At 35.5% G+C, this 72,089-nt stretch overlaps 1 protein-coding gene across 1 annotated transcript; it reads left to right on the forward strand.

Moving 5' to 3' along the window:
• The first annotated feature begins 15,131 nt into the window (after positions 1-15,131).
• onecut lies at positions 15,132-56,587 on the forward strand. Its single transcript, XM_069837636.1, has 5 exons — positions 15,132-15,580; positions 15,777-18,249; positions 21,154-21,206; positions 53,392-53,600; positions 56,408-56,587. The coding sequence occupies exons 2-5, from the start codon at positions 16,472-16,474 to the stop codon at positions 56,585-56,587; spliced, it is 2,220 nt and encodes a 739-aa protein (XP_069693737.1). The 5' UTR covers positions 15,132-15,580; positions 15,777-16,471.
• Positions 56,588-72,089: the final 15,502 nt, after the last annotated feature.

Genomic DNA, 72,089 nt, shown 5'->3' on the forward strand with positions numbered 1-72,089 from the left:
GTAATAATAATAATAATAATAATAATAATAATAATAATAATGATAATAATACTTACTTACAAATGGCTTTTAAGGAACCCGGAGGTTCATTGCCGCCCTCACATAAGCCCGCCATCGGTCCCTATCCTGTGCAAGATTAATCCAGTCTCTATCATCATATCCCACCTCCCTCAAATCCATTTTAATATTATCCTCCCATCTACGTCTCGGCCTCCCTAAAGGTCTTTTTCCCTCCGGTCTCCCAACTAACACTCTATATTGTAGGAATTCGTAACAAGCTGTTTTTTACGGTGATGGGTTGTTAGCCCTTCGCCCAACCCCCAAGCTGGAGGACCACCCCTTATCGGCTGTCCACGACTGCTTATTCAATATATTCGCAGCTACCCTCCACATCTGGAGGCCGTCTCCTCTATCCGCAACCTGAGGACGCGCCATGCCGTGGTGATAGGGACCCACAATACATAATAATAATAATAATAATAATAATAATAATAATAAATAATAATTTATGTATTTTGCAGAAAACATTAATGATAGTCTTTTGTTATTTCATACAAAATGGCAGTGCAGAGTTTGGGGGTACGAAGTTAAAAAGAATATTTAAGGGGTACGCTAGCAAGAAAGATTGAATACCACTGGCCTAGACCACGGGCTTGTCCAACGTAATTTATAAATTCGGGGTGGAGTGCTAAACATTTTAATGTATAAATACGTATCCAGACTTAATTTTATTAGAACCTACATAAAACATACGTGACATTGGGATCTTTTTTAAATATATGGTCCCGTTCTTTGTTATTTTCGTATAAATAATTCAAAATTAGTTTGATTCCTACTTATTTTGATAACATTCGTCCTAATTTTAATTGATTTTAATAGTCTAAATCGCGTGTTTTAGTGCCTTATCATTGAATGTGAATTAAAGATAGAAAGCAGATGTAATTGAAGAAATCGCCTTCGAAAATAGCACTAATAGCTGCAAATGGTCGAAGCTCAAACCCTAGTTTGATGAAAATGTGTAAATTGATGTATACGGATATGTTGTACCATATTTCTATATTGGAAGAGACTATGAATTTCATTGACGTTGAAAACTTGATAGCAGTGTAGGCCTATAAGAAAATTTCTAGAAACTGTATTAAGAGAAAAACCAATATTACGTTGTTCAGTGCAAGAAACTTGCAACCCTAAAGAAATTAGATGATTTTATTAATATGGGCCTAAAACTTTCATTTATCACACATCTCACTGTTGTGTAGGCATAAGTATTCACACCAGAGACTAGAGAAATGACAACATACTGCATTACCATTGTGTACAATCCTTACTGTTTTCAATAACTTCGATTTTGTGAGAAACTTCCATGTAGGGGTTACAGATTTCTTGCTCTGAACCACAGACTTAATCTACATATAAAACAACAGAGGGCTCTTTTTAATTGGAACTGTAAGGCGAATTAAAAAAGTATCGAAATATGGAAAATTCGAAATAAATACTTACTTACTGGTTTTTAGGGGGCCCGGAGGTTCATTGCCGCCCTCACATAAGCCCGCCATCGGTCCCTATCCTGAGCAAGATTAATCCAGTCTCTATCATCATATCCCACCTCCCTCAAATACATTTTAATATTATCTTCCCATCTACGTCTCGGCCTCCCTAAAGGTCTTCTTTCTTCCGGCCTCCCAACTAACACTCTACATGCATTTATGGATTCGCCCATACGTGTTACATGCCCTGCCCATCTCAAACGCCTGGATTTAATGTTCCTAATTATGTCAGGTGAAGAATACAATGAGTGCAGTTCTGTGTCGTGTAACTTTCTCCATTCTCCTGTAACTTCATCCCGCTTAGCCCCAAATATTTTCCTAAGCAACTTATTCTCAAACACCCTTAACCTATGTTCCTCTCTCGAAGTGGGAGTCCAACTTTCACAACCATAAAGAACAACCGGTAATATAACTGTTTTATAAATTCTAACTTTTAGATTTTTTGACAGCAGACTGGATGATAAAAGCTTCCCTTCCGAATAATAACATGCATTTCCCATATTTATTCTGTGTTTAATTTCCTCCCGAGTATCATTTATATTTGTTACTGTTGCTCCCAGGTATTTCAATTTTCCCACCTCTTCAAAGGAAAAATTTCCAATTTTTATATTTCCATTTCGTACAATATTCTCGTCACGAGACACAATCATATACTTTCTCTTTTCGGGATTTACTTCCAAACCTATTTACTTGCTTCAAGTAAACTTCCCGTATTTTCCCTAATCGTTTGTGGATTTGCTCCTAACATATTCACGTCATCCGCATAGACAAGCAGCTGATGTAAGCCGTTCAATTCCAAACCCTCTCTGTTATCCTGGACTTTCCTAATGGCATACTCTACATCAAAATTAAAAAGTACCGGTAAAGGTGATAAATAAATAAATAAATAAATAAATAAATAAATAAATAAATAAATAAATAAATAAATAAATAAATAAATAAATAAATAAATAAATAAATAAATAAATAAATAAATAAATAAATAAATAAATAAATAAATAAATAAATATTTAAATAACTAAAGAAGTAAATAAATAAATAAATAAATATTTAAATAACTAAAGAAGTAAATAAATAAATAAATAAATATTTAAATAACTAAATAAGTAAATAAATAAATAATTAAATAAGTAAATAAATAAGTACATAAGTAAATAAATAATTACATAAGAAAGTGAATAAGTAAATAATTAAATGAATATATAAATAAATAGGTAAATAAATAAATAAATTGAATTGAATGAATGAATAAAGAAATGAATGAATAAATAAATAAATAAATTAGCTTTTGAAAAAGTCATATCAAAGAATAGTTACACATCGGTATTCAGTAATGGATAATGTACAAACGGTGTATATTAAATTGATGCTAACTTGTCTTATTCATATTCTCACAAAATTAGGCCGCCAATAGAAGAAAATGTTTCATCTTTATTTGCTATAGTCAAACTTGGGTATGCTCCACGTTTCGATGTTGTGAATGCAGAAGAGCCAATAATGCACTAACCACTGTAAGTACAGTAAAGATGTCCACAAATTCGTTATTCAATGTATGGAGGACACATACACCAATAAACAATAGCGTTGGACATCCCGCCCATTGCTCTTGCCTGCAGTCCAGTTCGAAATCTGTTAACAGCAGCAACACTTCTGTTGGACTACCTGTCGACCACTGTGAAGTTTAAGAATAGAGTTTTTATTTATTGGAATGATTGATAACTGAAATTTCCACAACAATCTTCCGGACTTCATCTAAAATTACAGCTATAAAATTATTTTCCTTGAAACCATTCAAGTCTTCTAATTATGCTAATAAAAGCTTTGAAGATGTGAATTAAATGTGGAATTGAGCATTGGTTGAAATAGGAATTTCGAGGGAAATAAATATTACAGGAATTAACCAATAATTCCAATTATTCAAAATCGAATGAACCAGTACTTCAGTTTCGGGAAGAAAAATATTTTTCATAAATTCATGTAACCTTCAAATCTCCATTCTATCACTCAGAGTAGTTATTTAATAGTTATTGTTGCAATTTTTACAGTTTTAAATGAAAGGTCCAATAAACTGGCAGCCTTTGATAAATGGTACAGCACAGTTCACTGAAAAATAAAAGTTGAAATATGTTTTTGTTACATCACATATTCATTATATACGAGGTCTCGCCTACCTCACTGAATATTACACGACTACTATGAAGTAGCCAATGTGTATTATCACCATTAATTGTTTTTGTTATATCAGATTGTATCTACAACAATTTCTGTAAAAGTCAGTAAGAGTAAAGGGATTAAGGAACACATTCGGACCAGGTCACGAGGCACGAACCGAGAGTCAACGAGACAGACATCATTGGAAAGCTGATATCAGTAAGATCGTCTTTGGCGGACCAGTGATCACGATTGCGTACGAGGTTCTTGGACTAGAACCCGGCCGGGGGCGATAATGTTCAGGAAGGCTTCCTTGTGAAAGGAGTTAAAACGGGAGTCCCATGTTATATATTTCGGCAGTACAAGAAACTCGTCGCAACTAAAGGCTGGTTCACAATAAACCGGGAACGGAAACGAGAACGAGAACGGAAATATTGTTAAAATAAATGTATTTAAATGTGAATATACACAATAGTTAATTGTGAATGCTCACATTTAAATACATTTATTTTAACAATATTTCCGTTCTCGTTCTCGTTGTCGTTTCCGTTCCCGGTTTTTTGTGGACCAGCCTTAATTCTTCACCGCGTCGTAGTTTGGAAGTAGAGCAATGGGCCCATTTCAGCAGCCTGAATGTACGGGGCCTTGACCCAAATTGCTGTCTGTGGTGACCATACAATTATAGGTTCGCGTCCTCAAACACGGTCGATGGCGATGTATGTCAAAGGGCCATAGAGCTTTAGCATAGCATTATCCGGGAGAAACTCGGAGGCCTGTGACGTAGATTTAAGCAGGTAAAACCATATGTCTAATAAAGGGCTCTAGGTGAATATTAATTTGTCAGCCACCTCTCGCCCACGTTGAAATTTCGATATTCAGTAATATCTGAAGTGCAAAGCGTCGTTAAATACTATCACCATACTCTCGGCTCCACAAGTAAAGAACCCTGGCCTCACACCACTTCTATACAGATGACGGTGATTGACAGCCAGTTAAGGGAAGTTGTCTTGCTAAAACTTTCAGCTGTTGCCACGTTTGCTCTTGGCTTGACTCTTTAAATGTATTTTCTTTTGCAACTGGTTGGATTATTTCAAAAATGGAAAATTCACAACACAGCATTCGCGGCGGTGTCCTGGCGGTATCTTTGTCCACAGTTTCACTAATTGGGGGAGCGTGTCAGTCAGATTTATGGCTTCCTGAACCCAGCCCTGCAACGAAGGTTCTTTACTTGTCATCACATCATTACTACCATCACTGCTAACGTAACTACAACTACTATACTAATATCACTGCTTCTTCTTCTACTACTACCACCACCACCACCAATAATACCACTATCAAAGATTCTAACATTACCACTACAACTGCTTCTACTACTACCACTGTCACTGCTTCTACTGGTAATACTGGTGCTACACTCGCTGCCGCTTGTTCCACTACTATACCATTGCCCGTCTGAGTAGTTATGTTGAATCTCTGTTTCCCCACTCGTTTGTGCTAGTTTCTCTGCAAAGTCTTGTGGCTGGACTGTCTTAGCTATTATTTCCTGAAAATATTTGCTGTTCAGAATTGGAATTCTATATAATATTATACAACTGTTTAAAATAACTTAAATAAAAGAGCCCCGTCAAGTAACTGTCACGTGATTTTCCCCGATTCGATGACATTGAGACATAATCACTCGGACGAAGAGTACTAGACTTACTACTACTACTACTATTACTACTACTACTACTACTACTACTACTAATACTAGTTACTGTCTCTTCTACTTCTACTAGTAACTTTCTTCTACTTCTTCTAATATTCTACTACAACTGCTAGTCGCTGCTACTTCTACTACAAATAATGCTAGTCACTGCTTCTACTAATAAACTAATACTAGTCTCTGTTTCTACTACCAAACTAATGCTAGTCACTGCTTCTACTACCAAACTAATGCTAGTCACTGCTTCTACTACCAAACTAATGCTAGTCACTGCTTCTACTACCAAACTAATGCTAGTCACTGCTTCTACTACCAAAATAATGCTAGTCACTGCTTCTACTAATAAACTAATACTAATCTCTGTTTCTACTACCAAAATAATGCTAGTCACTGCTTCTACTACCAAACTAATGCTAGTCACTGCTTCTACTACCAAAGTAATGCTAGTCACTTCTTCTGCTTTCAAACTAATGCTAGTCACTGCTTCTACTACCAAACTAATGCTAGTCACTGCTTCTACTACCATACTAATGCTAGTCACTGCTTCTACTACCAAAATAATTCTAGTCACTGCTTCTACTAATAAACTAATACTAGTCTCTGTTTCTACTACCAAACTAATGCTAGTCACTGCTTCTACTACCAAACTAATGCTAGTCACTGCTTGTACTACCAAACTAATGCTAGTCACTCCTACTACCAAACTAATGCTAGTCACTGCTTCTACTAATAAACTAATACTAGTCACTGTTTCTACTACCAAACTAATTCTAGTCACTGTTTCTACTACCAAACTAATGCTAGTCACTGCTTCTACTACCAAACTAATGCTAGTCACTGCTTGTACTACCAAACTAATGCTAGTCACTCCTACTACCAAACTAATGCTAGTCACTGCTTCTACTACCAAACTAATGCTAGTCACTGTTTCTACTACCAAACTAATGCTAGTCACTGCTTCTACTACCAAACTAATGCTAGTCTCTGTTTCTACTACCAAACTAATGCTAGTCACTGCTTCTACTACCAAACTAATGCTAGTCACTGCTTCTACTACCAAACTAATGCTAGTCACTGCTTCTACTACCAAACTAATGCTAGTCACTGCTTCTACTACCAAAATAATGCTAGTCACTGCTTCTACTAATAAACTAATACTAATCTCTGTTTCTACTACCAAAATAATGCTAGTCACTGCTTCTACTACCAAACTAATGCTAGTCACTGCTTCTACTACCAAAGTAATGCTAGTCACTTCTTCTGCTTTCAAACTAATGCTAGTCACTGCTTCTACTACCAAACTAATGCTAGTCACTGCTTCTACTACCATACTAATGCTAGTCACTGCTTCTACTACCAAAATAATTCTAGTCACTGCTTCTACTAATAAACTAATACTAGTCTCTGTTTCTACTACCAAACTAATGCTAGTCACTGCTTCTACTACCAAACTAATGCTAGTCACTGCTTGTACTACCAAACTAATGCTAGTCACTCCTACTACCAAACTAATGCTAGTCACTGCTTCTACTAATAAACTAATACTAGTCACTGTTTCTACTACCAAACTAATTCTAGTCACTGTTTCTACTACCAAACTAATGCTAGTCACTGCTTGTACTACCAAACTAATGCTAGTCACTCCTACTACCAAACTAATGCTAGTCACTGCTTCTACTAATAAACTAATACTAGTCACTGTTTCTACTACCAAACTAATACTAGTCACTGTTTCTACTACCAAACTAATGCTAGTCACTGCTTGTACTACCAAACTAATGCTAGTCACTCCTACTACCAAACTAATGCTAGTCACTGCTTCTACTAATAAACTAATACTAGTCACTGTTTCTACTACCAAACTAATACTAGTCACCGTTTCTACTACCAAACTAATACTAGTCACTGTTTCTACTACCAAACTAATACTAGTCACTGCTTCTACTACCAAACTAATGCTAGTCACTGCTTCTACTACTAGTCATTGCTTCAACTACTACGACTACAACTAATAACTGATTCTACTACTACTACTAATACGGCTACTACTGGTCACAGATGCTAATACTACTGCGCTTGTTCTGTCACTGCTTTTACTACTAGTGCAACTGCTAATACTACTACTACTACTACTACTACTACTGATGCTAATTATGTTATTGCAATTACTAAAACTACTACAGCTCCTGCTTGTACTATTAGGTCTACTGTTACTGTTTTTAATCCCTCCATTTCTGCTGCTTCTACTGCTACTACTACTATTGCTTGCACAACTCTTGTTTCATTAATTGATAAAATAGTTCTATTCAGTCAATACTTAACATAACTCTTTTATCAATTAATATTGCACTTAACGGAACCAATATGCCTTTAAAATTGTTTCATTGCTACGGCTGCCTCTATTTTACTATTGCTGTACTACTACTACTACTGATGTTAATACTGTATTCCTATTAAAACTACTACAGCTCTTGCTTCTTCTACTAGGTCTACTGTTACTGCTTTTAATCCCTCCATTTCTGCTGCTGCTGCTGCTGCTGCTACTACTACTACTACTACTACTACTACTACTACTACTACTACTACTACTAATACTACTACTTGTACAACTATTATTTTTAATGCTACCACTGTTTCTATTTTACCATTGCTGTTACTACTATTACTACTAATATCGTTAATATTACTGCATTAAAATAAATGTGCAGAAGAGATGAAAACAAACTTTCAGTGAAGTGGACTGTGCTATAGTGTCTGTGCTAGTTGAAAAAGTTTTATCGTTTGTACGCCGTATTTAGTAATTTTCTGTATCGCTAAATATCCATTTAGTGAAATGGCTGCAGGTTCAATGGGAAATTGAAATAAGATTTCTGCCGATAAGACTGGAATTTTATTTTAATAAATATGCTGTTACCCCAAATATTTTCAAATTGTCTAAAATCACAACTCACAGTTACAATTGTCCACTACACGTCCCAATATGACCAACATCGACCATTCAGAGATGATGCGATTTGCTGCTTTTGTGGAGCAGTTCTTAGCTACTGCTGTTTGTCGGGATCTGACTCGGACTTAAACCTCTGTAATGCTGAATCTGATCAGGAAGAGAAACTAAATTGGCTGGATCTCTGACTCAGTCCCTAAGGAGAAGCTGTCTATTGAAGGATGCACGGGAAAGAATGGTGAACGGAGAAAGAAGTTCGCGGCAGACGATGGCAGATGTTAGACAACATTAAGATATATGAATCACGTGCGGTGACTAGGAGGAAGGAGGAAACTAGGGAAGATTGTGGAATGCTGGGTTTGCAGTGAAGGACTTGTCTTTGGGAAGAAAACTCTGAATGAATGAAATCCTTGTTGAGAAACCAGTCTGTTGACTAAATTGTGGCTTGGTCTTATGGTTCAGTTGGTTTATTATGGAAGCGTCTGATGATTGAGTCCGGGCTCCTTTGAAATTTTGGGAGGCAGTAATCTTTCGAGGAACACTTTCCTTCCAAATAAACAACTTTCGTCATATTTCTCTCTGCGATATACCATTAGCTCGAAATATCTGTCGAGTTCTTCGGTATTTTTTAAATTTTACTCGAGAGAATTACTGATTTATTTTATGCCTTTATTTATATAATTTGTATTAAAGAATTCTAGGCAATATTAAGTCATAACTATGTTCGTTATCTATTTTTTATATGCTGTGGTATTTATTTTGTTGTTCTTTATTGTAGAGAAGGCATTCAGATTGGGAGATGTTGTGATATGGTGTTATTTAATAGTTCGTGGAAGCAGAGAGGCAATGCGCCAGTTACACTACTAGTACTGTCTTCCTCCGACGAGTTTAGCTCTGGGACCTGAGGTATTCTTTCCATCGGTGTGGGGGGGTTGCAGGTAGATTCTTTTGTTGCTACAGCCAAGCCGAGCCGAGCGGAGTGGGAAGTATTAATCGTCCAAAAATATGCAGCCTTCAGTCTTCTCCCTGATGTTAGCTACTTTTAATATTATATGAATTACTCATTAAATATTTCACCGTTACAAGTCATTTTTCTCAAGGAAACATGCTGTGGAAAATTTTTGGTTTTATTCTATTGGAATTTTAGAGTATGTGTGATTGGTATCGTGAAAAACAGATTCCTATAATGTCATGCGAAAATCATTTGTTGGTGATATCTTAAAATACAAAATCAAGTAGTTATACTTCTCAAGTGAGTTCAGCAGTACAGTATATTTAAATTGATTACCTTACAAATTTAATTCATTTTTACTAATAACTAAATTTTATAGTATGATTCTTCTTTTTATTTATATTATTGTAGTTGTATTATGATTTTCTTTTTATTAATTTTATTGTATTTGTATTTCTGGTGGTGTGATGGCCCTAACTTCACCAAAATAAATAATAAATAAGTAGTAAATAAATAAATGAATAAGTAGTAAATAAATAAATGAATAAGTAGTAAATAAATAAATTAATAATAAATAAATAAATAAAAAATAAATAAAATTTTCTACAATACTTTCCTTCTCTGAACATGTAAGTACGAATGGTTGTATCTCTATCTCGCCAAAAATACGTTAGAAAACTAATAGGCATACTGGTCTCGTAAATTGGGCGAATGTTTTCAGTATGATTGTACTTCCAGACTGCCGCTGTCACTGTCCCCTCCCACTCCGGTACCGCGCTAGACTAGTCGGAACCGCATTCCTCTCAGCACTAAACTGCTCAGAGGATGACAGTACTCATAAGAAAACTTTCCCTGTAGCATCTTTGAACAAAACGAACATAATGGAATCCTTGAATCTTGTTCCTTTCGAAATTTTCGGGTAATTTAACTATTGTTGAATATAATAATAAACGAGAACTTAGTTGTCCTTTGCTATAAGCAGCGATAGATGTGCAGCGTTTCTTGCACTTTAGTGTATGGTACGTTTTACATTTTCCTGAGCACAAAACACATAATTCTTGAATATTGTCTGTAGTTTGGAAAGGTCCCGGAAGGACGAACTTGCTATAGTAGCAGGTATGACAGCAGCGCAGGTGGTATAGGATCAACGAAGGCAGTAACCGCGAAGGGAACTTCAATTGGCATTGAAATATGCGGGCTCTCGGTTTCTGCTGGATGGATGGAGGTTCAGATAACTGTGCACCTTGTGTTGGGAGCGTATGTGGGCATTTTATATCAGACACTAGCCAAGTTCCATAGTCCGGTCTCAGTGCTGCCAACCTATTTGTAGGTATCGTGGTGGGTTTGTATTCGTGACGTTTGCGACTTCATTTTCGAGATATGAATTTTATAACATTTTTCGTAGTCTCAGAAAAATCTGGGATGTCAGGAGTGCTGATTATTATATATGACATTTCGTTTAGTGTAATCTCTCTTAGATAATGGAGAAAAATGGGAGTATAAGGGTACAGTGCAACAGTTATTCATAGATTTCAAAAAGGCATATGACTCGATTAAGAGAGAAGTTTTATATGATACTCTTATTGAATTTGGTATTCCCAAGAAACTAGTTCGATTAATTAAAATGTGTCTCAGTGAAACGTACAGCAGAGTTCGTATAGATCAGGTTCTATCAAATGCGTTTCCAATTAACTGTGGGGTAAAGCAAGGAGATGCACTGTCACCTTTACTTTTTAACTTTGCTCTAGAGTATGCCATTAGGAAAGTCCAGGATAACAGAGAGGGTTTGGAATTGAACGGGTTACATCAGCTGCTTGTCTATGCGGATGACGTGAATTTGTTAGGAGAAAATCCACAAACGATTAGGGAAAACATAGGAATTTTACTGGAAGCAAGTAAAGAAGTAGGTTTGGAAGTAAGTCCCGAAAACACTAAGTATATGATTATGTCTCGTGATGAGAATGTTGTACGAAATGGAAATATAAAAATTGGAAATTTATCTTTTGAAGAGGTGAAGTTCAAATATCTTGGACCAACAGTAACAAATATAAATGACACTCGGGAGGAAATTAAACACAGAATAAATATGGGAAATGCCTGTTATTATTCGGTTGAGAAGCTTTTATCATCCAGTGTGGTGTCAAAAAATCTGAAAGTTAGAATTTATAAAACAGTTATATTACCGGTTGTTCTGTATGGTTGTGAAACTTGGACTCTCACTTTGAGAGAGGAACATAGGTTAAGGGTGTTTGAGAATAAGGTGGTTTGGAAAATATTTAGCGCCAAGAGGGATGAAGTTACAGGAGAATGGAGAAAGTTACACAACACAGAATTGCACGCATTTTATTCTTCACCTGACATAATTAGGAACATTAAATCCAGACGTTTGAGATAGGCAGGACATGTAGCACGTATGGGCGAATCCAGAAATGCATGTAGAGTGTTAGTTGGGAGGCAGGAGGGGAAAAAGACCTTTAGGGAGGCCGAGACGTAGATGGGAAGATAATATTAAAATGTATTTGGGGGAGGTGGGATATGATGATAGAGACTGGATTAATCTTGCTCAGAATAGGGACCTATGGCGGACTTATGTGAGGGCGGTAATGAACCTCCGGGTTCCTTAAAACCCAGTGAGTAAGTAATCTCTCTTACAAATTTGAAACCCGACAATTGTGGTGTTAGGTGGTGCTAGGTCAAGGTTATGTATCTATCTCAAGTTTGCATTCCATCTAAATGAAAGAATCTTTTAAGGATATGAAGAAGTTTATGACATTATTTTTTTTTGCTAACACAAACGTGCGAGAAATCTTTCCCGAAATTAAAGTAGGTCCATATACATTCGTAATACTAAAGTTCTCTTTGAAATAGCTTTATCATAATCATTGATCGTCTTAAAAGGTAGCACCCTTTCACAATTCGCCTTCTTTCGATAAATTATTGTGGCTCAGGTGAAATGACAGGAGAAAGTTACATTCCCTTTATCTCTTATACCGAATTTTTCACACCTCTGCTCCCTCTTACTTATCTGTCCGATTCCACAGTCTTTCTCCGTATCATAACTTAAATACTCGGTCACAATATGATAACACGCTAGAATTACCACTGCACACATCATCTCTTTATTCTCCATCTTTCACTGTTGTTACTTCTCGTCACTGGAATTCTCTGCCGCCTGAAGTCAAGGGCTGCCGAACTTTAATTTCCTTTAAATGTAAATTAGAAAAATATCTTACGATGAGTTGCCAGACATAACGCGTTGCAAATATTTAATGGAATGTGTTCCACTGTACTTATTTTATTTTTTTTGTTTCTTATTTTTATTGTGTATTCATTTAAATCGTGTTTATTTATCACTTAACGCCAGTATGTATCCCACTGTGCTGTTTCTTTATTATTAATCTATTTTTTGTGTACATTTTATTCAATTGTCTGTTTCTGGTTTAATTATGTAAATCCTACTTAATTGTAATCTAATATCAATATGTATACTAATGTGTGTACTTTTATATTTACTGTGTACATTTATTATTATTATTATTATTATTATTATTATTATTATTATTATTATTATTATTATTGAATTATCGGCTTCTGTTTTTATGTGATTCGTATTTGATTCTAACAACATTAATATGTATTCCACTATGTTTATTTTTATTTTATGAGATAAATGTTTATGTAACTACCTCTTTTGATCTCATTATGTACCTAAATTGTATCAGTCTATGTAATTATTTAATTCCGATCCAGTTTTATGTTGAACTATGTAAGCAAATTTTAATCTTGGTTGAGTGTAAGAGAAGGCCCTACGGCCTTAACTCTGCCAGGTTAAATAAGGCCATTATTATTATTATTATTATTATTATTATTATTATTATTATTATTATTATTATTATTATTATTGAATTATCGGCTTCTGTTTTTATGTGATTCGTATTTGATTCTAACAACATTAATATGTATTCCACTATGTTTATTTTTATTTTATGAGATAAATTTTTATGTAACTACCTCTTTTGATCTCATTATGTACCTAAATTGTATCAGTCTATGTAATTATTTAATTCCGATCCAGTTTTATGTTGAACTATGTAAGCAAATTTTAATCTTGGTTGAGTGTAAGAGAAGGCCCTACGGCCTTAACTCTGCCAGGTTAAATAAGGCCATTATTATTATTATTATTATTATTATTATTATTATTATTATTATTATTATTATTATTATTATTATTATTGAATTATCGGCTTCTGTTTTTATGTGATTCGTATTTGATTCTAACAACATTAATATGTATTCCACTATGTTTATTTTTATTTTATGAGATAAATTTTTATGTAACTACCTCTTTTGATCTTATTATGTACCTAAATTGTATCAGTCTATGTAATTATTTAATTCCGATCCAGTTTTATATTGAACTATGTAAGCAAATTTTAATCTTGGTTGAGTGTAAGAGAATGCCCTACGGCCTTAACTCTGCCAGGTTAAATAAGGCCATTATTATTATTATTATTATTATTATTATTATTATTATTATTATTATTATTATTTATAAATCAAATATAAAATTAATGGACTCCATTCTCATGTGGTGAACACGACCACGGATTATGACAATACAGTACAGGAACACACTCGTGGTTTCTGTAAAAGGCAGATAATTTGCACATCGTTCCCAGGAATCGAACCCAGGTTTTGTGGATGTGTAGGTAAAAGCTTAATATCTTAGCTCGCTAATAAGTCGTCATAAGTCATTACGATTACTGTATTTAAACAGGCTTCAGAGCAATTTTGTTGACATTTGAACATTACACTGATTTACAAGATGAATTTTGGGTGGGAATGTTGTATCTATGTATTGTACGTTCATGACAAAGAAAACACCATTTTCTGTTGTAATACTCCAATAATAGATGTAAGGGAAATGAATAAGGAAAGCTTCACAAATTACACATAAAACACTTCACTAGTCGAACTCCTACCCAGGTCTCTGTTTTGTATCAAGAAAGAAAAATATAATCCACAAGAAAAATAAAAAATATTCAGAGAACATTATTGTTGGTGACAAAACCATTATTAAAGAGAGTATTCAACGTATGTTAGAACACATGAATCCGTATCTCATTTTGATATAGTAAACTCTGATCCTGTTGAATAGACTTTGCACATACTGAATTAATTTTATTTCGAAGATTAAACATACATTTTTTTTTAATTTTCGGAGCAATATTTTCCGCATATACCGGTGAACAGATACTGACAACATAGATGTTCTGTTTCTCGCGTCTGTGCCATAAGTGAACAATTTTGTATAGTGAAATGTAAGTGATTTGAATGCGTGGATGGGAATGTAGTTGTGAATGAATTAAAATATATTCTTTAATAAATTATAAAAAATGATAAATTTAGTGTCAGAATGTTCAACCCCGATGTTAATACTCGCCTTTTAATTCGCAATATTCTGTGGTCCCGTCATTTCGTTTTGACATACAGGTAAAGGCTATGAAAAATGATGCTGTTGTGTTAATTTTAAATTAAGTTCGCTTGTTCTTCATTTAAGTCATAATCGAACATTTGTAAAATGTTTCCCTAATATGAGTCAGTACCACACCGTACCAGATAAGACTTGACAAGCGCACTGCGAGATAAGTGTTGCCAACCTGACTCGTACTTGACTGCTAGCATGAGTACCACCCTACGATTGATTTTATTTACCGTCACATATTATCATGCATAATATCATTATGTCACAATATTTCAGTGACACAGTTAATGCCAGTTCTAACGCTTTTCCGTATGATTTGAATGTGGTCCAAATGTTAGGGAATTTGTGGCAACTTTAATTATTCGCGATTATGATTTATTTTGCATACTGCACACGAAAAACAGAACCGACCAGGACGCCATTTTGGTCATATTCATGAGATTAATTTTGGGTCTCAATTATTGTGAAACTGTAGGTTCTAAAATTCGTATTAAATTTGCAAACTCGTTACATTAGTTTTATGTATGCAGTCATATAAAAATTGCGCTTTTATTCTCGGGAACACTAGTAATTTTGGTTCATGTATTATCTTGTGGTATATGTATTCGAATCCCAGCACTGTTTGCGGCGGGGGGAAGGGGAACGGTACGCTACGGACTAAATATTTCGTAATATTTTCTTGTAATAGCAAGGGGGATATAAACTATATCGCTTACACCTCACTTCGCGCACACTGTGAAATTGTGATTAGAGAAGAATTTAGTTGAATGCACTCGCATCGCAGCGGCAGCAGGTACGCTAAAATCACTCGAAAGAAAATTAAAATGGGCTGTACGCTATAGCCCTCACACTAACACTAGAATGACGATACATCACTAGCAGAAGGCTTAGGGGCGGCGTCCGGCGTCGGCGAGCACACACGCATCACACTGTCCACCATTATTCAGCACGAAGCAAATTCACCACTAATCGCCTGCTTTCTGTTTCAGGACACACGGTGCAGCCTCTCGAAGACATCCGCAATGGCAGACGAGTGTCCTTCCAGCCAGACGAGCTTCACCGTTCTGAGGCCACATGGTAATTATTATTGATTTTAAGGCATCAAAATTATCGGAATTTCGTCTGCCCTGAATCAATATCCATGCCATTGCCATGTGCTCCTCGTACAAGGGCGGAAATCGCTAAGAAAAGGGACGTGCGGCCCGTGACAACTCGTGCTTTGGGCGGGGGGCCACTCGGGGGCCCCGGCGAAGTGGCCTCGTCGACTCAAATTCGGCCATCGCATGCGAGGAACGCTGCAAATGTCAGACAATAGAGGTCCAGAATCGGGAGCCATTTGACTCGCAGCTGGCGACTGGTGTGGTGCGCTGAATAGCATAGGGGTCGGAGCGTCGGGTGGGGGAAGCAGCTGGCCCGCAGCTGGCTGTCTGTCCGCGCGCGAGGGTGAGGATGCTCCGGCGCGTTTGATGTGTTGCGACAGTGTCACTTGCGCAATTGGGTGCGTCGGGGAGTAGCATACAAACATGGACGTCTGGTGGATGGTGAAAATTTTGTGTATGGGACTTTTCCGGTGGTAAAGTCTTTGACCAGGGACTTGTGTGAATGTAATAGTTGTGCTTGGCGTGTGCGGTGAAGTTCGGAGACTCTGCGAGTGGCGTTCGTGTGCGAAACTTTATGCGGGAAGATGGAAAACATGGGGGAAATGGCCGAACAGCAATCGCTTAGTGAGCCATTGCCCGAGACGGTCGATTCGCCAGCCGCGTCTACGCATGCCGGACTCGGCATGTCGCCCACGGAGCTGAGCCCCACTATTTCACGTTCCGCCGTGGCCGGGTCAGTGCCCACTTCGCACGAGTCACTCACGGAGTCGGGGTCGGGAGTCCAGATCAAGGAGGAACTGCCTACCAGTGCCGAGGACCTGTCAGCCGAGGGTGCCGTGAGCGTAGCGAGCGACGTCACCAAGCAGGAGAGCCTCTCTGTGATAGTTCAACCCCAAGACGATTCTCATGACTCGGAACTTCTGAGTCCGGGGAAGCTCTCGCCCACTTCAGGTATCTCGGTGAGTGTTGCCAGCATGATCGACGCCACGGATTTTCGCGCCCTCCAGCCCGAGCCGACGTACCAGACACTGACGTCGGTGAACGGCAGGATGTCACCTCCCGGCTTCAGCCCCAGCTCCTCGTACGCCACTCTGACTCCGCTACAGCCCCTGCCTCCCATCTCGACCATGTCGGACAAGTTCGCGTACGGCCACGCGAGCAACGTGTCCGGCTCCTTCACGGTGATGCAGAACAACGGGCTGGGCAACATCGGCCTCGGCATGGGAGTCAACTCGCCCTACAGCTACGACAAGCTGCCCTCCATGGGCATGTCGCCTCCGCACCACTACTCGTCGCCCAACAACGGCCTCGGCAGCATCAGCATCCCCCAGCAGCACTCTCCGCTGTCGCCCCAGAGCTCGTACAGCCAGAACGGGCTGCACTCGCCGCAGAAGAGCATGTCGCCCAACAGCTACGACTCGCCCTACACGCAGCGCGACCTCGTGGGGCGGGCGACCCTCGTGGCGCCGCAGAGCCCGACGCTGAGTCCGCCGTCGGCGTCCCTGCACTCGCCCCCCAACACCATCGTGACGAGTTTTGGGGGCACGGCCACCTCGCTCGCCGCCGCCAGCCTCCCGACCATCAACGGCCTGACGACCATCACGCCGCACGCCGGCGTGGTGTCGCCGCACCACTCGCCGCCGACCCTCGTGGCCCAGCAGATCCAGCGGGAAGCCGTGGTGGTGGCGTCGCCGTCGCCTCCCAGCTTTGTGCCTCAGCAGCCGCAGCCGCAGCCGCCTCCGCCGACCCCGGTCGCCGTCAAGACCGTACCCACCTCCAGCGGCGGCGGGGGCGGCGGACTGGTGACCGGTGGCGGCGTGGGCGTGGGGGCTGGCGCGCCGGCCGGAGCGGGCGAGGTGGAGGAGATCAACACGAAAGAGCTGGCCCAGAGAATCAGCGCCGAGCTGAAGAGGTACAGCATCCCGCAGGCGATCTTCGCCCAGCGCGTGCTCTGCCGCTCTCAGGGCACGCTGTCGGACCTGCTGCGCAACCCCAAGCCCTGGTCAAAGCTGAAATCCGGTCGGGAGACGTTTCGTCGCATGTGGAAGTGGCTGCAGGAGCCCGAGTTCCAGAGGATGTCCGCTCTCAGATTAGCAGGTGAGTGGGCCACATGGCGAGCACGTGGGGGGCGTGGCGCTCCATTCAGTCGAACCCGGGCCCTCGTCCCTCTTCCCGACTCCCGACTCCGTATTGATCCGCAGCCGCTTTCCCGCGTCCTCCAGCTTCCCCGCTTCTCGGACAGAGGGCAGAAGCCGCCACATCTCGGCCGCTTGGCGAGACTCACACTATCACTAAACAGGAGTAGTTTTGCATGCTTGCGACATGTCTCGGAACGTCGGATCTGCCAGAGTCGACGACATAGGTAGGTGTCCGAGCATGCTGTGAAATGGCCAAGGAAAATCTGAGAATGTGTCATGTGTCCCCGACCAACCGCGTGTTGTGGTCTGTCAGACCGCGAGGATAGAACCCAGTACTGACAGAATCTCCCTGTCATCAGAATGGAGTTCTTTACCGACTCGGAAACTCTGCTAAAATCGAACGACGCAATGCAGCGTGTTTGCGTTGCGTCGGGTGTAAAACACAACACTGTCAACAGAGGTTACGTCAATTTTCGGCTTTTCTCCTTCAGAATTTTCTAGAGTTCCTTCAGTGGAGCATTGTAACCCGGAGTGCGACAAGTGGCCAGCAGCCTTGGAGCTCACACACTGTTTATTTCAGCCCCGAACCCCCTTTGCGAGGACGTGTTTTCGCGTACCTCTTAATTTCCCCTCTTTTTCAGTTCAATTCAATTGAATTCACTGCGTTGAGCATGGCCTAATAACAAGGAAAATAAGAGAAATGTCAGCTGTCGTTGTGAGGTGCTTTTCATATTAATTTGAAATCTACGATTACGTGACTACTCTAGAAACCACATAAAAATTCCTCACAAACTTGAATGTCAGTTACAACGCAATTATTTTGTTATTTATCAACTATATATAAGTGTACATTCTTTTCTCAGCTCATTTAGGTTGATGTAAAACAATTACGTTCTATGACACTATAAAAATATTATGTTCTCTTGTAGGCAAACAAATATTCATGAAATATTAATATGCACTCTTTGTTAAATAGAAATTGAGGTGATTCTTTCCATAGGCGAAATGATCCACTTAAGTTGTGAGATGAGGAGTAAACTTTGAAGAAAAATGGTCTGATATTGAAAATTTGCTATACACCTAGTCAAGTAATATACAGTTTTCGTATCAGGAAGTGAGTCATTAATTTTATAGTAGAATTTTGAAAAACTCAAATACATTCTCCGCAGATGAAATTCGAGATTTTTATTATAATAACTTGATTTGATGAATATACGTGACTTGAAACTAATTATTTTAGACGATTTAGTTTATTAAACATGAAATAGTACGAAGTTGATTGTTTAATCCTAGAATGTGTACTTAAACGTAACGAAAGAACAATTTCCCCTTCGAGTTTTAAAGTATAAATTCGACAGGACACGAGAATTAGCCCCTATACTTGATTAGGGCACGGAGATTTCCTTTGCCATTTCCACCCTAATTAATAATCCATGATTAAGAGACAGAATCATCTAATTGCATGCTCCGTTCTGAACCTACCGCAAGAGCAGCGAGGTTGTGTTTTTATTACGCTCACTCCCGTAGTGGGAGAGACCCGCTCGTGTTGCGTTCCTCGTGTTGCGGACAACCAGCTCCCATCTCTAATCTTATCATCTCGTTCCTTATCTGTCAAGCGAGCTCTGTCGATAAAAGATTTTGGGCCATACAGAATCTTTATTCAATCGGGCCTTTAACAGTCATTCGCCACATGTTTTCTGTATTTGATTGCTTGTATTTGTTACTCTCTTTCCCCTACATTGACATCTGAAGTATTCCGTAAGTCATACGATATGTTTTATAGTAAATGAAACATATATGTATTATCTACAACGAAAGAAGTTTCTCATTTTGTTCGAACTCAAAACTATATTAATTTACATCTTTCACATAAGTAAGTCATTCAAATTGTTATATATTTGAATACGTTTCAGGAATCTTGAAAAATGTTCGGGGGAAATTCTTAAAAAAACTGGTCATGTGGCTCGGATAACTTGAACTCATTCATAACTTCATATTATACAATTGAATCGGTTATTGTTGAAAGGAAATAACTCAACTTTTTAAAGTTTTGAGATAATAAAAAAACTGATTTGTGAATAATCTATCGAAGATTAGACCAAAATATATTGTACACATGAAATATATGTGTACAATATATTTTGGTTTAATCTTCGATAGATTATCCATAAAACAGTTTTTTTTTTCGATTATTTCAAAACTTTAAAAATTGGAACTTAGTTGCTTTCAACAATAACCGATTCAGTTTTATTTCTTACTTTCATTTATTTAATTTTAAAAAAGGTTTATGCTAAGCGACTACGTATTTTGAATGAGTAAATTTGTACGACAAACTATTCTTAACAACAGGTAAGACATTGTAGTGTATGTCTTGAAATCTGACAACAGCCCAGAAACGCAATACGTGAATTATATTAAACATTGAACTTTATATGGTTTAATTGGGATCTATTCACATATTCATGTTCTTCAGTTACAGACATTTTAAATATGCAGTACTTATATCCGTATGAAATATATTGCCACGGTCTATGCATTCCAGACAACGTGCAATGCACATTGGAAAATTTTGAGAAAAAAAAATTCTATCCGAAAGGCTTCGATCGCCTCCATCTGCCTCCGGACATACGAAAAGAAAATGTCATAACTTTGGTTTTCATGTGACAGTAACCAACCGAAGTTACATTTAATGAGAGACAAAAGTTGTACTTGCTGTCATGTACTTAAACGGAGGTTTCATGTTAAAATTATGTACCTTACATTATTTATATCACGAAAGTTCTAAAAATTTTTCTCCATACAATTTCTGGAGTCATAAAATATGCAACGATATCCAACTTTTTTGTGGGCCTTGACGTTAAGTTTGAAGCGTAAAACTGGCCCTTTTGTCCCTTAATGCCGTTGTCGGTCTAAATTTCGAAGTGTATTGCACATAAAATATTGTATTAAATGTATATCTGTTTCCAGACAGATGAATAAATAGCAGTTTAATTATTCTTTAATTATAAGAATAATAAGGCAAAGAAAGTTAGGAATGTACATCTGTTAATTATGAAAAAGATAATGTAGGATTAATTTGTTCTAGCACTACTAATTTTTGAATGTAGAACGTAAGGTAATGACAATAGATGTTTTGATTATGCAGTAATAGCCGGGAACAGAGTCCGCAAACTGCCAGAAGGTAAGTTCTTGATTGAACTTCTGTCAATTAGTCTCCTAGTGTATGGCTTTACTTTACCACTCGCAAGCACCTGTCGAGTTCCATGCATGTTTAATTAATGATTAAATTGAATTATACTATCACCTTTGTTATGTGGTACTTCTTTGAGTTAGACTATTATACAGGGTGGAAGTAATAAAACTACGCAAATTTTTACAGCTTATTCCTTAAATCGTGTGCAACAAAAAATTATAATACCATGTTAGTCCCAAATGAATACTTTTCTCAGAAAAAATCATTTTCCCCTAAATATTAACACTATTTCACTCCATAAGTACTATCCGTACGATCCTGATTTTTACTCCTATTAGAGAAAGTGAAAAAGGAATGATTTACACCTTTGCAGTTTCTCAGTACAATGGACTGTTTTACTGCAAATTATATAAGAAAACTTAAGGCTGGTTCACAATAAACCGGGAACGAGAACCAGAATGAAAACGAGAAACAGATGACGTGAATATGAAAATTTTTGAGTCACAATAAACCGAGAACGTAGACGACTATGCATATCGTTATGCATGTCAATAACGATATGTAAAGTCGATATTACACATTCTGATGTTATTTGTGTATAATTGACCAATGGCGTACAAGGCAGCCTACATAAACACAGGTTAACCAATTTCGAAATTTCAACTGAAACATTTCATTAGGTACGGTACTATAAATATGCACATGCATCTTTATTATCACAATCTATTTTAAGTCTACCATAACGTAAAATAATTAGGGAAGAAACATTTGTAATAGAACAAAAAATAACACAACAGTAGTTACTGAATTGAAGCGTGAATATGTAGTGTGTAATACAACCAATACAGTAATAAAATATGATTCGCTTCCGATCGGTGTTCAAAGATGCAGCTATTGAAAGCCACGTATTGTCCTTCATTTTCTCATCTTTATACGAGGCGCGCCGCTTATCGTAAATGTGAGGATTTCAATATTAGAATCTCATCAAATAAAACTTGCTCCATGATTCACAGCACAGAACAAAATAATGCATAGGTTATGTCACGGTCTTCTTGCTACAAAATATACGACGACAAAATAGCTTTTAGATGGCAATAGAATGAATCTAGTGGGCTGTGATCGGAAACGTGAACGCCAAAGTTGAAACTTGGCCAACTCTCCGTTCCCGATCTCGGGCTCCGGCAAGCTTTCTGTTGATTGTGAGTGCTCACATTTAAATGTATACATTTTAACAATTTTACCGTTTTCGTTTTCGTTCCGATTATGGTTTCCGGTTTATTGTGGACCAGCCTTAACACGTATCATTATTTCCTTTCATTAGGAAATCTGGTAGCCGTAATGTAGCGTCTAGGGGACGGAACTCTGTAGCGCGTGTGCTTTCGTACGTGAGCGACGACGCGCTGTTGCCAAACTAAGCAGAATTTCAGCCTTATTACCATGAACTAAGTTATCACAAAACGCATAATAGCTTTTTAAATTTAATTCAGTACAATCTATTGCCGCCTTCAATCTGCATAGTTACACCACTTCCACTCTGTATAGGCCTATCCGGATTTGAAGGAATAATGTAACTGTATTAAATCCCATCGCAACAGTCGTGTGCGCCGATGGAGCGAAGCTTTCGACTGCGAACGGTACAAATGACAGGCAAAGTCACGTGACAGCTGCCTTACGTGGATTCGGCCGGAGAGCCCTATCATATGTGACGGATTCTCTCGATTCTTGTGTTTAATAAACGCAATGTTCGTAGAAAGATTGGCTTGTGGACACGCCAAAGTAATCTTAAAATACTGAACACTCCGAAACATTAATCAAATTTGTCTCAAATGTCTCTGTAATAATTAAAGTAATTGGGTACTGATGATGCAATTACGTGTTTCAGTTAAGGCAATTAAACGAGGTTAGTCTTTTAGATCTAATTTCAGACGCAAGTATACCAACTTAACATCAAAGTAATGTGAATAATTTCCTTAACGTAAGTGTTGTATGATTTAAGTAAAATTATATGCAGTTCCGGTTACAACAGCATTTAAGTTTATTATATAACGAAAATTTATTGCAACATCGACTTCGCTGAAGTGGAGATTATTTGTTGTAATACCAGTTAGACGACCTCCGTGCTGTAGGAAGCTATGTTTCTATACATATTCTTGTTATAATTCATTTCGTTTGATCCTCTATAGGGGATAATTTTAACATGAGATTTGATTGTTGGTTATGTTAAATCATTTAGGACGCTTAAAGTAAAAGAGTACACGGGAGAAGGGTCTCATAAATATTTTCTAAATTTTACAGGAGCTCATTCTTCCCCTGTACGGAAAGATTTCAAATGCGTATTAAGTCGTATGAAGAAAATTTTTCATATTTTGTCATAATTAAATGAAAGTAATCATAATGAAGTCGAAATGAGCGTCGTACATTACAGACGCTATATTCGGTTCACGTTTGTCGAGTATGGCGAAGTTCTATACTCGTCGATCTTGCGATTAATTTTCATATGAAATAAGACAAAGTTTTCAGTGTTTGGTTGCCCGTCACATATTCGAACATTGCAGGTCACTAGTCTATGTGGTGGCACTATCACAACAATTGAAAGAAAAAATGCTGTGAGCCCCTTTTTCCGTGCACTCTTAATTTACCAACGCTATAGGAATACTAATTTTATTAACATCATAATAGCGTGCAAGATAAATGTAAGAGAAATAATATGGGGTTTGGGAATTTGAAGGAAGTTCATTATAATTATCACGAAGTTATATACTTACACTTAGGCTTAACTAATATCTGTTGCGCTTCATTATTGAAAGTTCGGACTAAAGGTAGTACGAAATTTGTTATGTGCGTTAGTTGTGTCAAACTACTTATTCAGTATTATTTATTTACTTATTTATTTATTTATGTATTTATTTATCCATTCCTTCATTTATTTATCCATTCGTTTATTCATTTATTTATTTATCTATTCATTCGTTTATTTATTTATTTATTTATTTATTCATTCATTATATATATATATATATATATATATATATATATATATATACATATTTAACCTGGTAGAGATAAGACCATCAGGCTTTCTCTTACCCTCTACCAGGGGATTACAACCACAATATCAAGAATACAATTAAAAATATAAATTACAATAATTAATATTAAATTTACAATTACAGTTACAATAAAAAATAAAGTACTAAAAGATTACCTCATTAATAAAGACTAGACAAATTATTGTAGAATTTAAGAACAAGGAAATATTTTTTTACTGATGTGGAAATTAAACGCAGAATAATTGTACGTATAGGTATGAAATTACCGAAGGTTGAAATATTTTATGCTAGATCAAGAGAACTATTTACAAGAAGTCACGTCTGGACGAGTCTCAATTACTAAAGGCTGGTTCACAATAAATCGGGAATGAAAACGACAACGAGAACGGGAACGGAAATATTGTTAAAATAAATGTATTTAAATATGAGCATTCACAATTAACTATTGTGAACGATAACATTTAAATACACGTATTTTAACATTATTTACGTTCTCGTTCTCGTTGTCGTTTCAGTTCCCGGTTTATTGTGAACCGGCCTTAACTGTTAGTAAGTTTACGTTTGAATTGAGTTTTATTTCGACAGTCCCTGATCCTAATAGTTGGCGAATTCCAGAATCTTGGAAGGGCTATTGTGATCGAGGATGAGTACGAGATTGTTAGTATTGTTTCGTGTAGAAAACGTGTGTTCAGATTACGATGGGAAGAAAGACGAGCGAAGAGAGATGACAGGCACGAAGGATTGGAGGAGACGTGAATGTAATTTTTTTCTTGAACCTAGTTTAAGCCAACCTATTGCTTCCAGGGCTGAGGTAATATAACCATATTTGCGAGTATTACGTACAAACGTACACACAAATTATGAGTACATTAAATTCGTTTTGTTGTCGCTGGAAAGGTCAGTCAGTGAAATGTCTACATAGGGAAATACAAACGTCTGCGAAATTGAATTTTTTAAACAAGAGAAACTTGGAGAGAAAAAAGTATACACCAAAAGACAACACTAAATTTCTTAACATTACAACAGACCTTACAAGAGAAATGCTTGGAAATTTTTATGCGTTTTTGATAATATTAAGATAGTTTCACATTTTATGATACTATGAGGTTTGCTACGTTTCTATAGGGATGAGGTTGAAATTATATTAAACATATAGGACTTCGGCGAAGTTTCAGGTCTCACACAATGATTATGGACAATAAAAACATTACTAACAAAAAATAATTTTATTAGCGTCGGAAGTTCAAATTATTTGTTCTTTTTATCACATCTCAAGGTTATTTAAATAAGTTTTGAAATTATTAAAAAAAAAAAAATACAGTATTACTAATGAGGTATAATGTTCTTTTTTTGTCCTTAAACGGGTGTAAACGGGTTAAATGTCGAACTCTTGAAATCTTTTAAGGATATAAAAATTATCCTAATTGTTTTATGTCTTATTTCTACTGGGAAAGTATGAAACAAATATTAAACTAGGTATCAAAATAGCGTTCGGTACACAGTGTTGTAAGTTGATTTATTGAGTTTGGAATACGTTCTCACTTAGCTCTTATTTTACTTCGATAGAGAAGTAAGGTTGGTTTCATGAGCCGCAAGTTAAACTGTATTATTCAACTTGAGACAAACATAAGTTATAGTTATATTTGAACAGCGCAGGTTATAACGTGGGAAAATAATTGTGTTTCCACAAAAATATGTAGAACCTACAATTAAACGCCTTTCGAATTCTGAATGAGAAGTTTTCTTAAATTATGAGAAAATTGTTACAGCTGCGGAACTCGACAATCTGCTTGAGAATTATAACTCGTATGTGGCAGCAATGAAAATAATATTGAAGCAATTATTAATGGAATTTGATAAATGTAATAAATTGATTGATAAATTTATGTGATGCATCATGCCAGCGTTTCTCAAACTATAGTCCGCGGACCACCTGTGGTCCTCGAGGTCTGCCCTTGTGGTCCTTCAAAAAAGACAGAAGAAAAAATAAAATTCAAATGAATTGCGTATCACACTATAGCAGAAAATCTCAGAGTTTGGAAATGACACATGACAATCTTCTTTTACTTTTTCTCCCAGTACTGACATTTTATGAAATTTATTACCCTAATCGCCTACCGAATTCCCACTCTACTCTCAGAAACAAAAGAGGGATTTAAAGCACTATGAACGTGGTGTTTCTCGCCATCTTTTCCCTGCACATCCCGCGTCTGTAACCCAGCCAGGGACCACCTGAATTCATAACAGAGGACCAAAGTACCGAATCTTTTCATGTATTTATGACTTTCTTAATAGTTTTGCCGACACCCAGTCTGCACACTGAAATGGTCACGTACTGTAGGCCTACGTCGTACACCAATGATAGAACGTGCCAAATTGCATATTTTTCTTGTTGAAAATCGGGCATGTTTCTGCATTAATTCTTTTTATTTCTGTTTTTCCAGATGAAGATATAAGAAATTTTAGACTCCGCCTATTTTAACATCCGGGCGAATCAGATCCAAAAATTCAAATTACAATACTTTTCTAATTATATTTTTATAGCCAATCACAAGTAACTTAAAACAAATTCTGTGCATTGTTGATTCGTCGCTTGCCTTTTAGCAGTTATTTGTTTGACATCCTTCTTATGTGGTACTCGCTAGTAGTTGTCTATGTCTCTGTTAAGTAGTGCCCATTATACATAATGGAAAACTGGCTTTGATCCCGATCTTTGAAAGGAAAGGAACGTGATTATATGCTTCATTTAGGCAGTGCTAATAGTTCAGAAGCTGTGTGTGAAGATATTAATATCAGTGATTCTAGTGCCATTAAAGAAATATCTAGTCCTTTCAAATAAAAAAAAAAATACTTTCGTAAATATTACAAGACTTACTTGGAACTTGGATTTACTTGGTGTGGCAATGACAGTGAACCAAAACCTCGGTGCGTTGTTTGTTACGAAGTGCGCGAAATTGAAACGGCACTTAGAGACGAAACACGCAAGTGTAAATAGTAAACCTGTAGAATTATTAATGTGAGTACCAACATTTATTTTGTTAATTAATAAGTTAAAGGTTATCCAAACTCTAACAGCCTTGAATTATAAAAAAAAAAAAACGAAAATAAATTTTCTTCTATTAACATTAACTTAATTAGTTAATACTAATATAAAAGTAATTGAAATAAATTAATTTTAATTAATTAATTCTATTTTAAACTATAGATATACTGGTATTAAAATATGCTACAAAAATGATAAATTTGCTTTCCAAGGGAACAAGAGTGAGGTGGTCCGGGAAACTGTTCTGAATTAAAACGGTGGTCCCTACTTAAACAAGTTTGAGAAACGCTGCAACATGCCACTTTGCTACGATTCTTCTTAATTTACCTTCTTCAGTATACGACAAAGTTTACAGTTGAAAGAACGTTTCAAGTTCGAGACACGGCGTTGTTTTCTGAATGCTTTGAATTTTCTTTATTGTCTTACGCGCTGTGTAGCGGCGACGGACGCTGCGATTCCTTCGTAAGACTTCGGGAATAGTTTTCCGTCGCTGTGACTTCGTCGCGGGCTGAGCCAAGCAGTCTGTGAGGCAGCAATTCCGCTAGCCGTCCGCCCGCGCGTCATAAAGTTCACGCTGCATCGTAAATAAGTTCTCCCCACGCTATAAAGCGGAGTTTTGCGTAGTTTTTCTCAGTCTCTCCAAGTTAAAAGCGTTTTAATACTCTGTTCGTGTCCTGAATTTTGATCGAGTCTGTCCTACATCCAAGATTGAACTTGCATGTTCTAGCAAGCTCAGTGCAGTAATGCAGTACTGTAGTCTATTTGAGTAAAGCACTCTTAGTTTTCAAGTGTGATATTACTATTTTTTTAACTTACGTCTTAGTTGTGTTAATTTTGTGTATTCGTTTTCCGGCCGACTTACAGCAGAACCTCTATTATCCGTGGTAATTATTATTATTATTATTATTATTATTATTATTATTATTATTATTATTATTTATTTATTTATTTATTTATTTATTTAACCTGGTAGAGATAACGCCATCAGACCTTCTCTTTCCCTCTACCAGGGGATTAGAACTACAATATTAAGAATACAATTATAATTACAACTAATATTAAATTTACAGATACAATAAAAATCAAAGTACTGAAAGATTAACTGATTAATAAAAGCTAGACAGTTTATTGTAAAAGTTAAGAAGAGAGAAGCATTTCTTTTATTGACTAAGTACAAATTAAACCTACTCTACGCAGTAAGAAAATGCTTAATAAGCTTGCTTTTGAACGCTACTAAATTCCGACAGTCTCTGATGTCACTGGGTAGGGTATTCCACAAGCGCGAGAGCGAGATTGTGTATGATGATGAATACGATGATGTCTTATGTGTTGGTATGGCTAGTATGCGGCTATTTTGCGTGCGTGTGAAGAGATTATATGATGACAGGTAACTGAAACGGGAGGCAAGGTAGGTAGGTGTAGAAGTGTGAAGGACTTGGAAAAGGAGAGCAAGAGAATGAAAATTTCTACATTCGTTAAGCCGTAGCCAGTTTAGAGTTTGGGAGGATGGGGTAATGTGGTCAGCGCGACGGACATCGCAGACGAAACGAACACAAGAATTATGAACACGTAATTTTTGCGACTGGTTGACATTGAGGTCAGTCAGTAGAAAATCACAATAAGAGGGTGAAGTGAACGGTTAATCGAAAAAATCGGCTAATCCGTACCATATAAGGTTTAAATAAATTAAGTGCATAATATAATTTCGTAATTTCCTCCATGGTCTTGAGTTTTTAACACGCTAGGTAGTGGATCAGAAGTTCACTAAATTAAGTCTGGTTTTCAATGACAGGTTTTTAAGGGCCAAGGAAACCCTTTATGACGGCTGTCTGTAGAAAAATAGAAATAGTACAAGTCTCATATTGTATATTTACATATTTTATATTTCTTTTTCAATAAATCGTGAACAGTTGTAATTCCTATTTTGTATTCTGATACGAGATGAACCACAGTTTCTCTTTTCTCAAACCACTCAATTACTTGCACTTTTTTTTTCGTAGCACAACACCTTTTCTTTTGACACCTGTGGAAGACATTTTGCATAGAAGTTAGATCCCTGGAAGAGTAGACCATGTAGAGTACTTCTAATTTTTTCTACAGAAAAAAAGAGCGAGAGAGAAAAACAGTCGGATAATCCACCAATCGGTTAATAGAGTGACGGAAAATCGGGGTTCTACTGTATTTTGAAATGTTTAAACTTATGTTAAGGGGAGAGGATTGTTGAATTTCAGTTATTTTTCTCCTAATTGATGCACAATTTTCGTTTCTCTCTATATAAATACCAAACCTGCAATAACTTTAATTCGAGATTAGTTTTTGAAAAACCAATTTGGGCCCAAATTAAAAAATACATATCAGGACACAGTAATTCACTAATTCAGAAGTATTTAAAGGTAAATGCAAAATTTATGTTATTTACTCCTAAAAACTCGAGCTTTAAAACGTATATAGCACAGTTTAAATTTTCAAAATTTTAAGATAAATAATTGTATTTTAAGAATGAATTTTAGAGGTACTTTTATAGAAATATCGAGGGACATTTTTCAAATGCAACAAAATAACAAATTTATATTACAAAGAAAAGTTTCCTAATAGACTAAACAATGTGTGTACTAAATAACCATGAATGTAGCTTTAATTGTTCCAGAGATACAGAACTTTCTGTATGGAATAAAGCATAAAATTAAAGCTAAATGAAATTGCAATCAAAGTTTGTCATTTAAAATCACTGTGCGCAAGTGCTTCAGAAAATTTTCACAGTAGCCGGCAAGTCCGTAATTGTACTTTAAATATTATGTAAAATATTTTTCACACATGAAGGAGTATTTTGAACAAAAATACAGTTACATGCAATTGTAAGCAAATTTTAGCGTAATTTGAAAAAAGCCGTGCATCAGAGCTTTAAATAAAACTAGCGTCACAGCAGTTGACGACGTGATAAATGCATATAAAATTGTATGTAATATTTCTTTAATATAAAAGAAAAAAAAATGAATATATGCTGTTTTTCACCATATTAAACCATGTTCTCTCCTTAAATATAGGCTAATTAATTTTCAACTTTTCACCTGACATTCATTTCGCAGCTTAAGGGTTGCATTCTTAACAGAATATGTTATAGGATATAACACAAATTTTATAACACAATTTTCCGTACCTCGTAAAACGAGACAAGAGTCAAATATTCGTAATATTTGTATAAGAATTTCGAAATTAAAACGAAGTAATGGATCGTATTTTAATCGTGCATAATAAATTACAATTATCTTTACATCTCGAAACATTGCGGATCTCCCGAACCCTAAGAATTGTTACAATTAAAATCAATCTTCAACTTACATCAGCATAATATTACGAAATTGTTCACGTCGTAGGGTAATAAAAAGTACATTTAGTGACTTTTCAACATCGTTTGACATACCTATAGTGAAGTTCAGTAGTTTGCGAAGAAGAAAGAATTCTGAGGTGATTATCCTGAAATTTGCTTGCGAGATTTCTCATATAAGGAACATTTTTTGAATAAAAACTCGGGACTTCTTGAATATAAAAGCGTCCCTCAGTAAGACCTTTTTCTAAGTGGACCTACTGTAATATAAAAAATCAACGCATTTTTTGTTCGCATCTAGATATTTCTTTGCCTTTATTTCTGCAAGGAAGATTATTATGTGCAAAAGAATGCAATTACTCTTATCACCTCTTCGCGAAGGAGAAGATTTTAACAGACTGTAACAGCTTATTATCTGCTATATCCTGAAGCGTTCGTTTGATGTTTACCTCTTGCTTCTGATGTGACAGACAAGCTTTCATTGTAATACATTTTCGTGGTATAAAAGTTCTAGGTACAGCATTTTAATCCGTTACTCTTCGTAAGTGGAATACTGAGAAATTTAAATTGCTGTGAATTATTTGGCATTTACTTAAATTATAGGAGGAGATAAAGTTTCCTTATCTTGAAATACGCCTGACCTTAATGAATGACCTCCATTTTCGTGCGCGTTTCCTTTGGGAAGTGAAATATTAATCGACCTACAGCTTGCTCTTTTTTCGTAATTTAGTTGCCTGTCATTTACTTGTTATTTCCTAAAACTAAGGAAATACATAATGAAATTCCGTTTTATCTAGTGTCAGCGGAAATAATGAAGGAAACTCTCTTTTCAAGTTGCCTTTTTTTTAATTGCGATTTTAGAGACTTGTTAGTCATTCGCCGTATATCAAAAGTTCGGTCTTGCACCTTGTCAGATTTTTATGAGTATGCGGCGTTTTGTTTTTATTTATTCCTTTTCATGTAAAGACATCTTCACCACATGTCCCTGGGAATCGTATGAATTTTATACTTCTACATGTAGGGCGACACACTTTTGGGTTTCATTCGTTTGCATAACTTTTTTTTTCAAAATATGTGAAGAAATTTGTCTTTGGTTTGAACTGGGTGATCGTAATTTATTTGCAGAATTTTCAAATTAAAATTTTGTCTTGTTCAGAATTACAGCCATAAAACAGGTAAAAACAAAATTTATTTACAAAATTAGCCAACTTTGCAAAATTAGCCAACTTTACAAAATTAGCCAACTTTAAAAAAATGAACTCTAATAAAATCGTCGAAGCTATATATATACATAGATTCATTAAAAACTTTTTAACACTATTTTAAAACACTTAATATTAGGCATTTTTAAATTATAAGACAAATTATATAACCTTAAACCAACGACCGAAAGACTTAATGTAAATATTTAGATTATGAATTGGTATTATAAAATTGTTTATTTCTAACATGAAAATGAAAGTAATTTCTTGAAATCTCATTCTTAATTTATTTATTTGCAGAATTTTCAAATTAAAATTTTATTTGTCTAGTTCAGAATTACAGCCATAAAACATGTAAAAACAAAATTTATTTACAAAATTAGCCAACTTTACAAAATTAGCCAACTTTAAAAAAATGGACTCTAATAAAATCGTCGAAGCTATATGTACTTAGATTCACTAAAAACTTTTTCACACTATTTTAAAACAATTAATATTAGGCATTTTTAAATTATCAGACAAAATTATATAACCTTAAACCAACGACCGAAAGACTTAATGTAAATATTTAAATTATGAATTGGAATTGTAAAATTGTTTATTTCTACTAACATGAAAATGAAAGTAATTACTTCTTGAAATCTCATTCCTATTCATATAAAGTAGCTCCAAAATTTAAACAACATGGATGCCATACGCAGTTAATAAATTAAAAAGAAAAATATTCTCTGCATTAAATACGACAGCCTATATTAGCCATACAACGAACAAAGCGTTCTTTTGCAATAGAACATCCTTCAGTATGGAACCAGAACTCCCAGAAAATACCATAGGATAACCTAAATTCATCTATAGTCCACCGCTGTGGAGTAACAGCACGTCTGACCGTGAAACGAGCGAGCCCGGGTTCAAATCGTGGTTGGGACAAGTTACTTGGTTGGGGTTTTTTCCGGGGTTTTCCCTCAACCAATTGAAGGAGAATTGAGTAATTTTCGGTGTTGGACCTCGGACTCATTTCTCCATCATTAATTCACATATCATTATCCATATTATAGCCCCGGTTATGTTCACGATGCGCCCTGCTGTACTAGTAAAAGAGCGTGGCCGTTCGACTACCCAATCATTCATAGAATAGGAGTGGTAATCACAATAAGTCTCACGCTGCAGCGTTGAACCTTCGGGGTCCCTCCTCCGTACAAGAGAAAAAAACTCGTCTATTATCAGGCAGTACATCTCACTTGACGATATATGTCAGAGGAAGAATAATTGTTTGTATACATCTGAAGTCTGATTAGTGTATTATGTTATGAGGGGATAAGGAACTGGACCCCTGACCGATTATCTCCTGGCTTACTTGCCTCATCAGAGATGCCTTATTGGTGTTACGACGTTCAAACCTGTTTCGGACAGATGACTAAACAACAATTATAAACAACCTGAAATCGAGTTCAACTAACTTTAGAAAGGTGTCTGTTTTCTAATTCAAATTTTTTTTTTTTTTAGTTTTCAGAACTTACAAAACTGATAATATGACAATTTATCTCGTTTCTCTAAGTAGACAAAAAATTAAAACACTGTTTTAACAATCAAGATGAACATTCATTGTTTCGCTATTTTACTAATAGAAATGAAAGTGTTTATTTCGAAATTAGTTCCGAGTATTGCGCAGATTACACACTTTAGATTAATGTCCGGTTTTTCCAAGTATTGTTAGAAAATTTAACTACTGTTAAACTCTAAGCAGTTTGTTAATTAATAAAATTGTATGTTTTCAACACCAGTTTGGTTTAACAGATTGTTAACTGTTTGTTAATTTTAAATGTAGGATTTCAGGCTGTTAACCCGTTTAACAGTTAGTTAAATAAGTCCCATGTCTCCATAGCTGTTCGAACAGAAGTTGCGAAATTAATAAATTTGTGTTTCTCTGTAGGGAATGTTTTGGCATATGACTGGTAATATAACATTTAAAAAATACTTTGGACTGTTTAAATACATCAGTGTTATTTTATTTCTTTCGTATTTCGTATCCATAATAACAATGAGGAAATATAACCTTACTTTGTAATTATTATTCAGCACGTTACCAACAACTATGTCAACTGTTTGTTTATGGAGCGTGGCCTACTATAACAGGTTGTCATTTTATGACTCACTCTATAATATAGAATTTAAAGATTAATTTTAGCCAATCAAAAATTGTCTTACATGTGTAGAATCATTACCAACTGCTGTTGAGTAGTTAAAATAGTGCTAACAGAAGTTATAGTTAAGTGTTGGTTATCTTGAACAAAATTATGTTGAACAAATAGAAAATACATAACAAAGCGTTAAAAATAAAGAGACTGTTAATTTAATATTCGTTAAGCAAAATTAAACATTACTTGGACATACTGGCCAGAAGAATTACAGTAAATGAAATGTCTCGACAAATTCTTGACGAGTTTCCACTCAACAAGAGGTTTCTTAAAGTGAGTATTTATTTGACAAATCAATTGTTTATGATTCCCTCCCATGTGAAGTTCTTAACATGATCATGTACAACTTGTAAGGTCGTATTCATAGACGAGACTTTGGACCAAAGTTGATTTTGGAAAGCACAAAGTCACCATTTTCCTATTCACAGTCGACACTTTGAGGAAAGTAAACTTCAATCGTGACTTTACTTCGAATTCGCCTAAAATCTAGACGTTCACTTTGACTTTGACTTTCGTTCGTGGACAACAGGAAAATGACTGATATTTGGGAAATTGTTGAATTTGTCGAGAATATTGAAGACATCGAAGAGATTATTAAGGCTGCTCATGTTCTTTAGCGTATTATTATAGCTTATAAATTCAAATCAAGGTACGGATTTGATAAACAGTATTAAATATCCTCATGTTTCAACTTTCATTGATGAATAATCAATTTATTTCATCGCGATTTTACTCTATAGGTAAGGATTAATAGCTTAATATTGATTTTTACTATTTAATTCTATAGAGGATAGGTTATACAGTTGGAAATGCAGTCGTCGTAACAATGTTTTCTGCATATTGATTTCAGATAATTTGTAAGTAATTTCTTCACACATACAGAGAATAAATCTGCCAACTGTCAGCAGGATAATATGTCTCTTTCATAGTCTGTCATTGGTGGAATCTTGTCTTCCTTATCTTCACAACAAAATTATTTTGCAATGAAATAATTTCAGGGCTTAATGTGAAACTAACGCAACTACAATAGATGTTTTATTCACAACAAAATAATTAACAGGCAATACTATTTCAGACAAACTATACCATCATGTTTTGTAGTTATGAATTGTTATATACAAGACTTAGTTACGATTTTTTGTGGCCAGGTAGAAGAACAAATTTGTTATCGATTGGTGTAAATGTCAATTTTTGCACTTACGTTACTTACAATAAGCCCTCGAATAATATTTAATGTAAAGCTACAAGAACGGTTAACAATTGCTTAACATGTACCGATGTTCAATTGTTTCATTGATTTTTGACTCAAAAGATGGCTTTGATTGTTGCAATGCCTACTCTATTTCAACTATCTATTAATTTAATTCGTTTAGAAGGCAGTGATATTGATTGCCAACATTAGAACAAGATCGTCAAATCTCGACTTATCAAAGCCAAAGTCAAAGTCTCGGAAGTATTGTCTATGAATAGGACTTTTAACAAAGTTAAACTTTACTACGAAAGTCGACTTTGGGAAGTCTTCCTCCAAAGTCTCGTTTATGAATACGGCCCGTACAAGTTAAGCTTGATTGTGTGTAGAATGTCGTGTATATTTTAGGGCCGTATTCATAAACGAGACTTTGGATGAAGACTTCCCAAAGTCGACTTCCGTAGTAAAGTTTAACTTTGTTAAAAATCCTATTCATAGACAATACTTCCGAGACTTTGACTTTGACTTTGGTAAGTCGAGATTTGACGATCTTGTTCTAATGTTGGCAATCAAAATCACTGCCTTCTAAACGAATTAAATTAATAGATACAGTGAAACAGAGTAGGCATTGCCACAATCAAAGCCATCTTTTGAGTCACAAATCAATGAACAATTGAACATCGGTACATGTTAAGCGATTGTTAACCGTTCTTGCAGCTTTACATAAGAATAATTATTGGAGGGCAGTGTGAAACTAACGTAAGTACAAAAATTGACATTTTTAGGTCTTTATACCAGTCAATAATAATATTTTGTTCTTCTACTTGGTCACAAAAATCGTAACTCAGTTCGAACGGTCTTGTATATAACACAATTCGTAACTACAAAACATGATGGCAGAGTTCATATGAAATAGTATTGCCTGTTAAGAATTTTGTTGTGAATAAAACATCGATTGTACTTACATTAGCTTCACATTAAGCCCTCAAATTATTTCACTGTAAAATAATTTTACTCTGAAGATATAGATGGTAAGAGATGCCAGCAATGACAGACTATGAAAGAGACATATCCTGCTGTCAGTTGGCAGTGTTGCTCCCTGCATTTCTGCAGAAACTACTTAAAAATTATCTGAAATCAATATGCAAAATACAGTATTATGACGACCGCAGGATTATAAATTAACTGCATATCCAACTATATAACCTATCCTTTATAGAATTATTAAATACCGTACTCAAAATCATTATTAAGCTATCAATCCTTACGTACAGCGTAAAATCGCGATGAAATAAATTGTATTATTTATTGGTGGAACAGATAATCCTTTTGATTATTCGAGGATATTTAATACTGTCTGTTTATGAAATCTGTACCATGATTTGAATTTATAATTTATAATGATACACTAAGGAACATGAGAAGCTTTAATAATCTTCTGAACGTCCTTAATATTCTCGGAAAATTCAACAATTTTCCAAATATCAGCCATTTTCCTTATGTCCACGAACGAAAGTCAAAGTCTAGATTTTCGGCGACTTCGAAGTAAAGTCACCATTGAAGTTTACTTTCGTCAAAGTGTCGACTGTGAATAGGAAAATGGCGACTTTGTACTTTCCAAAGTCAACTTTGGTCCAAAGTCTCGTCTATGAATACGACCCTTACACGTGCTGTGGACGACGTACTGATAAAAGAATCTAGTTTGTTCTTTCCGCGTATAATTAAAAAGTAGTATTTCCACTTCCTTCTGCACTCAGTCGTGATGCAATCTGCATAAGTAACAGTCAGCGAGGCTACGTGGAGATGTGGTCGTATCATTCGGCGCGAGGCGGGACGGAACAAGTTTGCCATGTCCGCGGGCGATCGTGAACGAGTCGCGCCGGAAGTCGCTTGTACAGCTCGCGCGCTCCGCACGGCTGAGAGTTATCTCTCGACCTACGCACTGCGAACAGCTGGCCACGGGTCTTTATGCTCTTAATCTATTGTGGTGATAAAGAACACCTTAGTGTTGTGAAAGACCAGGAAATTCGTAGTATCTAACCTCACTGGAATACAATTCCTCTTGCCTCTGGTTGGGTCATGAGTAGGATTGTGATATTGTGATTGTTTTACGTGTATTTCGGTGAATGTTTCGTAAGGATATGAAGATTTAGTTTAATATTTCGTGAAAATATCAGTTATAATATACTTACTTACTTATTGGCTTTTAAGGAACCCGGAGGTCCATTGCCGCCCTCACATAAGCCCGTCATTGATCCCTATCCTGAGCAAGATTAATCCAGTCTCTACCATCATATCCCACCTCCCTCAAATCCATTTTAATATTATCTTCCCATCTACGTCTCGGCCTCCCCAAAGGTCCTTTTCCCTCCGGCCTCCCAACTAACACTCTATATGCATTTCTGGATTCGCCCATACGTGCTACATGCCCTGCCCATCTCAAGCGCCTCGATTTAATGTTCCTAATTATGCCAGGTGAAGAATACAATGCGTGCAGCTCTACGTTGTGTAACTTTCTCCATTCTCCTGTAACTTCATCTCTCTTAGCCCCAAATATTTTCCTAAGAACCTTATTCTCAAAAACCCTTAATCTCTGTTCCTCTCTCAAAGTGAGAGTCCAAGCTTCACAACCATATAGAACAACCGGTAATATAACTCTTTTATAAATTCTAACTTTCAGATTTTTTGACAGCAGACTAGATGACGAAAGCTTCTCAACCGAATAATAACAGGCATTTCCCATATTTATTCTGCGTTTAATTTCCTCCTGAGTGCCATTTATATATGTTACTATTGCTCCAAGATATTTGAATTTTTCCACCTCTTCGAAGGATAAATCTCCAATTTTTATATTTCCATTTCGTACAATATTCTGGTCACGAGACATAATCATATACTTAGTCTTTTCGGGATTTACTTCCAACCCTATCGCTTTACTTGCTTCAAGTAGAATTTCCGTGTTTTCCCTAATCGTTCGTGCATTTTCTCCTAACATATTCACGTCATCCGCATAGACAAGAACCTGATGTAACCCGTTCAATTCCAAACCCTCTGTGTTATCCTGAACTTTCCTAATGGCATATTCTAGAGCAAAGTTAAAAAGTAGAGGTGACAATGCATCTCCCTGCTTTAGCCCGCAGTGAATTGGAAAAGCATCAGATAGAAACTGGCTTATACGGACTCTGCTGTAAGTTTCACTAAGACACATTTTAATTAATCGAACTAGTTTCATCAGTTAGAATATGGCATACAAAATTAATATTATACAGATACATCATTTTATTTTTACTAACATTTCTAATATTAACCTGGCTATACCTTTGCTACCCCCTTCCACGACTGGAGTTCGATGATACTGCCGTAAAATAAAAACAAATCACTTTATTAGGTATAGGAGGGAAGAAAATTAGTTCATCCATTTACGTAAACTAGGAATTATCGCGATTTTGAATTTGATAATTTTCAATAGGTTTTTGCTTAATCGAAACACAGTACAGTATTAACAATGAGTGTTTTTACTCACGAACTCAGCTTTCCATGCGGACGTATTCATTATGTAGTGTATATTATACTGTCTACAGAACATTAGCGTACAATTTAGAGAATGAAGTTAAATTGAAAAATAATCATAATATGGATATTGAAACACATTTTTGAAAATGGTGGCCGTTCATTTCGATACAGGCTTCATTTCTTTTGTGCATATTATCGCACTATAGACTATTGTACCTAAGTCCAATTACCAGTTTCGTCCTTCGTACTAGTAACTCATGTGGAAATAATTCTGTACTTCATCTATAAAAGATTACCTGACGTACTGTAAATTCAATCTTCACTTCTGTCCGATCCGAAAAGATAAAATTGCTTAGATATGCTATCTACTTTCCATCCATTACGTCGCAGGGTCGTAGAAAGGAAGGAGGTTTTTTATTTAAGTTATTTTAAACAGTTGTATATTATTACGTAGACGCCCAATTCCTAACAGAAATTAATGTTTTAAGGAAAGAGCTAAGACAGCCCAGCCATTAGACTTTACAGAGGGTGAGCAGAAGTAGGTGGGGGGAAATCGGAATGCGACGTAGGCAAACGGACGACAGTGCCTGTACGAAAATATGATTCAATATTGAAAACTCTTTCGTCACTGAAAAACGCGAATATATTTATGGAACGTACTATCCTCACTAACTCAGTACTGTTTAGTATCACCGTAAGGCACTTTGACTGCATACGCGGCTTTGGTTCTGTGTGGAGGACGATTGGAAGTTTACTAGTAGAAGGAGTTGGAGTGAAGTACATTCAAAAACTCGGGTACAATAAAAATTGAAGTAAAAATAAAATGATGTCCCTATATTTAGCATGTAGAAATCCAGTTAGTAACTTTAATTCAATTCAATTCAATTTATTTGGCCATTAGACATACAGCTTTAGGCTTCGTCAGAATTCATTGAAAAACATATAAATACATTTTTTAAAAAACACTAATAAAAGAAACAGTAACATTTAAATAATACAATGAAAACATGAAATAATTTGAAAGTTTTAAATTAAAGAAAACTAACTAAATTGCAATTAAACTTATTTATTAAAATACAATTTCATACAAATTTGTGTTGAAAAACTCGGCAACAGAATAAAAAGGATTATTTAATAACCAATTGTAAAATCTAGTTTTGAAGCTATTGATTGGTAATTAATAATATTGACTGGGGAGCTTATTATATAATTTCATCCCCATAATTAAAAAGTTTGTGTTGCTCTTGTGTAATCTACAATATGGAATATTAATTTGTTCACTATTTCTAATTTCATGATCATGTATATTGGCCACTAATGAGTAATTGTCGATATTTTGTCGAGTGTAAAACACTAGATCATATATATATACAAATTTATGATTGTTAAAATCCGTGACTGTCTGAAAAGTGGCCGACAATGTTCCAGATAGTTTGCTTTACATAAAATTCTAATGGCTTTCTTTTGTAAAATCAAGACGCTTCCAATTTTTGGTTCCATTTCCCCAGAAAATTAGGGCATATCGGATTATCGACTGAAAGAAAAAAAGTAGGCACATCTTAAATAATTTTCAGAAACGAAAGTCTTTAATTTCTCTAACAAATATAAAACTCTTGATAGCTTTGTGCATATGTATTCGATGTGCTTATCCCATGTTAAACTGGAGTCTATAAAACGTCCTAGAAATTTTGTGTAGTTGAGTCTGTTGTCCTTATTTATTAGATAATTTAGGCTGAAAGTTAAGTTGATGGTTTTGTTACAGATATCCCGATACTTTCAAGATTATGAGCATTAATTTAAATAAATAATTTTTCATTTGAAAACTATGTCTACTTCCAGTTATTGTTAAACTTCAGTTTACACATACAGTAATACCTCGAATACTCGTTTTAATGGACGGGACGTGGTGAACGATTAATGAAAAAAAAAAACAGATAATCCATATTATCAATTTTAATGGACTTAGATAGTCTGTCTGGTGCAATGTAAGATGCTTTAAAAAATATATGCACGACTCAGGAAGTAAGAAAGATCAGTGTAAGACATTACTGTATACCACTTTTAAAAAAGCGCTGTTTTTCTTCACGTATAATCCACACAACTGTTAATCGAGGCACGGAGAGTCGAAATTTATTTATTTATTTATTTATTTATTTATTTATTTATTTATTTATTTATTTATTTATTTATTTATTTATTTATTTATTTCATCAATCTTTGTTCACGTCATGGCGGATTAGATGTATTCCAGTTCTTAATCCGCCATCACTCTCAATACAAATATAACAAAAACTAATACATAATGAACCTATAATTATTATCTGTTTACAATAATAATAATAATAATAATAATAATAATAATAATAATAATAATAGCTCTTGTACTTAAAACTCCTACTTTAGCTTTTTCATTTTTATGCTCAATCTCTTAAGAATTATTCTGTTAACTTCATTGACTACTCTTCGTAGTTGCTTATCATGTGACTGCTCAACATTTACGATTCCATCTCCGTTAGAGCTTTGACTTTCTCTTCCCATCTAATTTTAACTCTAAAAAGACATTTTCCTAATTTATGCAGATTGCTGGCGTTTAGGTGACCATTCATTTTTTATAAGCTACTATAGCGTTTATTTGTAGAAATTTTTTATCCACCCAACTGTTTCTCAAATCACTCGTTGCCTAATACTTTAACGCAATATGCATTGCGTCTTCAGCTAGTCCACACAAAGGACATTTATCCTTCTCTACGTTCCCTCTCTTATTCTTGAGTCTCCAGATACCTAATCTCCATCGTGCCATTCCCGTTCTCTCTTCCCTTGAATTTAGTCTAACATATTCTTCCTGTTCCCAAAACTGCTTCACCTCCCTGTAGTATTTTAGTGATCCTAGGTCTTTAATATTACTAAAAATATCTTGTCTCGAAATTTCGTTTGCCCTCTCTTAGTCGAAATTTATTGTACTTAGAAAAACTATCGAAAGGTAGGCCTTCTCCGACCAATCCACAGACCGGGCAGTAAATCTTACACCGGTTTACAGCACTTAACTATCCTGCCCTTGAACATAATGGCTGAGAATAATGTCAACATCTGAACATAATAAAAAAACTCCTCAATCAGAAAAAAATAGCCTACCTTTTTATGTAGAAAATCCTCTCCCACTATCAACAGAAGTCAATAAATATTTCAACGGAAGAATTAATATTTTTGACTTGAGCTCGACCTACTGTATATCGATAAATGTAAATACCATAAACATTATTAGGTTGCCATGACAGTCAATGACGTACTGTGATCTATCTATCCTAAGGTAGCTTACATTTAAATGACAGTACTTTTATTTGAAAGTAATTAATTTAAGGACACCTGTTAGTGTTCTCAGAGCAATTTTATGATTAATCACTGTTGAAAAAAAGTTGATTTTCTCTAGAACTAAATTACCTACGATAACAATTTTTTCTCTGCCCATAATGGAATGTTTTCTAAGTCCACTGCTATCAATTATTTCTGTCTAGTATTTAAAAAAAGTCCATTTTTTGTTTTTTGCCATTTCCCGAAAGTTTGGTTTTTTACATTTCACGTATAACTGTACGTCAGTGCACCAGACAATGATGTAAACACTTCGTGGTCGTAATGCGTTTCAGCGATTCTGTTTCTAACATCTTTTCTTGGCATTTCTGTTAATTGCGGAACAATAATAATATTGGCCTTCATATTATAACAAAAATTCTGACAGTTTCAAATATTGTGGTGTTTAGTGATAATTCGATGTAATAAAAATGAATTTTGAGGTAAATGAAAATGAAACTTAGAACCTTTATTGCAAATACTTTTCTACACAAATAAGGAACTAAATATTCTTTTGTTCTTTGCGCACCCACTTGTACAATTTAACTTGTTTCTCCACCTGGGGAACAAAACTCCATTTGCACAAAAAATGACAACCCCCTTTACCCGAACAACATCGAATTGATATTCGGAGAAAGAAACAGATTGAAACTGGATTTCTCAAGGACTTTTCCTTTTCGTTCTATGATATTTCGGTAGTATGGAACTTACCGGAGTAGGCTATTGCTACATCGCATATAATAACAAGGTTTGTTTTCAAGAGGGAATATACAATTTTTATTGTGCATCGAATATTGTGGTTTGTGTTTATGATCACGCACAAATTTTCCCACTAAGGAAAGTGAAGCGGGACGGGATACGCTTCCATGGATTTTACTGCATTACGCAATAAAATACACGTTTTAAGTGTTGGAAATTATTATAGTAACACAGCTCACTTTTACAATTCTTATTTTCGTAATCATTTTGGATCATTGTGAAGATCCCGCAATTTTTTTCGACAATAAGAATCTTATAAAAATAGATCCCGTATTCATGTTAATAAGGTATTTCAGATATTGAATCTACAAGTGGAAAGTTATTCAGATTCAAATGTTCTGTTCGTTGTAAAAGTCAACAGTAATAAAGATTTATCTGAGTCTGCTTTTTTCTCGATACTCGGTCGTTTTGCGTAATACTTTATATTTTCTGAGATTTCGTACCAGGTCATTTTCCAAGCTTTTAGCTAATAGAATAGCTCATAAATTTTCGCAGTTAATATGACATTGAAACAAATAATACATCAACGGTTGAAAAAGATAAATGAAATATATAGTTCAAAGGAAATGCAATAGTATTTAAAATATAATACTATAATCAAAATGAGTGAACGAAAGATACGTTTTAGCAGGTTACAAAGTGAAATGTATGAGGATATTTATCTGAATCTACTTTTTTTTTCGATATTCAGTAGTTTTGCGTAATATTTTATATGATAGTATGATCAAGATGAGTGAACGAAAGATAAGTTTAAGCAGGTTACAAAGTGAAATGTATAAGGAGAAAATAAGCGCGCTGTAGGACACGTCAACGGACGAAGACTATACTGAAGTTTTATTGACTGGGAATGCATGCAAAAAATCACTAGAGGTGGTATAGACTATAGACCGTGAGAAGCCGCGTATAAATGGACAAATTACTAATACCAGAATAGGACATGAAAGTGATAGAAGCAAAATATACGTTTGTATACGTATAGTTAATATTTATGTCGTCTATCTATCTATCTATCTATCTATCTATCTATCTATCTATCTATCTATCTATCTATCTATCTATCTATCTATCTATCTATCTATCTATCTGTCTGTCTGTCTGTCTGTCTGTCTGTCTGTCTGTCTGTCTGTCTGTCTGTCTGTCTGTCTGTCTGTCTGTCTGTCTGTCTGTCTGTCTGTCTATCTATCTATCTATCTATCTATCTATCTATCTATCTATCTATCTATCTATCTATCTATCTATCTATCTATCTATCTATCTATCTATCTATCTATCTATCTGTCTATCTGTCTATCTGTCTACCTGTCTACCTGTCTACCTGTCTACCTGTCTACCTATCTACCTATCTACCTATCTATCTATCTATCTATCTATCTATCCATCCATCCATCTCCGAGGTGTCGCGACCCACATTTTGGGAACCACTGAACTAGAGTGTTCCGTGCTGGTCCGAACAACAGAATGACTTGAAATTTCACATTGTTTTCCGTCATCTTTAAATGGTGGTGTAGGCCCTACACATTAGTTGATGAATGAAATGTAGTAAACCTCAACTGGAAACCCTAATATAATTAATGTATAGTCTTAAATATATCATGCGTGTAGTTTGAGAGATTGGATAGGGGACGACGCGACGGTAGGGAGGAAAGTGGTAGTGTGGTGCATTTTAATGATGTCAAGCTGGTAGCGGGTAACGGCCAGCAAAAGCAGCTGTGTGTAGTGACCGGCTTCAACTACCGGCCTGATGGTTAAGTGAAGTGCAGAGGGGGATAGCGTACTGGCATAAAAAACCTACCAGGCAGTCGCACTATTGCCATATGTACGTGGTACGTGCGTGCGTGTGAAAGCTTCAGAATTTGTTATGCATGAGTAAGTCATTATTAGTTCATGTTGTCTATATCCGCAAGGCTCTCACGCACCCACAACCCGAGTGTTTCTTGTAAACACACAGTATAAACAGTCAAAATTTTGTTTATTCCTATATTAAGATTGTTTTATTGCTGTTAATGTATGTCTGATCTTAACTAAAGGCGTAGGGAATCGGTCAGATTCGAATATCAGCTGAGGACATTTTAGCTAAAACTATTGCTTAAAACAAAATGCATATCTTGTACATCTTCCACCAGATACAATGAATTCATTCTAATTTCTTAAAATAAGCTCTGTATTTAATAAAATCTGTGCTCTTGTTAATATTTTGTGCGAGATCGTGCGTATTTGCTTGGTTTTCGCACAAAACCAATCCGCGGTAAGTCTAAAATTCCACATTCAGTGTTCCCAACCTAACACATTACCGCTTAAGTGACATATTGATTTTACTGCTTTAGGCTTCTAACATATTATTTTTAGAGACGTTCAATATAGTAATAATTATAAATTGGAAACTTACCACTGCAATTTCACCTAAATTGCACTGCTAATTATTGTTTTTAAATGTTTGCAAAAATTAAGTAAACTCTACAACTCAACTAAAGTTACTGCATTCGTGATGCAAGTAACATTAAGGAAGCCGTGAAAAAATCAACAAATCAACTTGCCGATGTTATTACTGCAATATGTTATATAAATAATATTGTTAAAATATTAAAATGAAAAATAAATCATTACATAACCTTACCGTTTGTTTTAAGTTCGCATTTATGGACTGGGAAAAAAAAAGACAGACGTATATCACGGCTTGCTGGAGTATAGTAAACACAGAAAACATTTTAAAGCAACAATGTTGAAGATAGATATTTTTGTTTTACAAATTTGCCGTCATTGAACAGAAACCAAGATGGAGATTTCATTGCAACTAATTAGAAATTCCTCTTTCAGGCATGTAATAAACGATCTTCGCACAAAATAATGTACGATACACGAGCGGTATGTTTTCTTTCAATTCTCGGAAATTAAAAAAGGCTCAACTACGTTTCGTTTTCTCAAACTTTTCCTCGAACATGAAAACTTCAACATACCGCTCTTGTAACGCATATTACTATTATGGATGTATTCACGCCCTTCGTCCCGCTTCGTGGAGTCGTGGTCTAATGCAGGGATGTCGAACAGCGTTCTCAAACTGTGAAACAATTAATACTGTTTCCTACCACAGCTGAGCTGAAACGACAGCCAGCACGGTCAACCTGAGCTCGCTTTAGCAGTGTTCTGTACGCAGTGTGTTTATCAACTCTGGCGGCTGGTATGGATATGGAACGACGATTCAATAATAAGTGGATAGATAAATATTTCCTTACCTTAAAGGGCGGAAAGCCACATTGCTTAATATGTAGGAAGGAACTTGGATACCTAAGCCATCACATGCTAATATTAAAAGGTATTTTAATTCAACACATGCTGAAGCTTATGGATCAGAAAAGTTATCCGGTTTCGCTCTTGAAAAGGCTGTAGAGGAATTAAAATCAAGATTGAATTCAGAAAACCTTCCATCATCGTAGTCATCATAATCATCATCATCATCATCGGATGTTAGCTTGGTTCGTGCTAGCTACAAAATTTGTGAAATTATTGCAACGGCTTCAAAGCTATTTACTGACGGAGAATATGTGAAAGACTGTCTCATAGCTGTTGCAAAAAAGATATGTCCGGAACACGTTAATGATTTTAAATCTATAAGTTTGTCTCGTAATATTATTGCGGAGCGCATATCAGAAATGGGAGATAATTTAGAGGGACAACTGATAGCAAGAATGAAAAGTTTTACTTCTTACGCACTAGTCCTTGATAAAAATACCGACCGCAAAGATACGGCGCAGCTAGCTATATTCCTGAGTGTCGATTCAGATTTCAATGCTTATGGAGATGTTGTAGATGTCATTTCACTAAAGGATCGAACTCGAGGAGAAGATATTTTTGAATCTATAACAAAAACTACGAACAAATTTCAAGTCACTCTGAAAGTAATTAATTTTATACATCAAAACAGTTTAAGTTTCTGAACTTGAAGTTGCACTCCTGCAACATATACACACTAAGTTGATATTTTAAACATGATATTAACATTATTATTGTGATTTATTTCCGTCACTAACGAAAAACATTCATGAAATGACCCAGTAGATGAAACGTTATTGTTGTTATTATTATTATTATTATTGTTATTATTGTGCACGACTACTGGATACGCAAAAATACAACAGACAGATACAGTACTTGCAGACTGTGGTCACAATATTGTTATTCTCTGAGGCAACGGAAATTGTGAACAGATTTTCAGAATTCCAATAAAAGGTGTAATGTAAATATTGTAGACTTGTAAAATTTCAGTAAAAGCTAAATTTGTAAGTAGGGCTACTGTAAACAGATTTGCAAAATTCTAGTAAAAAGGTAAAATATAGAGTAAGTAGACCTATTGTAAAAGATTTGCAAAATTCCAGCTAAAATTTCTAATGTAAATATTGTAAATAGATTTGTAAAACTCCATTTTTTTGCAATAAAAGTTCAAATGAAGGCCGAATGCTGAGTCAACCTACATCTCCGAAAAACAGTTGGAAAATAGTTTTGGAAAGGACTACATTCGCATAAATTAGCATTCACGAAATATTTCTTTCGGAATTAGAATTTCGGAAATTCCGATTTAAGAATAATGCCGTTTGGGAAGTTTCATTCTGAAAAAAACTACCGGAAATGTGTACATATTTCGTCTCTATGTAAAATTACACAAATTTTATAAATGAGTGAAAAGTTTTCATAGAAAATTAAATAGAATTTACAGTTGTGTTAATTCGTAATTCGAATTTCCGATGCGTGATGCGTAGCTGAACAATCAATAAGTAAGGTTACTGTACTGAATACAATTTCTTACTATTTCTGCTCTGAGAGGCACCTGAAGTGATGTAAGCCATATTTTTTGTATGGATATATTGTAGATATTCCGGTTGGTAAAAGTGGACATTTTTCTCACATTCGCCCTTGTCGACCAACGGACTAAAGGAATAGGCTGGTGACAACCACAAAATAAGAGGTCATATCTGGAAGGAGATTCACTTCTCAGGTGAGACTATCAATATTTATCCTTCGTATGCTTTAAATACAGCACGTATTGTACATTGCTTGAAGACTAACTCAGTAACTCCTTCATGTACTTCGATTTGTGCTGCCAATTGTATTTCACAGTTATTCTATTGTAATACCATACAGAATTATCATTAGGTGAATGAACTTACTTGCGTGTTACCAAGAAAATTTACTAACAAACTAATTTATACCTAAAAGTTTTTATATAGCACCGATGCTAGTGATTGTTACTAATGAGTTAATTATTTCACTGATCACCTCATTCATTTACTAATTATTTCAGTGCTCCATAAGTATGTAAAATGTCATTAGTCAGAATTCAATGTCTGATAAAAGTCGTTAAACAATACAATTCTTCACTATCCATCTTACTATATATTTTAGTAGCCCATTAAAATTTTAATTCGCAAGCTTACCGTAAATCTAACTCAGAAAGTAGCTCATCGGATAGTTCCGTCTAATATTTTGCAATTAATTCGGTACGCATGTACAAATTGATTTCCGTGCAAAACATTGAATCAAGTACTCACAGATTAAGAAAGTTAAGTAGCCTACTAATATAGCCGTTTATACTCACTAATTTTGTAACTTACTGATTGTCTATCCAAATAATTATCTGAATCACTCACTAACCAATTTCATAACTCACTAAATAACAGAAATTCATTACTTACAGGTAAATGATTTTTCATAACTCAGTGACTGAATAATTTCCTAACTGCACGAGATAGTTTTGTAATTCACTAAGAATAGTTTCCTAACTCACAAAGCAAAAAAGGAACTTAATTATTTACTGAACAATTTACTTTCTAACTAAAGTTATTTCTTAACTCACAAGCAATATATCCCCCAACTTACTAACCAACTAGATTTGCAACTCGCTATTAAGCTGAATTCATAACCCAATAATAAACCAAATTCGTAACTCTCTAACAAGTTAAATTCGTAACTCACAAACTAAATTCGTAATTTACTAACAAGGTAAAGTCGTAACACATTAACGAGGTCATTTCATAACTAACGAATACGCTAAATTATTAACTCAAGCTCAATTAACAGCTCACTGAAAAGCTAAATTAATAAATCACTAAAGCTAAACTCATAACTTACTGGAAAGCTAAATAGATACTTACTGACAGGCCAAATTTCTAACTTGCAAGCTAATCTCCAACTCACTCGTAAGCTAATTTCCTAATTGCCTGATCGACTAATTTCCAAACTCACTAACAGAATGACTGCTTATCTCACATAATGCCTGATTTTATACTCAGTAACGGAATGTTTATTAAGTAATTAACAGAGCAATATTTTTTACTCTGTTTTAACATTTTAATTACTTACTGCACTAACTGAGTAATTTCACAAATCACTAGAAATTATTTTCCAAAATTATTAAAATAATTACTTTCCTAACTCTGTAAGAATCTATTCATTAACCAAAAGAATGCATTCTAAAATTTCTGATCATCAGAAGTCTCATTAACTAATTGAACAATGAACTAACGAACTGATGCAAAAAATGAAATAATTTACTAACCCAATAAACAACTAACCTACTAACCCAATAAACAACTAATTGACTAACCCAATAAACAGCTAATTTACAAATCAAGAACGCAAGAACGATCTAATTTACTAACCCAAGAAAGAATTAAATTACTAACCCAAGAAAGAACTAATTTACTAACTCAAGAAAGACCTAATTTACTAACCCAAGAAAGAATTAATTTACTAACCCAAGAAAGAACTAATTTACTAACTCAAGAAAGATCTACTTTACTAACCTAAGAAAGAACTAATTTACTGACTCAAGAAAGACCTAATTTACTAACCTAAGAAAGAACTAATTTACTAACTCAAGAAACAACTAATTTACTAACCCAAGAAAGAACTAATTTACTAACCCAAGAAAGAACTACTTTACTAACACAAGAAACAAATAATTTACTAACCCAAGAAAGAACTAATTTACTAACCCAAGTAACAAATAATTTACTAACCCAAGAAAGAACTAATTTACTAACACAAGAAAAACTAATTTACTAACCCAAGAAAGAACTAATTTACTAACCCAAGTAACAAATAATTTACTAACCAAAGAAAGAACTAATTTACTAACCCAAGTAACAAATAATTTACTAACCAAAAAAGGAACTAATTTACTAACCCAAGTAACAAATAATTTACTAACCCAAGAAAGAACTAATTTACTAACACAAGAAAAACTAATTTACTAACCCAAGAAAGAACTAATTTACTAACACAAGAAACAACTAATTTACTAACCCAAGAAAGAATTAATTTACTCACCTAAGTAACAAATAATTTACTAACCCAAGAAAGAACTAATTTACTAACACAAGAAACAACTAATTTACTAACCCAAGAAAGAACTAATTTACTAACCCAAGTAACAAATAATTTACTAACCCAAGAAAGAACTAATTTACTAACACAAGAAACAATTAATTTACTGACCCAAGAAATAACTAACTTACTAACCCTAGAAAGAACTGATTTACTAACCCAAGAAAGAACTCATTTACTAACCCAAGTAACAAATATTTTACTAACCCAAGAAAGAACTAATTTACTAACCAAAGTAACAAATAATTTCCTAACCCAAGAAAGAACTAATTTACTAACACAAGAAACAACTAATTTACTAACCCAAGAAAAAAACTAATTTACTAACCCAAGTAACAAATAATTTACTAACCCAAGTAACAAATAATTTACTAACCCAAGTAACAAATAATTTACAAACCAAAATAACAAATAATTTACTAACCCAAGAAAGAACTAATTTACTAACCTAAGAAAGAACTAATTTACTAGCCCAAGAAAGCACTAATTTACTAACCCAAGAAAGAACTAATTTACTAACCCAAGAAAAACTAATTTACTAACCCAAGAAAAACTAATTTACTAACCCAAGAAAGAACTAATTTACTAACCCAAGTAACAAATAATTTACAAGCCAAAATAACAAATAATTGCGTAACCCAAGAAAGAACTAATTTACTAACTCAAGAAAGAACTAATTTACTAACCCAAGAAAAACTAATTTACTAACCCAAGAAAGAACTAATTTACTAACCCAAGAAAACTAATTTACTAACTCAAGAAAGAACTAATTTACTAACCCAAGAAAGAACTAATTTACTAACCCAAGAAAATGTAATTTACTAGCCCAAGAAGTAACTAATTTACTAACCCAAGAAACAACTAATTAACTAACTCAAGAAAGAACTAATTTACTAACCCAAGAAAGAATTAATTTACTAATCTAACAAACGACTAATTTACTTACTCAACAGACGACCAATTTACTAACTCAGCAAAAGACAAATTTACTAACACGACAAGCGATAAATTTATTAACCCAACAAATAACAATTTTACCAACCCAACAAACGACAAATTTATTAACCCACGAACGACACATTTAATAACCCAAGAAATGTCTAATTTACCAACCCAACAAACGACAAATTTACTAACAGGACGAACTACTAATATATTAAAGCAACGAACGACTAATAGTTTATAGTGCCTCAACCACTAAATAATTTACTAACTCAAGAAACGAATAATTTTCTAATACAACAAATATCTAATTTGGTAAAAGAACAAATAATTGACTAAACCATTAGAAAAGCAATTTTTAATCCAATAGACAACTAATTAACTGAAACTATAAATAGCAGATTTACTAACCCAACAAACATCTAATTGCTATCCCAATATACAAGTAATTTACTAAGCCCACAGACAACTAATGGGCCAAAACTATAAACAGCTGATTTACCAACCCACCAAACTACAAATTTACTAAAAATAGACAAGTAATTTACTAAAAATTATAAAGAACTAATTTACTAACCCAGTAAAAAACTAATATATTAAAACCATAATCAACTAATTTATTAAAACTTTAAACAACTGATTTACTAACTATAACCCAATAAGCTTCTGTCTTACTAGCTCAAGGGACAAGTTTGGTAAAACAACAAACGGGTAGTGTAGTGACTGAAAGAAAGTGTTACAAGTAATTTGTCAACTAACTTGCAATGTTCACATACTCGAAAGGAACTGGTTTATTAACATATTTCCAACAAAATTACTTACCAACCCGCAATTATACTAACTCATTAACCAACTAGATTACGCACACACTAACCAACAAGAGTAAGAATTAACACTGCTTCCTTAACTCGTTAACAAGTAGATTTACTAGCTCCTACACAGCAAAATTAGCAGTTCACTACCATTGAGTGTGCTAACTCACTGAACAGCGAATATAGCCACTGGCGTATCTCAGGCAGTAGCGCGTTTGATTTCTGATCTGGAGTTGCGCTCGGGCGTGCGTTCGATTTCCGATTGGACTGATTACCTGGTTGGTTTTTTCCTAAGTTTTTTCCAATAATAAGGCGAATGTCAGGTAATCTATAGCGAATCCTCGGCTTCATATTCCCAAATAACATCTCGCTATCACCAGTTCCAGCGATGCTAAGTAACTCAATAGTTGATACAGCGTCGTTAAATAACCAAGAGAAACAGCTAATATAGTATAAGTGAATTGTGCATTTGGTGTCTTACTAACTAGTGAGTTCACTAACTCACGAACCAGAAAGTTTAGGTCTATTAATTCGGCAACGAATTTATAAATTAACACAAAATTTAATAACTCAACAATGTGTTTTCTAACTCATTAAACAGAAATTTGGCTAACTCATTAACCAGAGAATTACTAACTCACGAACTTGCGACATTACTAACTCACGAATCAGTAAGATTATTAACTCACGAACCTGCGAGATTATAACTCACGAACCTGCGAGATTACTAACTTACGAAACTGTGAGATTACTAACTCACGAACCTGCGAGATTACTAACTCACGAACCTGCGAGATTACTAACTCACGAACCTGCGAGATTACTATCTCACGAACCTGCGAGATTACTAACTCACGAACCTGCGAGATTACTAACTCACGAAACTGCGAGATTACTAACGAACCTGCGAGATTACTAACTCACGAACCAATGAGATTACCAACTCACCAAACTGCGAGATTACTAACTCACTAACCTGCGACATTACTAACTCATCTACGAGATTACTAACACACCAATCTACGAGATTACTAACTCACCACCCAGCGAGATTACTAACTCACCAATCTGCGCGATTACTAACTCACGAACCAGCGATTTTACTAACTCACCAACCTGTGGGATTACTAACTCGTCTACCAGCGAGATTACTAATTCGCCTACCAGCGGGTTACTAACTCACCAAACAAACTACTTTACTAGCTCACCAACCGGCGAGCCACTAGCTCACCAACCGGCGAGCCACTAGCTCACCAACCTACAAGATCACTAGCTTACCCATATATGGGCTCACTGACTCAAGTGATTACGAGCTCACTATCTTAAGAGACGACGAGCTCACCAGCTCACGAACTGACGAGTTTACTAACTAGGCGACGGATTGCCTTCTGACTGAATAGAGATATTTACTTACTCAGCAGACAGAGGGTTTATTGACTCACTAGACAGAGGATCTGCTGACTCACTAGACACTTGGTGTACTGACACAGTAAACAGCAAATCTGTTGACTCATTGGACAGCGGATCTACTGACTCACTAGATAGCAGGTCTACTGACTCACCGGACAGCTGGTCTACTGAATCAACGGACAGCGCGTCTACTGACTCACCGGACAGGACTCACCGGACAGTGAGTCTACTGATTCACCGGACAGCGGGTTTAGTGACTCTTCTGTAGAGTCCTGCGTTTGGTTACCTAGAGGCTCCAAACAACCCTCATCAGTGTAGGTATATATATATATATATATATATATATATATATGAATATAGCGCGGCGTACACAGTTCAGATCTGCTGTTCAGCGAACATGATAAAACAAATTTTACTATGATTTATTGTACTGTTGTAATTTCCACCATTTATTTATGTATGGATTTATTTATAAACATACTTAGGCTTGTCCATTTACAACATTCACGTATGAAACAAGTAGACCTATTCATAAGTAACTTCTATTGTTTAATCAGGCATTAGAGACTGTAGAACATGGAGAAAAGAAAACATACAAACATTTATAAATTTTAAAAAGTTGAAACATCAGGGCCGAAATATCAAATCATATTCAATAAAATTTGTAAGTACCCAATAAGGTGTAAAAGTTTCATTGTTCGACTCCCAACAGTTTTATATAAAAGGTATCGGTACAATAAATATCGCTAAATTAACATGTGTTAAGATACGAGGTTCCCGGGGCCCTTAACTTAAAAAAAAGTGGTTGCCATGACTTATGTCCCAACCTTCGTAATTCTTTGGCGCTCTACTGCTAGTCTACGAATTTACTAAAATAGTAATCCATGGCCCTACAGCCCGTGAAGTGCCCAGACCAACCAGCCGGCTGCTGGCCTCACTCCCATATGCCGAAGCAGAGGTGAACGATCATCCAACCAGAATGGAGGTATGGTGTGGTTAGCACGATGATGCTCCCAGCCGTTATAGCTGGCATTCGCAACCGGATTTCGCTACCTATCGTAGCTCCCCAAGTGCATCACGATGCTGGGTGGGCACCAGTCCCATACACTGGCCGAAATTTCATGAGAAAATTTCTTCCCCCATGAGGACGCGAACCAGCGCGCATTCCTCAACGCGAGTCCTAGGCAGGATGCCTAAGGCGCAATTCACACAGAGAAGACGTGGCTCGCACATGGGGCGGAGACATGATGACTTTTCGAGTCTCTCCCATGTAAACAAATGTATCAAAGCACACAGAGAGGACGGGATGGGGGCACGCCACTTCGAAGTCAGCGCTTCGTCTTTTTCGAATCACGAGTGGCCCTTGAAAGCGACATGTGGCGTCTGACTGTGGAAGAAAATTCGCGCCATTTTGAATTTGATATTCAATTTGTGAAGAGATGGTGTAATATATTGTACATTTTATTTTTTATTTTCGTAGGTTTTTTACGACGCTTTATACTTTTTTAGGTTATTTAGCGTCTGAATGAGATGAAGGTTATAATACCGGTGAAATGAGTCCGGGGTCCAGCACCGATAGTTACCCAGCATTTGTTTATATTGGGTTAAGGGAAAAATCCCGTAAAAAACCTCAACCACGTAAATTGCCCCGACCGGGAATCGAACCCGGGCCACCTGGTTTCGCGGCGAGACGCTCTAACCATTAATATGGTGGGACATTAATCAAAATTCTGGAAACGGTCCGGATACATGTTCAATTCTTTCATCACATCTTCTACTCCAAAATATCTGAGAACTCGCTTTGAATATCTTACAACTTTGCGGAATCAACACAAGACTTCATTATCTATTCCTAGTTACCGTACCTCTTTCTATTCATCCTCTTTCTCCATGTCAGTTTGTCCCCTATGTAACTCTTTACCTCGTCATGTCAAGGATTGCCGATCAGTTAATCAATTTAAATTAAGAATTAAAATTACATACTTTTACATGGAATTGATTTGTGAGTGTTAGCCGAATTTAATAGGTTGTTCTATGTATTTGTATAAATTGTCATTTAGGCCTATTATAAAGTGGCAGTAGGATATAAATTGTAAATAATTATGTATCATGTTTAGTCAATATTTCATTATACAGTATGTAAGCTCCTTAATGTGCATGGTAACGATTTTATATATAAATATTACTACGTTTTATTGTTTCAATGTATAGGCTGTATTTCACTTCTGATAGTGCAGAAAAGAAGGTCCCATGGCCTTAACTCTACCAGAATAAAAAATAAATAAATGCATGCATAAATAAGTGCATAAATAAATGCATAAATGAATGAATGCATACGTAAATAAATAAATAAATAAACTTGCATAAATAAATAAATAAACTTGCATAAATAAATAAATAAAACAAATAAAAATAATTATTAAGTTATTTTACGACGCTGTATCAACATCTAAGGTTATTTAGCGTCTGAATGATATGAACGTGATAATGCCAGTGAAATGCTGTCGGGGTCCAGCACCGAAAGTTACCCAACATTTGCTCGTATTGAGGGAAAACACCGGAAAAAAACTAAACCAGATAACTTGCCCCGACCGGCATTCGAACCCGGGCCAAATAAAACGAATTAAATAAGATATGGCATACATTCTTCCTTTTTTCAAACCACTAAGGGTGCACACAAAATCTTATCAGTGTTTTTTAATATTACCAAATTGTACGAGAGCCAGGGCATCGTCATCATCTGAAGAAGACATTACGAAAGCTGTGCGACGCGCAAGTGTCGCAAGGTTTTTTGACTCTTCAGTATGCTTTGCTCACGTCATGTCCGCGTCGTGTGTCCGCCCGACGTCCTAGCCACGTTCTGTCTACGTCTTCTCTGTGTGAATTGCGCCTTAGACCACTACGCCACGGCGCGAGACACGAATTTACTAAGACTCTTAAAATAATTCACTTACTGGATAAGCAATAAGTTCACTGGAAATGAACAGGTTCATTTGCATAGCAAACATTTCATTACTGAACTTGTAGATTCTAGTGAGGGCTTGTGGTCGCCGCTGCAGCGTGATACGTGTTCGAATCCGGGACCTCGCAGCACAGCGCAAGGTGAATGTGACGTATCGCCGCGTCTCTGGCATTCCTGTGTCCGGGGGTGGCGCACCCCGATGCGCCCAGCTGTGTGGTCTGAAAGGCGAAGGCTCTTTCATTTGAGACACAATAATACATGTTAGGAGGGTCAGCCTTCCCACTGTGACAGTGGACAAGTGTTCTGCTGAAGGCTGGGCAGATATAAGGTTCGTTCCAACAACAGTCAGGAACCGTCCGTAACCATCGTGAGCATGCCCAGTACAAAAAAAGCGTTCCAACACAATCCGAACCAGTCCTGAACCGGAAACATGTACTGCAGTCGGGCGTTCCAACAAGCTTTTGACACGGGTTCGGAACGGTCAAAAATAGTCCGTGGATTGAGGCATGTACGGAAGAGTACGCAAGACGCGCATGCGCATAAGCTCACCAACGTCTCCTGGATACTGAAGAAAGACATGATCGACTGTTCACATCATTGAGGTTAAAGATGAAAAGTGACAGTACAGACGAATAATAAAACTAGAGATTTAATTTAAATTTTCGCCAAAAAGAAAGGGAATGGAAATTATTTGGTTATTGAAACAGTTAATTACAATTTCAACATGCAGCTTTGATTAAAAATTTAATAAATAACGTACATACATTAATAATTAGAAAAAGAACTATTGAAGTCAATTATCGGAATTCTTGCCTTCCATATTTTTTGTCATCTTTTTATAGAAAATGATCGAAATTCTATTTTCTGCAATTAGAATTAGCTGCGAAACGATAATAATTAAGCATCCCGTTCTTAGCAAAGATGATCACAGTTATAGCATCTCTGGATTTAGTACATAACGATCCGCGAAAGCGTTCCAACAGCGTCCAGTCCAGTTTCAATCCCATAGCAGATGCTCAACTAGCGCATGCGCATAAGATGGTACAGGAACCGTACATGAACTGATCCATGAACCGCTTGTTGGAACGAACCTATACTCACCACACGTACTATCGCTAGTGCTTTCCTTAACACAGTACAACCCTTTTATAGCTACTAACAGTGGTGAATCCTGGGGATGAGTCGAATGTAATTTCTGGCAAGGAAAATTTACTTATTCTACAGGGACATCATTTTATTTTTACTTCAATATTTATTGTACCTGAGTTTTGGAATGTATTTCACTCCCACCCCTTCTACTAGTAAACTTCCAACCGTTACGACACAGAGCCGAGGGCGCATAAGCAGTACTGAGTTAGAGAGTATAGTACGTTCCAGAAATATGTTCGCGTTTTCCAGTGACGAAAGAGCTTTCAATATTGAATCATATGTTCGTACAGGTACTGTCGTCCACTTGCCTACGTCGCATCCCGGTTTCCCCCACTTGCTTCTGTTCGCCCATCTGTTAAATTTAGTAGCTGGGCTATCTTATCTCTTTTCTGAAAACATTAATTTCTGTTAGGAATTGGACGTCTACGTGTTTAAAATAACTTAAATAAAAGGGCCTCGTTAAGTAATTAACTATCACGTGATCCCCCCCTTTCTACGACCCTGCGACAAAACCACTTGAACGGACAGTAGATAGCATGTCTCAGTAATTTTATCTTTTTGGATCGGGCAGAAGTGAAGACTGAATTTACAGTACGTAAGGTACTCTTTTATAGAGTAGGTACAGAACTATTTCAACATGAGTTACTCGTACGTAGGACGAAACTGGTAATTGGAATTAGGTACAATAGTCTATAGTGCGATAATATGCACATTGGTACTGAAGTCTGTATCGAAATGAACGGCCACCATTTTCAAAAATGTGTTTAAATATTCATATTATGATTATTTTTCAATTTAACTTCATTCTCTATATTGTACGCTAATGTGCTGTAACAGTACAATATACACTGCATAATTAATACGTCCGAATGGATAGCTCAATTCGTGAGTAAAAACACTAATTGTTAATACAGTACTGCATTTTGATTAAACAAAAACCTAATGAAAATTATCAAACTCAAAATTGCGATATTTCCTAGTTTACGTAAGTGGGTGAACTACTTTTCTGCCCTCCTATACCTAGTAAAGTGATTTGTATTTTACGCCAGTATCATCGAACTCCAGTCGTGGAAGGGGTGGCGAACGGTGTTTCCGGTGTCAATCGTTAATAGAAAGGTATAGCCAGGTTAATATTAAAAATGTTAGTAAAAATAAAATGATGTCCCTGTATATTTAATTGCAATGAATAGCGTTAGATACTGTACTTGTATTTTTGTGCATAGGATATGTATTACTAAAAACCTCTCCTCATATAAAACTCTTATTAGCTTTTAGAAGCCAAAAATGGGAACTAAATTTTATCAGAATATTGGACCTCTCTCCTCACAGCTAAGAGCGAGATGATGACTAATCCCAATTTCAGTTTGGTTGATAGGCTTTCCCCTCTACTCACACTCTTCACCATCCGTGAAGGGGAAGATGCTACTGTCTATCTTACTAACGTTCGACTAATTAATTGACTTTGAACGTAGTGAAAATTATTATTATTGAAAATGTTTACTGGCAATCTATATTTCGAAAATCTATACTGAGCGTTTGTATTTAATTTTGTTTTTCGCTAATATGTTTTCGCGGGATATTAGCGAACCAACGCCGAGAAAGCCTCAAATCATACATTTTGTTGTTGTTTATATCAACTGGCGCATTAAAAACCTACTGACAGCAGAAGATAAATGTTTTCTTCACCGCTAGTTGCTACTCTAAGCATACACAATGGGACAATCTGCACTGTCACTCTTCCCTCTGACTTCATAATACAAACCAACAGCCCTTAATTTAATTAATTATTAGTCGAAAATATTGTAAGAACGACACTAAAATATACTGAAACATCTGTGTCACTGTATTTTTTATCCACTTACGTACTTTATTTAATATTTTATTTTCTTGTGTGTACAACTTGGGGGAGTGCACGTGTAAGAGGTAACAGCTACCGGTCTGTTCCTGACGGACTCAGGGCAAGTAGAAGGGGAAAGAAATGCCTTCGTATCCGCTCAACTTGTATGAAATGTCTTTTACTCAACCGATGTGCTCTAAAATGTAGAGCCTAGCCACTTGCGACCAGTTATCAGTAATTTCAAACATTTTCATTCTTGAATGAATGAAGAGGAAAATTAAAAAGAAGACAAATAATTTTTTAAATTTTCAAGTTCTCAAAATTGAATTTAAACGCGAACGGATTTCTCGTCCCTTGTTTCAATTTTAGTTCGCATTCGCGATTTTGACACATTGAATGATGTTTACTTCATTACTTAAGGTACTCATCTACCCTTAATTATTAATTTTCCTTCAAAAATTTCATTTTTTTTTTATTTTTATTTCATCTGAAAGCTTGGACTTCCTCGTTTTAAAAATATATCAATTTTGTTTCTGTGATGTTTACTTAATTAATTAGCTGAGTTTTCACTGACCTTAAACACCCTTTTTTAACCGGAAGTGCAGTTCTATGTCAGTCCGTCACATTCTGTCAGTTTTATATATTTTTCATGTAATCGAATTAGGCGGTAGAGTTTATATTATTTTTCATAATCGGGAAGCTGTGTTTTTGATTTTACAATTTTTTATACTCTCAGGATGTAGATGACTTTTTTCTATGTTCAGTTTTACAGTATTTGACAACACTTGTGGCTAAGTGTCAAACTACAAACAGTGTCCCACTGCTTAAGAAAGTTAATTTTAAACTTCAATATCTTAAATTTTTCTTTTCATGTTTGAAATTTAAAAAAAATAATTGGCATTTTTCCTTAATGGAATAAAATTGGGAAAAATGTTTTCACAGCTCATAGTGTATTCTTTTAGGGCGTAAGGTAGTGAAATAAATTTTGTTCTACTATAAAAACTGTGCCAAGGACTAAAACAAATGTCAGATTTCGCATTGAAATATTACCCCTCCCCCCCTGCAATACATTTGAGGGGTTTATTTTGTGTGAAAATCCTTAATTTTGTGTCAAGTAATCAGGGAGAAAAGAGTTTTAAAAAACTGGATCAAAATTGCACATTTTTTTTCCAAAGGGTAGATAAGTACCATAACTGCCACACAGCTTTCGGATACTGTATTTTATTTCATGGAGTGCAGTTTCATACAAAGTACTTTGCTGACAGACCTACTGCCCCCTACTAATTGGTTGTCATAAATAAATGTCTTCCTTACTGTGACGGAAATCTTGTCTTCTGTCGGTAACCAATCACAACCCTCGTTCAGAAGAATTGACAGGCTCCCGTCAAATCCACGTGGAGGCAGAGTTGCCGCATCTTTCCCAAATTCCAAGAATCCCGTCAGTCTCACTGTCTCATTTCGAGGGTCACCAGGATTGTGGCAACTGTGCAATGTTGGGACGAGGGGACAGGATGGAATCGTCAGAGGCGTTTGTGTAGGAAGTCATAAATCTGTAAGTGGGTATTCAAAGGACTCACCGAACTGCACTCCTTGAAATAAAATGGAGTGTAGCAGTATATTATTATAGTACTCTGGACACCCATAAGAGAATGTCATAATATTCTCAAGAGAAAAAGCAGAAGACGAAACAACTGAGTGTATTGCACAGTATGAAAGGTTGGAACAGCAGAACGATGAGCTGGAAATTCATTCAGGTATGTTGTGTTGTTTTATTGGAGTGAGAAAGATTTATGGTAATGAATATACTGCTACAGAAATGTACTTTATGAAAAAGTGCGTCATGAAGTTCTTGTTGAAATATCTTATAACTTACGACAATAATAGGATAATAATTTAAGATATGCAACGGAAATCATTTACGGAGGACGGGCGTTGCAGAACTCGCCTTCACCATCTATCATGGAGACAAGAAATGAGGGGTCCAACACATGCGGTATCTACAGTTTCGAAGGTTATGGAGACCTAAACAAATTAGTTAAAATCTTCTGGAAGTTAAAGCTGTAACATAGCCATTCTCAAAATATTGTTTGGTATTATAATTAATTCCAAACGAATAATTCGAAGTGAAAAATAATAGTTCGCGCAATTAAGAACGAAGAAAACAAAAAGCTAACAATCTTTAAAGAAGATATTAGAAAAAATGATGCAGAACTTTGAAAATGCCCTACGATGAAGCTAGTGTGAAGATGCTGATTTTTCTCCATTTGTTGAATATGTGGCAGAGATTAAGAACGGTTTTACATTGAAGCTATCTAATTTTAATCAACTATAATCTAGATTTCTTCTGTTTAACACCCCTTTGGACGCATATACAACACATGTGGATTCATACTTGGCAGATGGAGCTATGTGACCTCGAAAGAGAGAGTTTTCTTATACCAGTGACAAATTTTTAGCCCATTGAATTTTCGAGATTATTTAAGAAGGATGAGTATCAAGCTTGGGAATTTCTGTTTCGAAAATAATTACGATCTATATTGGTACCAAATACGTATGTAAATGTGCATTTTTTGTCATGAAATTGTTAAAAATTAAGCACGGAAAAAAGTTATCACAAAATTAATTGAAATCGCCACTGCGGCTAGGTACACTGCTAAGCCGATTTAGTAGAATAATATAGAGTCTAAAGAAAGCAGAATGACACAAAACTTCACGCATAAGTATTTTTGACAACGTAATTATTATTCAACGCCTAGAAAACTGTGCAAATATTAAGGATATTGCTGTAGAGTTGAAGGTAATATTTATTTATTTGTTTATTATTTATTTTTCATTCCTTCACTCTCTTACTCATTCACTCGCTTGCTCGCTCATTCACTCACTCACTTACTTATTTACTTATGTATTTATTTATTATTGTATTTTGTAGTTGGATATATTCTAGGAAATAAAATTAATTTGTATGAACGTTGTATCAGATTCACTTTTTATATTGAACAACAATTCTTAAATACCCATTAATAGGAAAGATTGAAAAATGCTGGGCTTGCAGTGAAAGACCTGACCTTAGGCAGAACACTAAATGAATGAATGAAATACCCATTCCTGTATGATCGGTATTTTCCTGTTCATAATATTCCTCGACTTTCATGCTCTACCGCTTACCGATTGCATAGGACTTGCTCCTCGTGTTATGTCTGAGTAGATAAACATTGACTTTTTCCTATATTGGTGGAGCGGTGTTGGCTTACTACCGAGATGGAATGGATGTTGAATCTATAGGAAACAAATAAGCAGCTCAATTTTCTTAGTAAATGTATGTCATTGTTATCTTTGTATTCTTTGAATTTGTAAAATGTAAGTGAAAATAGTTTAATGTATCATATTATTACTCGACCGAGGCGAGTGGAGCCGCGGGCTTAATGTGAACTATCATGATGACGCTATACGAACGCAGGAGCAGTACAAGTGGCGCTCCTGACTGCAGGACTCCACTGGCCTCGGTCGAGTAATACTTTCTGTTTTATAACAATAGGGATATCTTATGCGAAGTTTTACCGTCAGATGGCAGGAGCGTTCCATGCGGGGCAACATGTTGTAGGGCTATGTTTTTTCATACGCTACAGTTGATTACGTTTTCCCGCTTGTTGGTTTTCTGTGCGTGTCAAAATTATATTTACAGTTATTTTGTATAACCTAGTATACTTTAATATAATTCAATATTTTCTTACCTCATAATTTATTTTAATTTACAGTAAGTAATAACGTAAACCTGTATAATATTGAGCGATTCCCCGAGATGGTTGGGGAAATCTGCAATATGCAGAATATAAATACGAGTAAATTGAATGTTCATGAACCTAAACGAGAACTTTGAGAACAATATGCACAAAGAAAAAAATAGGAAATATGTCGAAAGTGAATATTGCCCTCTTTAATAATTAATATTTAAGAACCATACGCTAAAAACAGGATATGCAGCCACCAATGTGTTTTTTTATAGGGAAGAGACTATCGAGATTGAATTCCTTGTATTTTTTCTGTAGTTGCAGAAAGATCAAATACAATTTTTAATAGGATGATATAATATGATCGCAATAGTATCACGATTAGTAGTGTGTTTTGTAGGTTAAGGACATGTAGTTTTGAATACTGTGTGTGGATGATTTTGAAAATTTGAACTTAAAACATGGCTTTAATAATTAGGGTACAGTACATTAAAAACATTATTTACGAAATGCATTTCACTAGGGATCATCCTCTAGATAATAAAAATTCCAGTTTATCGAGAGTTTACTGTAGGCGTAAAATTCGGAGACTCCTACAACTACTGCATATAATCTAACCTAACATAGGTCGCTGTCGAGGTTTCATATGTTTTTATAAACTTTTCTTTTTCCTCTTCCAAAATGAAACTATAGTCAACAATTCCTTACTTGAAGTAGTTCCTTTATTTAATAGCTAGCAATTTCGAGGCCCAATTTTATTACTTATATTTTTTTAAGGTTTAAAGCATATATTCAGAATATTTCGGGACCTGATTGAAGACAAGAAGCTTTCCCTGGTTTTTACATATAGGAACATAACAAAAATTTGCCATTTTTAGTTGTTTTTAAGAGTATCTAATATACTAATACACTACGTATATCCTCAATGTTTATCTACTGAAAAACGAATGCACACGCAAAGCGCATCCCTCATAGTACACGTGCGCTATCTGTTGGTGCTAGTTCAGGATATCCCTATTGAGGGGTTAGCTAGAAGAAGGGCGTAATTCGAATTACAGCGTTTATCCGTAAAAAGGCTGTATGCATTCTTTGGCTGCGTTTCTACCAACCACCACAACATTATGCCTCTACTCACTATAGATTGCAATAGAGAGGTGTTAGCCTATTGAATTGCGTCCGTCTTCCATCTCACTACTGTGGTTCGAGGACCGGCGAAGGTAACTGCAAGGGTGTTCGCGTTGTCTGACGAATGTTCTGATCTGTCCTATCTTTCGTCTAATGGAAGCGAATATAACCTTTCTGATGTTCAAAGTATCAGTCAAAATGAATTACATACGAAAAGGTAGAAAACGGAAATGGTTTAACAAACTATGAAAGAATACTCTAGTAAGTGACGACAAAATTACGGCAAAGCTTACACAAGTAGGTCAGGAAAAATGGTGAAAGAAATACAGTATTACTATTAATTTTTGTCAATGGAGAATGAATATAAAGTACCAATAATATAGGCGTATGCAGTGTTACAAAATGTTAGATCTAGGCTAGCAGTCAGTCATTTAGAAACGACCACGTTTCTGGCAGGTTAGCAGCAAAACATTTTAACCAGTTGCTTCCAGAAGAATTATGAGATGTCTACAAAGGAACAAGCCATTTTCTAGTGAGGATTTTGGGAAACTGAATCGAAAACCAACCGGATAAATTTCTTATGGGGTATTTTGAGAGGAAGACCATTAAGCAACGTCAACTGTAAAACCACAGCACCGAGAATTTTCTCGGGTATACAGTATCATGACTGAGAAGAATTTTTATGCAAGTCCTTTATTCTGTCAGTGTTTAAAATATCTAAGAAACTAGTGCTAGCTGTGCAAAATATAGTGAAACTAGGTGATAATGTAATGGCAGATATGAGAAGCAAACACTCCAATAGGCATCACAAGATTCTAGATGTTGTTTATGTTAGGTTATTAGATCACGTAAAGTGTTTGTAAGGCTATATTGTAGGTAATGTCAGTTAAAACGATAACGTGAATTAAGTGGGATTAATTGAGAGGTTTGGGGGAAAAACCAGGCAGTCTCAATTCAGTACTTTTCGAGATAATGAAGAAAAACTTACCGCCAAACAATAAGCATGTACAGAAGAGGCAGGTCCAAAATGCATTATAACTGTGAATGTAATTCTTGGAACTACCTGGTTCTTCGACCAAACGATAGGGCGTATTTTTTTGTCCTCTGTGCATAAATAACTTAAAAATGAAAAAAATTGGAGCTGCCTATTTTTTTCCCCAAACCCCTGAATTATTTTAATGTTGTGATAATTTAGTAAACAAACATATTATATATATATATATATATATATATATATATATATATATATATTGTAATTATCTTCAGTATTGTAGTATAGACCAATATCTAGCCTTTCCTATAGAAATATTCGAAATAGGGCTATAGAACATTTTAACAATATTGCAGTATTTTCAACCCTCTTCTATGGAAGAAGTATGTAATTAAAAAAAAATTGAATTCTTCGTTCTCGTACAATACAGTATTTAAACATTAACCATGGAACTCATTGTAATCACAAGAGAACGTATTACCCTACAATATAACTTATGTGAATAGTGTCATATTCCAGCAAGAGATGCAGGTAGTTTTTGTTGATTATATCAAAATTATGTTTTCTGAGTTACGCCTTCTTCCAGCTAACCCCTCAATTGTAAAAAAAAATATTATTGATATTGATATTATTATTATTATTATTATTATTATTATTATTATTATTATCACTATTATCACTATTATCACTTACATCACTCCGGCCCGTGAATTAATTTTGAAAGTGTCATTTGGCCGTTCAATCAAAAACAGCTGGACCACACTTTTATAAAACTGTGGTGCTACAATACGTTAAATCCTAGATCATATATGTAACAGATAGGTCATCGCTATGTTAAAATCGTTTGCACTTTGAAGAGAACAACCGCCAGGATCGCCACCCGTCCGCCGTAAACGAACACGAGATGGCAGTACAGTCGCTAATGCAATTCAAATGGGAATTATGACGTGACTCTTTATGTAACAACTAGATGGCAGCGTAGTAAACATGACAAAAGTTGTTAACGTCAAAGCCTATAAGGCCGACGTACCTGGGGTATATATGATCTAGGGTTAAATGTAACGGCATATTTGAACTCGGAGCATCAAAATACTTCATGAATTGCATACTTTATGTAAAAACTTTTTTGAAGATTTGGTATGTACTTTGCTTCAGTTATCTATATATAATATATTGTTTTCGAATAGCATATCGTCCCCTGAATGCAAGAACTAGGTAGCTCGATATTTGGGTTTTTTAGTTATCTGTGTTATAGCCTAGCAAAAATTGCACAGAATGTAATACAAGAACTAGGTAACTGATCGAACGATACCAGCGACATAATATTATGTACTTGAGAAGAGTACTGCAATAAGAGCTTAATTTTTACATTTCTAAGATTTATATCATATCACATAAATTAAGATTTTATAATAGTACTAAGTTTTTTTACTTGTTCCATATTCTAGCTGTAAGCATGTATGAATACCATGGAATGTTAATAAATACAATACAATACAATATCATCAGCAAAATCTACAAAAATGAAAACAGAAACGTACGGTTATTACGAGTTTTCAAGACCTTGGAATCTGCATGAGATACATTTTTGTGGGAAGTGAGTCTTGGGTATGTAATGATGACAAATGGGGAAACGGTGTTTTCTGCGGAGGCATAATGCAACTACGCTTTACTCAAATCTCTACCAGTACTAAAGACTTGGGGACAAAGTGGTTTCATTGCTTTGGTCATCTCCCCCCATAATCATAGCTTAATTCTGATCGATGTAACGTCATTAAATAAGAGAGTATCCAATCAGACTTTGAGATAATTTTGAGTTTATGCGCTAAAAGATAAAAACAGCCGTGTCATTCATTTAGTCTGTAGCTTTTAGACTGTGGCATTTCCATTGTATAAATTACTAGTAATTTTGTGCCATAAGGCAAAGTCTCTCTCCTCCTCATCACTCAACCCTCCACCTCCCCCATTACTGCAGTCTAGGAAGCATGTATTTTCCTGTCCGGTCTCCTTTGTAGTTTCCTCCAATGATTGATATGCGGTATGTTTTGTAAGGAAATGATAGTATATTTTTCGTACTCGTGTTGCAGCTCGTAGTTTAGTTTAAAAGCCAGGCATTTTGATCATGTTTGCCACGCTTCCCGGTAGAATCCCGTCAGGCTATGGTGCATATACAGTAGTACAGGGACATCATTTTATTTTTACTAATATTTTGAATATTAACTTGCCTATACCTTTGGATCAACGCCGTTTGTTACCCCATTCCATGACTAGAGTTCGATGATACTGGCGTAATATACAAACAAATCACTTTACTAGGTATAGGAGGGAAGAAAAGTAGTTCATCCATTTACGTAAACTAGGAAATATTGCGCTTTTGAGTTTGATCATTTTCATTAGGTTTTTGTTTAATCAAAATACAGTACAGTATTAACAATGAGCGCTTTTACTGACGAACTGAGCTGTCCATGTGGACGTATTCATTATGCAGTGTATATTATACTGTCTACAACACATTAGCGTACAATAAGGAGAATGAAGTTAAATTGAAAAATAATCTTAATATGGATATTTAAACTCATTTTTGAAAATAGTGGCCGTTCATTTCTATACAGGCTTCAGTTCTAATGTGCATATTATCGCACTATAGACTATTGTGCCTAATCCGAATTACCAGTTTCGATCTTTGTACTAGTAACTCATATTGAAATAATTCTATACCTACTCTGTAAAAGAGTACCTTACGTACTGTAAATTCAATCTTCACTTCTGCCCGATCCGGAAAGATAAAATTACTCAGACATACTATCTACTGTCCGTCCAAGTGGTTATGTCGTAGGGTCGTAGAAAGGGAGGAAATCACGTTACAGTTAATTACTTAACGAGGCCCTTTTATTTAAGTTATTTTAAACAGTTGTCTTATATTACGTAGACGTTCAATTCCTAACAGAAATTAATGTTCTCAGAAAAGAGCTAAGACAGCCCAGCCACTAGCTGGCGAATAAAAGCTGGTGGGGGAAACCGGGATACGACGTAGGCAAATGGACAACAGTACCTGTGCGAAAATGATTCAATATTGAAAGCTCTTTCGTCGCTGGAAAACGCGAACATATTTTTGGAACGTACTGTTTACTATGATCGTAAGGCTACTATGACTGTATATGCTGTCTTGGATCTGTGTATAGGACGGTTTAACTTCATTAGTAGAAGGGGTGGGAGTGAAGTACATTAAAAAAACTCAGGTACAATAAAAACCGAAGTAAAAATAAAATGATGTCCCTCTATAATAGACAGTGGTTTTGTAAGATAGGACAATTTTGTCTTTAGGCTTCTCTGATTTCACGGCTGAAGGACCCGAGATCGACCTCGGTGGAGTGTCTATTAAGGCTATGGAACTCTGAAATTTTTAACTTATACATTTTTACACCAATTAATCTTAAACGCTTACCACATATTTATTACAATGTGGACATGCAATACACAAATTTTCGCTTTGATATTCCAAGTAGTTTACTTGTAATAAATTTTTGTTGCTTTTAATACTGAATTATAATTCATGTTGAATCTTTCGTACACTACTTTTAACACTTGAATATAAATAATTGATTAAATAGCGATCTTACTCGTGTTAATTATGTAAGCATGTATGGCTTACAGCTGTTTCGGTGTTACTTGACACCATCCTCAGAGCCTACTAGATCTCGGCGCTATTGGTTGTTGTTGTTTCTAATAGGGATCTATTGTTAATTATTGCGCTAGAAATTTTCGAGGTTGAATTTACACAGGATTTAAATTGAATTGTGTTAGTTTTGCTACAATTTAATACCAATTTATTGACTGAGAACCAGTCAGATATTTTGAAGAGAATTTCCTCTGTTGATGATTGGAATGTGTCGGAGTTATTGGCTGTAATTACTATACTTGTGTCATCTGCAAATAATATGGAATGACCTACATATTTTATTAGGAGGGCAAGATCATTTATAAACACTAGAAAAAGTAGGGGACGTAATATTGATCCTTGAGGAATTCCATTATTAATAGTTATTTTTTATTTTTAGTAGGTTATTTTACGACGCTTTATCAACAGCTTAGGTTAATAGTTATTATTATGCATGCTGATGACACTACATTCTTATGTTCTAGCTCTGCTCTGAATGAATTACATGCTCTAACCAGTGATATTCTATCACAGATGGCTTTATGGTTTGAATCTAATGGTTTTTTGATTAATCAAGAAAAGACTATCAACATAACTTTCACCCTAAATCATGTAATAAAAGAGGACAACATACAAAACTATACCAAATTTTTAGGACTTTTTTATAGACTCCAGTTTAACATGGGAAAAACATATCGAATATATATGCACAAAATTATAAAGAGTTATATATTTATTACAGAAATTAGTGACTTGTGTTTCTCAAAATTATTTAAGATGTGCCTACTTTTCGTTCTTTCAGTCGATAATTAGGTATGCCTTAATTTTCTGGGGAAATGGTAGCAAAATTGGGAGCGTCTTGATTTTGCAAAAGAAAGCCATTAGAATTCTATGTCAATCAAACTATCTTGAACATTGCCGACCTCTTTTCAAACAATCACAGATATTAACTGTCATAAATTTATATATATACGACCTAGTCCTTTACACTCGACAATATACATGATCATGAAGTTAGAAATAGTGAACAAATTAATATTCCGTACTGTAGATTACATAAAACTAGTGCAAATTTTTGTCATGGGGTTGAAATTATATAATAAGCTTCCCAGTCAATATTATAAGTTACCAACCAATAGTTTCAAAGCTAGATTTCATAATTGGCTTTTAATTAATCCCTTCTACTCTGTAGATGAGTTTCTTAACATAAATTCACACGAAATTGTTTTTTTAATAAATAAAGTTATTTAGATTAATTACAATTATTATTCTGTTGCTGAGTTTTTCAACACAAATTTGTATGAAATTGTATTTTAATAAATAAGTTTAATTGCAATTTAGTTAGTTTTCTTCGATTTAAAAGTTTCAAATTATTTCATGTTTTCATTGTATTACTTAAATTTTACTTGAAAAATGAGTTCTATTCAGTCAGTACTTAACATAAACACAATAAAACATGTTATAATAACATTTACACAGATTTTAAAAACAAACGTTTTCGCCAATTTTGATTGGCATCTTCAGGTCGTGTAGGTCGAATGGAACATGTTATAAAAAGTGAACACTTGGTATATGACGTTAAAAACCAAAGTTACAACTGTAATATCACTTAAAACAGAGAATAGAATATAGCAAAAAGCCTCCACGATGTGTGTAGAATCACTGTGTTGAAAGAGGCGTGTGTGAACCAAGGAAACAGCAAAACTCTTCTGTCATTGCAGATACAGTTTTCAAGATAGATTTGAAGATGCTATGAACAGGTCGGTCGTGTGGCCGTTATGGAGAGCAGGAAAAATCCTGTAAATTGTAAGGATAAAATGAAAGAATATTCTTTCATTCTATCCTTCTATCCTGTAAATTGTAAGGATAAAATGAAAGAATATTCTTTCATTCTATCCTTACAATTTACAGGATTTTTCCTGCTCTCCATAACGGCCACACGACCGACCTGTTCGTAGCATCTTCAAATCTATCTTGAAAACTGTATCTGCAATGACAGAAGAGTTTTGCTGTTTCCTTGGTTCACCTTTTTCAACACAGTGATTCTACACACATCGTGGAGGCTTTTTGCTATATTCTGTTCCCTGTTTTAAGTGATATTACAGTTGTAACTTTGGTTTTTAACGTCATGTACCAAGTGTTCACTTTTTATAACATGTTCCATTCGACCTAGACGACCTGAAGATGCCAATCAAAATTGGCGAAAACGTTTGTTTTTAAAATCTGTGTAAATGTTATTATAACATGTTTTATTGTGTTTATGTTAAGTATTGACTGAATAGAACTCATTTTTTAATTAACATTGAACTTAACGGAACCAATATGCCTTTGAAATTAAATTTCACTGTTTCTATTATTAGTGTTTTTTAAAATGTATTGATATGTTTTTTTCAATGTATTCTGACGAAGCCTAAAACTGTATGTCTAATGGCCAAATAAATTGAATTGAATTGAATAGTCTCGCATACACCGCACTGGATTGTAAGTCAGTACGAAAGGAGGAGGTGAAGCATCTCGAAGACGGGGAAGGAACCAGAAATAAAATCAGCCTGGACAAAGCGTGCTGGACATTCCAGGAAAGAAAGCACGCTACCGCTCTGCGATGGAGTTGGAGTTGTTAACGGCAGCGGGGAGAACGAGTAAAGCGGCTGCAACTGCACCGCAAATGCTGTCGGTATTGTTTCATTATTATAATTATTGGCATCAGTTGGAGAAGCCGGACAAGTGTGGGCAGGGTGGGTCGGTTGGGCTGTAGGAAGCGGAACAATGGAGCCTAGCCTGCCGGATGTGGGCTGTCGTGTTGTAGCACACGCCACTGCTGTCGTTCATTTGCTCCCATTACCACCGTAATGACCGACCCTATTTAATGCGGCCGGTGTTAAAAGGTTTTAAATCTAGTCACGGCCAACAAAATATTATACCTCACGGAAAAAGAACGATCGCTCGGAAAGAGTATAACGTATCTCAAACTACGTGATCAATCAAGAAGTGTTGACTACATCTGTGATAGGCGCTAATCTAATCTGATAATTTTTATTCAGCGAACAAGCTTGGTTCGTGTTAACATTCTGTCCAACAAGATTAAGATGCGGCTTCCTTTCTAGCATCGATTTTGTACGCATATGCGCCGACTTCGGGGGGGGGGCAAGTCACGTTTTACCCCCTCAGTTTATAAAGCCAGGAGCGTCGCCACCCCAATAGAATTAATAGAGGGATCTCGCCCCTCCAAATAATTCCAAGAGAGATTCCTCTTTTTTTT

This window comes from Periplaneta americana, chromosome 10, assembly GCF_040183065.1.
Source record: "Periplaneta americana isolate PAMFEO1 chromosome 10, P.americana_PAMFEO1_priV1, whole genome shotgun sequence".
In the NCBI taxonomy this organism is placed as follows: domain Eukaryota; kingdom Metazoa; phylum Arthropoda; class Insecta; order Blattodea; family Blattidae; genus Periplaneta; species Periplaneta americana.

Coding starts and splice junctions, on each gene's coding strand:
- onecut (XM_069837636.1), top strand. CDS start 16,472: ATGGAAAACATGGGGGAAATGGCCGAACAGCAATCGCTTAGTGAGCCA. Junction 18,250..21,153: donor TGCCAGAGTCGACGACATAG/GTAGGTGTCCGA, acceptor TAATGACAATAG/ATGTTTTGATTATGCAGTAA. Junction 53,601..56,407: donor CGGACAGGACTCACCGGACA/GTGAGTCTACTG, acceptor CTGAACTTGTAG/ATTCTAGTGAGGGCTTGTGG.